The 72,089-nt window shown below is 33.7% G+C and overlaps 3 protein-coding genes across 3 annotated transcripts in view; 2 read left to right on the top strand and 1 right to left on the bottom strand.

Moving 5' to 3' along the window:
* The window catches only part of LOC134267455 (dipeptidyl peptidase 9-like), a 12,000-nt gene extending 8,075 nt beyond the window's left edge, over positions 1 to 3,925 (bottom strand). Inside the window, exons 1-6 of the mRNA XM_062749662.1 lie at positions 3,862 to 3,925; positions 2,970 to 3,573; positions 1,902 to 2,073; positions 1,250 to 1,504; positions 609 to 670; positions 253 to 353 (exon numbers count right to left, since the gene is read on the bottom strand). Coding sequence (XP_062605646.1) covers positions 253 to 353; positions 609 to 670; positions 1,250 to 1,504; positions 1,902 to 2,073; positions 2,970 to 3,461 — 1,082 coding nt within the window. The 5' untranslated portion in view covers positions 3,462 to 3,573; positions 3,862 to 3,925. The remainder of the gene's footprint in view (positions 1 to 252; positions 354 to 608; positions 671 to 1,249; positions 1,505 to 1,901; positions 2,074 to 2,969; positions 3,574 to 3,861) is intronic.
* Positions 3,926 to 33,930: 30,005 nt separating this feature from the next.
* On the top strand, positions 33,931 to 35,274 carry LOC134267454 (uncharacterized). The gene is made up of 2 exons (XM_062749661.1): positions 33,931 to 33,934; positions 34,565 to 35,274. The coding sequence occupies exons 1-2, from the start codon at positions 33,931 to 33,933 to the stop codon at positions 35,272 to 35,274; spliced, it is 714 nt and encodes a 237-aa protein (XP_062605645.1).
* A 13,884-nt stretch (positions 35,275 to 49,158) lies between these two features.
* On the top strand, positions 49,159 to 71,685 carry LOC134267452 (multidrug resistance-associated protein 1-like; the record flags this gene model as incomplete). Its single annotated transcript, XM_062749660.1, has 20 exons — positions 49,159 to 49,291; positions 49,924 to 50,100; positions 50,894 to 51,028; positions 51,141 to 51,269; positions 51,976 to 52,092; positions 54,906 to 54,970; positions 55,224 to 55,358; positions 56,475 to 56,708; positions 56,945 to 57,134; positions 57,314 to 57,634; positions 60,972 to 61,109; positions 61,572 to 61,715; positions 63,162 to 63,246; positions 63,477 to 63,546; positions 64,801 to 64,927; positions 65,525 to 65,701; positions 66,077 to 66,244; positions 67,606 to 67,786; positions 70,016 to 70,115; positions 71,379 to 71,685. Coding segments are annotated over exons 1-20 (3,057 nt in total), but the record flags the coding sequence as incomplete, so codon positions are not given.
* Positions 71,686 to 72,089: the final 404 nt, after the last annotated feature.

The raw sequence follows: 72,089 nt of genomic DNA, 5'->3' as shown, positions 1-72,089 counted from the left end.
CAATAAAGGAGGTTTTTATATATTTTTATAAATATCGTGAAATACCGGTATCTGATTTTCATATCGCGATATATTATCGTGGTGGATAATACCGCAATATACCGATATACCGGTAATATTGCACACCCCTATCATAAAACACTACAACCTATAAATTATGTAAACTTCAACCTAAGGGAGGTAATCTTGACTTACTGTTTAGCATGATCAGTGTATGTGAACTCCAATCAAAGGGAGAAAATCCTGACTTACTGTTTAGCATCAGGGGTCCAGCCTGCTCTAACCATGTATTCCATCCAGGGAAAAAAAGTCAGCAGTGGTTCATATAGGTGATAATGCTGGACCTGACCAAACTGTAAAGAGAGGTCATAAGGTGTTGTCAATAGTTTTAATATTAATGAAATTACAATATACAATAATGTAGCTTTAAATGTATGCATCCTATAGCTGCTATTCAATTAATTCTTTCTTAATATTCAATTTACACATTTGTTTTTGGTTTAACCTTTAATTCGCTTTTGTATAATTTTTTTTATTCATGGCCAAAAAGTGCATCCATTATCTTTGTGGTTATAAGAATAAATATGAAATCTTGACATTATTCTGACCTTGCCTGAAGAACCCAGAGAAAACTTGACTAGCTTCAGAACACTTTTAGCATTGGGAGTTCCTGAAATGCAGATTGGAAACATTTAAGAATTATCAGCATAATTTTAAATTATGATAAATTATCTTTGATATCACCTACATGTCACCTTATAGAATTCCTCTACAGTCTCACCATGAGATTCTCTAATCAATACTGTAGATCACTAAATTTTAGTATTAACTTATTTCGTGAGATAGTCATTGACTCTAAACAAGCAAGACAAAATGTTCACAAATTACATGTATGGTTATGGTTCTATATGATCATAAAGAATTGTATTATACAAGAGAACTAAATTTTGGCGAGCACACTGTCTCACGTAATTGCTTAAAAATAAAGTTCTCGCGAATAAAAACTTATTTACAATACCTTGAAATACATATATATAGTAATTTTGGTGGAGGTTTTATTTTTGTTAACATTGTAGTACAAAAAGATCCCACCATGTTAATTTTTTTTAAGTAGTATAAAGACCATTATTCACTCATTATGCTCATAGAGACAATTCCACTCAAGCCAATATTAACTCAAACGATGAAAATTTGACACCATGAAACTAAGTGAATTTAAATTTAAAATTCCTTCTGCATCTACCCTCACCTGCCCTTGGGTAGCGGTACTGATCCACATTTCTCCCTTCCACTGACGGAGAAAAAATATTCAGAATTTCCACATCTCCTTCATCCACCTCCTCATACAGTAAACAATAGGAGGAATCTGATTGGTCATTATCAGGGTCGTGACCCTGTAAGGGGGCGGGGCTCCACCAGTAACTGGTGTATCTGTCAAATTCCTCCTGCACAACAAATGAAGGCACGCCCGCGGACAGCGGTTCATCCTCCAAGTTACCAAGTCCTACACAGAAATAAGATTTTATTAAACATTTAATAACTCATTTTTTAATTTCAATATAAGGAAAATTACAAAGGACCCATTTTTTGGTATATAACATTGATTACTGTGTACATGGTGTATATCATGAACTTAAGGTCTACAAAGAAGCAAGTTCACCTTTCCTGGGAACTTGATTATAACTTATGTGTTTTATTGTACACAGATATACACTCATTCATGCTTAGAAAATTTTTCTTGAAAGAATCTCTTTTTACATCAAAACAAATTTTTCACCTCTGATAAAAATACCTATTTAGTGAATGTGAATCTACACTCCTATCTCTTAAAAATTTAATGCTGGTAAATAATTTTCCAAATCTAATTTTACAAACAAATAACTCTCCTAAGATAAAAATACCTTTCTTGGTGAATGTGAGACGACACTCCTCTCCGTTATCTAGATTGGTGACCCAGACGTCGTTCTGGTTGATGAAGGCCAGGATCTGGGTGTTGGTCGGGCAGATCTTCGGGTCCAGTCTGGCTCCCTCCACCTGGGTCCCTATGTTGACAGGGTAAACCGGCTCTGTGGTCTGAATTACACAAAATAAAGTTTCTTAACAGACCGAGCTTTCATCAAGTTCATTAAAAACAGCAAAGCATTTTTTAAGAAAATTTCTATCCTGTACATCAACATCTACTGCTTCATTTTTTTTTTTTTTTTTAAAGAATAATACTGTAAACATATTCTTTTTAGTACTTTAGGCAGAGAGAAGCTTCTGTTATTTAATTCAAGTACAAAGCTAAATGCTTTCCTTATATATACATTTAAGAAAATAAAGAAACGCACTAAATCAAATCTACACTAACTTGTTCAAAACTCACTTTCCCTTAAATATCATACACACTTTAAAGAATACATTTACAATAATCGTTTTTGTTCTCCTGGAGCTGATACATAGATTTTCAAGCACTTGTCCATAGGCACCAAGCATTTCCTCTATCAAATTTCATTTGCCCTAGTATCTCGATTTAAACCTGTTCCACAAAATGCATAAAGTTGGGATAAAGTACAGACAATATTTATGACAAAACAATAGTTTAGATTCTATAAAATCATAAGTTATTACTTATTTTAAATACTGATTAAATTTTTGAGTCAGTTGCCCAATGGACTAGTGCCTATTAAAAATTCAATTGACCTCCCCTAGATTTCACTAGCCTAGCATGGACATCATGCAATGGCAATGGGATTTGCCAGCCCGATTACTGCATGCAAACCAACTTTTATTCGTGTGTCGTGACCTAATTTACGTCACAAATATTAATCGCCTCAAACCATTTATTTTGCTTTGTTTTTGCAGAATGGCTTCCTTATTCGTGAAAATTAATGGTCACGGATTGATTTCAAACTGACAAATTGCAAATAATAGATGATGCAAATAACACGTGTAAAAGTACATGGGGTAAATAAATTTTTAAAAATCACCGTGATGTCTGTATCCACACAGGTGTACAGGGAGTTGGAGGCTGGGAACACAAACTTGCCCTGCCGCTCTATCAGTTCATACGACGTGATTCCGTACGTCCCCATCCGCTTCCTCTCCCTCATCAGCTGTTCCTCCCGCGACAGCTGCGACGTGGGAAGGCTGGCGGAGAACGATTCCAACAGTGACCACTGTGGTAGGACGCTGGGCGCATCGGGAATGGCGGAGGGAAGGTCCACATAGAGTAAGGTATTCTCACGTCCCTTGGTGGTCATGCCTAAAAAGTACAGTCTCGTCTTGGTGCCATTGGGCGTAGTTTGTGTGCGGAAATGAAACGAGCCAGGAACTCGACTCGCAAGCATGGTGATGAGTTTACGACGCTCGATCACATTTTGGTGCAGAGATCGCCATGACTGTGGACAGAAGCTGGAAATTTGACCTATTCTCCCAGAAGTCACCACCTCTGAGAGGTCAGGGGGTATCTCAGTTGCCATGGCCACAAAAGGTCATTTATCTTCTAAAGGTCAGTGACTTGGGCTCATGTTTCTGCTCTTCTTAGATGGACTTTTTACCAACATTCAATCTGACTGGGTATTTCTCCTTAATCTACAAAATGTAAACAACATTTTAGTGTCAAAAAAATAATTTGATTTTCACCCTCATTTTTTTTTTTTTTGCAATCCCAAAAACATCCTGAACATATGCAGAATGGCCTGGATAAATTGATTTTTAGTTGGCGAGAAGTAAAAATTCATAAACATGACACGAGATATCAACGGCTTTTCCCAAGATAATTCGGATTGGAAATCCAAATTACTTTAAATATTCAGTTCAGATCTATTTCTACACATTCACTGCCATAAATAAAAATAAATCATCAAAATAAAAGATTACATATTCATCTCCTGTCAAAATTCTGACAAACTTCTTTCTTTCTGACTTTAACCGACAATTTGCAAAACTAAATAAAAGCTAAAACCGCGTTTTGTTTTTCCGGATTTTAAAACAACGGGTCTCGAGGGCATGGGAATGGGTCGGGAAAAGAGAGAGGATTAGACTTTTCCATATTATAATTTACCTCACATTATGAATATATAATTTTATGCTTTGAAAGGTTTTATGGAGGGGTTGGTAAAATAGTTTTTCTGAGCGTGCAAATTGAAGAGAAGGGAAGGGGGGGGGGTTAGACACAAAAAATTCGTTTAAACAGTGTAATGTATTTGTCTCTGTACTGGTTTAATTAGAAAATTGATAAAATTCAATGAATTGAAAATTTTTATGCAGTTTTTTCATAAGAAATAACACATAACCTGGGAATAGAGACATTTAAATGAAGATGAATTTCATTTTTCTATTCAGCTGCCAAAAAACAGCATTCTTTTGTAAAGGAACTTTCTAGAGAAAATATAAAATATGTCATACAGTAAAAAAGTTTAGCTTTGCTACAATATCCATTGTCCAAAAATACAGAAAATAGCTTACTCATTTATCAAAAAAAATGTCATATACTTGTTTCTAGAGAAATAATTTTTTATCATAAAATTAAATGTATATAATTGTAATTTTTTTTTTATTGTTTATGATATACTGTGGTTCCATTCCCTGTAAAAACCTCTCACATTATGTTTTTTAAATAGATAAATATACTCTTCACGAGAAAAGGTAAACCAGACCTGTATAATGCTTGCAGTTTCATCTGAGATCTCAAATTTAGTAGAATTGCCTCCCTTTAACCGATATAGATATATACTGAAAGGATATAAAGAAAGGCATAATAAACTGTTGAATTACTATTACATGTATTTCGAATATACATGTATTTTCCAGTATTGTTATCAAACATTTTAATGTATTTTTAATCAACAAGTTATCAAAACCTTGTCTGACTTTGACTGATAATTCATCAGTTATTGAAATTGATATGTCGATACCCCCCCCCCCCAATTAAAATTAAAAAAAATTCTTATAATCTCCATTGTACATCAGTAACAACCTTGATCTTCCTGTGCATTGAGTTCACCGGAGTATTTATCTTTCTCATAGGATTATTTTTCAACCCGGCCTTCCGACGGTATATGCATGGTTGAGAGTAGCTGTAACATTTCAAAGCCAACAAATTCCCCGGGGCCCCGGCCCAATGAATCCCACGATTTTTTGATTTAGGGTAGATTTTACAGAATCCAGCTGGTTTGCTGGTTTGGTACCGTGAATGTTTATAAAAAAGTCTTAATAAACACCAGCTACATTTTCCCAGTGTGAACATGCTAAAAACATTACGCATATGACGCGCACCTGCGCGTGTGAGATTAAAATCAATGCCAAGCTCGCGGACCAAGTTACAGCAGAGAACTTCTGTCAATTTTAATGTAAAAAATATGAGTATGATTGTCTGTTGTATAAATATCGGATTCAGTGATAATGCCTTGGCGATAACCGAGGTGGCATGATGAAAATGTGACGTTGTTACGCGCACCGTCATGGTTGATTGAAACCTTTTAAATAACTCTCTGACAACCTAACAATTGTTTTTTTTTTTTGGTTGAAAAGTTAAAAACAAACTGCACAACATCTTCTTGTTGAGAGAGAGGTCAGAGGTCACCGAGTCGGCAAGAGCTGTTTAATTTTTGGCTCCGGTGAAAAATGGGATAAACACTATTGTAAGGAGGATTGTATCATGTTGTAAATTTTGAATTTACTAGGGGGAGGTAAATGCAAAATTTACAACATGATCATGTTGTAAATTTTGAATTTACTAGGGGGAGGTAAATGCAAAATTTACAACATGATAATTGATTGTGTATATTATGTTTAAAGTAGTTTTGTGGTGGTTTATAAAGTGATATTATTTGACTAACTTTGTCAATGATTTGGCAGTACTTTTGCAATATTAGAAACTTCCATTGTTTGAATATGTACGTGCCCGGATCACCCGTGAACTCAGCCCACCTTCGAGTGTACATACAGTACAGTGTAAATAATAAGTGGCCAGAATTTCGATACTTTCTGGATCTTTTCCTTTACAAACTGAGTATGTCTGAAACTGCAGCTGACACTACAAAGACTTTAGCGGAAAGTCACTCCGTTATAGGGATGTGCGATTTTTATCGGTATACCGGTATATTACGATTTTTTAATGCGTGATACAGAGACCTAAATACCGGTATTTAGGTACATATTATGAAGTCCAGGAATTATTTATTTATTTGTTCAATCTTTCAAATTACATCTACAAAAAGTCTAAAAAATATTTTAAAAAGTGAAAAGAATGTCATCTTACCATCCAAACATGAGTAATTTTATGTACATAAAAATTTCAAAAAAAGTGAAATTCTGTTTTTCTAGCATATTTTTACAAAAAATAATGACTATTCATTTAGAATAATTGTAAAAATTGCTTGTAAAAATATCATGATATTATCGTGATATTTTGGGAAGAAATCGTGATTATGACGATACGAAATTTCTGGCTATACCCATCCCTACTCCGTTATGTATGGTAATGAAACAATTTGTGAAAATAAGGACAGTGAAGTAAACTTGACATCAATACACTCTCTTTTAACTGAAATGAGCATGAAACTTACCAACATTGAACTGAAAAATGAAAAACTTGTAACTAGGTTGACGGCAATTGAGGCGGAAATTGCGTCTTTGAGAGAAATTCAAGGGTCCCTGGACGCGGTGAAGTCGCCTGTAGGCATGCAGGCTAGCTGAGAATGTTAAAGTGGTGAAAAATGAATATCAAAATCTAGAATCCAATGTGAGCGGGCTTGGTAAGGTGTTTGATGCGGTAAAAGAGACAGCGGAGGCGAATAGAACAGTAATCAACAACAACAGGAAGTGCCTAGACCAGTGCATACAGATGCAGATAGTTGCAGATAATAAAGTGAAAGATGAATTGGAATCGGTCAAAGAAGTCAACGAGAAACTGCAAAATTCGGTGATTGATCTCCAGGCAAGATCCATGAGAGATAACCTCGTGTTCTCCGGTATCCCAGAGCGTGCCTGGGAAGATACAGAGAGGGTGTGGCAGGATCTCATTCAGAGGAAATTCAGAACGGATTATGTGATACCGTTTGAAAGAGTGCACAGGGTTAATTCAATGAGTACCCGAGGAATACTGTGGCTAAGTTCAGCTTTTTCAAAGACCGAGAATATATCCGCACAAATGCCGCAAGGAGACTCAGCGAAACCAATATCTGGGTAAATGAACAATTCCCTCAAGAAATTGAAGAGAGAAGGAAGAAGCTTTACCCAGTGATGCGTCAAGCAAGGAAAGACAAAAAGAAGAGAATACATCTTGTCCGTGATGTACTTTATATCGACGAAGAAAGATACATTCCACCCGTTGGATCCGCTCCCGAGACAATTACAGCCCAGCAAAACCCAGCGAACCGAGAAACTTCACGGGGAACGGCCACGTCAAGGGTCAACACCCGATCGTCCCAGGTAGGATCGCGCAGGAGAACAGCTAACTGAAAATAACAGTACTGTAAATACGAACAATGTTAATAAGTTGAAAATACTTTCCTTAAGTGTTTGTGGTGTTAAAAACAGGCTACCTTTTAACGAATTTACAGAGTTCATAGAAAAATATGATGTAACTGGACTAACAGAAACAAACATATTCGGGATTCCATGAAGGAGCACCCATCTTTATATCACAGCACGTTTTAGTTTATATTTTTCACCTTTTAGCTAGATTTAAGGCACTATATCACTATTTTTAGTTTAATTATCGTTCAAGTAGACTGTGTACATATATTTTACGCGTAGTTTAAAATTTTTACAAGGTTTAACAGGTAAAAATCAGTTTGTCAAAGTTGGCGGCCATTTTGGCCATTGTGAAATTTTGCCGCCAAATTATGGCGTCCCATGCCACTTAAAAATACTATCAATTTGATAAAAATTTAAAAGTATTATAAGAACCCCTCCCACAAAACGCCCCTAGGATTGTTGGAAAGTTGGAAAGGGATTGTCCTGGCCACTTGCCTCTCTCCTACCCCTCTCTGTAGTACATTTTAATCAATTATTAGTTATATTCCCTCTCCTACCCCCCTCCCCCGCACAAAATTCTTGCGGTTCAGGTTCTCCCCTATGTCAGAGAATAAACTCGAGAAATTTCTGGCAAAGCCAAGCGAAACACCAAAGGGTGAAAGAACAGGTTTACTGGTCCTATTGTCAACTAGCCAAGGTTTCTGTCTCAAAAGAGAGTTGTGTGAACCTTACTCGGACATAAAATTCTGGTGCGAAGCAGGTACTACCATAAAAAACGAGACACATTGGCTTCACAGAAACTTATCAAGAAAATTAAAACAGCCAGAGTTTTCAGATTGTCAGAATATATATATATACATCTGGCTGGGATTTGTGATATATGGTGGCTATATAAACTATATAAAATATATAGAGAGCTATATAAAAAGGCATATATATATATATATATAATATTATATAACAAATATACACCCAAATCCACACGAATTCGAAGACCAAGACAAAACCGTCTTCTCTCAAATAAACCTTATAAACGAGGGCATTGTGGACATAAACACTGAACTTGGTGTCCCTCTACGCCATATTCCGAAACTTAACGTGGACCTTCAGAAAAGGAGAAAGGACGCAGGGAGTGACCATAGAAAATACTATAACTACAACTTACTTAAAGACGGCCTACATCCAAGCACACTGCTAGCCAAAGTTTGGCTCAAGAAGCTACAAAGTAAAGCCAGCATTCTATGCCACCAAGCTCCAGACAGCTCGGAAACAGAATAAGACAGAATAGTACCGAAAATCCAGGCAGCTGATAGGAGCTAGGGTATTGTTGGAAAGGGATTGTCCTGGCCACTCTACCCTGGTTCTGCACTCGTACAATGGACATCTATCCAGGGACCGCCATGCGCACCCCCAGGCCAAGGCGCAACAGACAGCCCCCAGTACTTTATACCCCAAGTGGTGGAACGGGTAGGACAGCAAACAGATTGACTAAAGAATATGAACTGAATATAGATAAGAACAGAGAAAAGAAAAGGAAGGCTCAAACTAGAGAAGCAGTAGAACTAGACAAAAAAGGCAATATAATTATTATGTACAGCTCTCTTACATACAAAGCGTACTTGGAGGCAATGCTCAACCTTATCACAGAATACCTCGAAAAGACCCCAAAAGAGCTTGATATTAAGAAAAGAGAAGTGACCGATGTAAAGGGAGTAGAGACGGAGCTCATCATACGGGTCCAAAAAGTTGGATCTCCTCAAACCTGCACCATCAACTGTTATCATACACAATCTAAACTAATGATGAATGGGAAAAGCAGAGAGCTCTTTTATAACAATTTTCATGTCAAACTCTCAAACATACTCCATTCTCAACCATCTATTCCCACAAGCTCCCTGCATTTTCTGGATGAAATATCCGGCAGTATTCTAAATCAAATCCAAAGTAAGGAAAAAACAAAACAAAACATAGCTGTGAAAACTCAAGTCAGATCCACATTGCAGGTAGATGATCCCCAGCCATCCTGCCTCTCTAATCCTCAGAGCCACCAAACTAGAAATACAGATATGGAAAGTGACTACAGTTTATCAGATGAAACAATACTTAAAACTGTAGAAGGAACTACTCATCTAACACCCAGGAACGACTATAGCCTATCAGATGAAACAACCCTAAAGACTGTAGAAGGTACTATCCAGCAAAAATCTATGACCAACTGAACTGAAATGTTACTCAAGGAACAAATAGACAATTCCAGGATCTCACATAGTCAGGCTAGCGAAACATGCCAAAAGCAACTATTTACGCAGTCAATTACGGGAAGAGGAGATAGCATGTACGTCAAAACCCCACATAGATCCTTAAACCCACCATACTACTGTGAGTCCATGAGTCCTACAAATGAAATTATTGAGATATCCAACTCCACATGCAGCTCATGGACAGTGAGCTGTCCACTCTGTGATGGGCCTGCAACAGAGGATAGCATCGAATGCACCAAATGTGAATCGTGGATACACACCTACTGTGAAAATATGACAGATGAAGAGTGTCGATTATATAACCAATTCGAAGCTGAAGTATACATGTGCTCCACATGTTTTATCCTAACATTATCAGAGGCTGACATAGCTCCCACTCAAACAGAAGCTAGCAGACTTATTAATGACCAGAAAAAAAAGGACAAAAAGAACAAGAAAAAGCAACAAGCAGACAAGCTAACAGATAGAGAGAAGACAGAATTTGAAAAGAAGTTTATTGAAATGAGATCAGAAATAATCAGGCTGGAAAATAAGATCACTGAACAAAATGTCATAATAAGGAACTTGAGAATTAAAGCTGCAGGCCAAATATCAATAGATGGTAATACCGATTACATCGAGAATGTCACTGCTAGGCTCCAGGCGCTGGAGAATGAAAACATTAAAAGAAGAATGGATATCTTGGAAATGCAAATGAGAAATCTGCAAGCCAAAGACAGTAACCCATCATGCTACTTAAATACAACTGCAGAAAATAAAGAAGGTCATTTTTTGTGCCCCGGCCGAGCCTCAACCAAGACGTCAATATGCAATTCCCAGAACCAGGAAACAAGTGTGGCAAACACGGAAAAGTCGGAACCAACTTATATGGGAATCTCTCAAGAAACAATGCACCCAGTGAAGTCATTCTCAAAGAAAGAACAGACAACAGCATTACCTACAACACGGTCTCAGAATGCAGAACAGAGAAAGAGTCCAGGGATAGTCCAGGCACCACCCATTGTACCAGGGGAACACATATCAGAAACCCATGGAAACCAAGCAACACGAACTCTGAATCAAGATATTCAAATACCTCATCAAGTCAGACAAGGCGCCCCAATAAATGGCATGCTCCAGCAGCAGGAAGTCCAGCACGTAAGATATCCACCTACTCTCCCCCTAAACAGGCAGCCAATATCAATATCCACGGGGACAATGGGACAGCCACCACAGAAACAAGTACTGCAAACAATACCACCACAGAGGGAAAACCAGACTCTCCCAACTCCAAATCTGTATACCAACCATATAGTGCCAATGCACTCAGCACCTTACCGTCAAATACCTTTGGGGACACCACATCGGACCCCATACAAGTTCTTAGACCAACACCTATCAACATACAAAATGGTCCACCCACATCTGACCCCACTACAGATGACAAATTACACCCTTCCAGGACAGCAACTCAAGGTGAAAACCTATTACCCAACAAACACCGTGGCACAACAAGCGGTCCATCCAATAAACAAAGGGCTTATCAGAAAGACACCCCACCTGACCACCGGGACTTGGTAATAGGAACCTTGAACGTCCAAAATGTAAAGACTAATACAGAATACTTGTGTGAGGAGCTAAAAAAGTGTGATATATTATGTGTGCAGGAACATTGGTTATATACTTTTGAAGAATCTTGGTTTAACACAGTTACAGAGGAGCATTTCTATACTAGCAAATCTGTGGACATGAATGACCCCTTACCACCAACTGAAAGAAAGAGAGGATATGGTGGAGTGGCTATATTCTGGAAGAAAAAGCTGGATAGACTTATACGAGTACTGCCAGACGGAGGAAAGCGAACGGTAGCATTAACAATAGAAGATACTCCTAAACCAATCGCCTTAATCAATGTATACATGCCATCAAGGAACAGTAAAAGTGACGACGACTATGAGGAAGTATTGGCAGAATTGGCTGAGATCATCTATAAATTCGATCAAACGCATGATATCATACTTGTAGGGGATATGAATGCCTCACTACACAGGACTGATCCAAACAAACAAGATAAGCAATTTAGGCAATTTTGTGATACACACAGCATTCAGTTGAGAAATGATTACCCAAACCAAGCGACATTTTACCATCACAATGGAAAAGACTTCGCAACGCTAGACTACATACTTGCAGTGGATAACCAAAACAGGATAAACGAAATCAAAATACGAAGTGACGATCATGCAAATTTATCAGATCACAAACTGGTCTTTGCCAAACTTCCCATCGCCACCAACATACGTGGAGATACAATAGACTGCCAAAAGATCAACAACAGAAAACCAAAAAGAAACTGGGAAAAATGTGATATAGAAGCTTACAAATCGGAATTATCAAGGAGACTCCCACATAACAACAACAAATTAGAATCATACTTTGATATTACAGAAGCTATAAATACACTGACTAGTAACATCATACAGGCAGAGAAGAAGGCTTTTAAAACATCTAAAAAGAAAAAATGCTACAAAACAAAAGTCAGATGGTCCGTGAATGTTGCTATGGCAAGTAAGGAATCAAAGATTGCCCACAAGCGGTGGAAAGATGCAGGAAGACCGCAAGACCATAATCATCCCCTCAATTTACTAAGGAAAAATGCTAAACGGACCTTCCGTAAAATTCAGAGGCAAGAATCGGCCCTTGAAAGGGTTAAACTATACAGCAAGATAACAGAAGCAAACATCAATAAAGACCAAAAGTTATTTTTTAAACTAGTCAATAAGCAGAGAAACAAACCAACAGATAAAACTGATCATATCATTGTGGAGGGAGAAGCGTACCATGAATATGACAACATAATTACAGGATGGCAGCTCCATTTTGAAGATTTAGCAAGACCAAAGGAAAAGGAATCCTTCGATGAGGACTATAAACAGACAATAGGCCATAATCTACTTATTATTGAAAATATATGTAAAGCCAATAAATCTCCAACCGAAAAGATATCTGAGGAAAAAATTAGAGATATTATTAAGAACCTTAAAAACAACAAAGCGCCCGATGCAACAGGCCTTACAGCAGAACACCTTAAGATGGGCATTGACCAGATATCCCCAATGCTTACTGACATTATTAATGCCATACTGCATACAGCTGAGGTACCGACAGGACTAAAAACGGGCATTCTGACACCAATTCTTAAAAAGGGAAAAGATAAGACAAAGCCGGGAAACTACAGAGGAGTAACAGTGACACCTCTGATTGGGAAGGTCCTAGAAACATGCTTGAGAGACCAACTGGAACCTATTTTAGATCCATCACAAAATGCCCTTCAAAGAGGGTTCACATCCGGAACCTCCCCACTGATGGCCGGACTAATAATCTCTGAAGCCTTCTGCGATGCAAAGGACAATAAAGAACAATTAATCCTGCAGACTTTCGATGCAGAAAAGGCATTTGATGTAGTGTGGCACGAAAATTTACTATGTAAACTATATAAAGATGGCATTGAAGGCGACCTTTGGAACTTGGTGAAATCTCTACACACAGATGCACATACAATAGTGAAATGGAATGAAAATCTATCACAGGAAATAAAACTAGAACAAGGTATAAGGCAAGGAGCTAAATTATCTACCTTAATGTATAAAAGATTCAACAATGACCTCCTAAATGCACTACAGACTGTACCTGAGGGAGTAAAGATTGGAACTCTTGACATCACCGCGCCAACATGCGCGGATGACATTGCCCTATTAACAAAAAACCAAAGAGACGCGCAGATTTTGACAAATTTAGTGAATACTGCTTCAAATAAAGATAGATTTACTATAAATTCAGCAAAATGTGAAATCCTAATGTTTAATACTCATCAGAAAAAATATCAGCAAGAAATTGAAGTGAAGTTGGGGAATGAAACTATCAATCATGTATCTTCCCTAAAACACCTAGGCATTGAAAGAAATTCAACAAATACTCCTGATGTCAGTCAGCGAATAGAAACTGCCCGACGAACATTGTACGCTCTACTTGGAAGTGGAATGCATGGAAAAAATGGTCTATCTCCTGTTATAACTCTAAATATGTGGACTACATTCGTTATACCTAGATTATTACATGGAATTGAGCTCTTAAACATAAGGAAAATTGACTTAGAGAAACTTGAAAAATATCAAAGAAAGGTACTGAAACAACTTCAAAGTCTCCCTGACAGGACTGCATCAACTGCAACTCTATCCCTTATTGGAGCCAAAACGATAGAAGCCCACATTGATGCTAGAATTATCACAACATTTTTGAATATTGCTAAAGATCCTGCAACAATAGAGCACCAAATGGCAGTACGACAGTTATTGACAAAATCTGATAACAGTGCCAGTTGGTTTATTAGAGCAAAAAGTACCCTGGAAAAATACGATCTTCCGGACCCTTTATACCTGTGAAGAAATATAAAAAGTAATGAAGAGGCAAAACACTGGAAACAGAAAGTAAAGAAGGAAATACCTGATTACTGGCAAATCAAAAATGAAATTGAAATCTCAGAAAAAGTTTCCCTACAACATCTGAAATTACAGACCAACTCATGCAGACGACCTCATCCATTATGGCAGTCAAGTACGTTTTCACCGAAGGCATCAAATAAGGCCATTGTCAAAGCTCAACTCGTAACAAATACCTACCGCTTACAGGACAATATTAATAAATTTAACCAACACAAAGTGAAAAACGACTGCTTGTTATGTAGAGAGACCACAGAGGACAGATTACATTTTTTACTAAAATGTCCCACCTTAGATTCTATTAGACAGCCATATCTGATGAAAATATGTCATTACCTGCAAGAAAAAATTGGCACACAGGAATCAAATTCATACTTATTGGAGGACACTAGATTGCTACAGATTATTATCGACCCCTCCTACTTCACATTTTCAGAGATTCCATCCAGAAACAACAAAATTCAGATATTTATTGAGAACCTGAGCCGCAACATGATATTTGCTCTACATTCCCATAGAGCTCAAATTATTAAAAAAAATAGTACACAGTCTACAACCAACAGACCTTAATATTTTTCCTTTGTTTTTTTTTTTTTTTTTGTAAAGTGGAATATAAAATTATTTGTAGAGTTTAGAAAAAAAAAAAAAAAAAAAAAAAAAAAATTTTTTTTAATTAGAAATAGTCATGGAAACGGTGTAAGGTTGTTTTTAATTGTGGCTTTTTTTTTTTTTTTTTTTTTTTTTTTTTTTTTTTTTTTAAAGAACTTTTAGGGCCGAAACAATTTTACTTTAGGAGTTAAGCTACTGTATAGTATGTAAATTCTTGTTTTATTTTTAGTTGGTCTTTCACCTCTAACTTTATTTTATAGCACTACATAGAATAGATTTTACTAACTGTCTTTTCCTCACTTTATCTCTTTTATTTTTTTAATTTTTATGTCTTTTATGAAACAACCTTCTCGGGTGCTCCTTATACATAGGAGGGAAATCCACAACTGAACTGAACTGAACTGAACTGACGATTCCGATAAAATACATGTATACCTGGCTAGGTAACTTTCATGAAAAACAGACAGAAACTAACGAATGTTCGATCTGGGGGTATTATTTTGGCAGTTAGGGATAATATTGTTAAATATGTCAAAGTCATTAATACTGATTGTAAATATGTTTTATGGTTTAAAGTAGAGAAAGTGTTACTTAATTGGTACCAATGAAGATGTATTGTGTGGCATTATATATATACCACCTGAAGGTTGTAAATACTCATCTCCTGATAGTTTTTTGGATGTCGAACAAGAATTGATCAATTTAGTTAATGATAATAACTATGTATCATGTTTAATGGGCGATTTTAATGCAAGAACCGGTCATTTATCTGATTATTTTACTCCAGATAATTTTTTGACAAATATAAATGTATGATTGTGATGATTTTTTCCACAGTGAATCTGAAAGCACGATCTATCATTTTTAAAACACTTTCCATACCCCAACAGAGAATATTCAAAACACTACGGTTAATAATTGTGGTTATAAATTAGTAGACTTTTGTAAGAACAACGATATTTTTATAATTAATAGCCGTTTAGGAAATGACAAAAACATTGGTGCAGTTACATGTAGAAATAGTAGCACAGTTGATTATGTCTTGGCCAGTTTAAATATTATAGAAACTATGTATACAAGATTTTGATATACACGATTTTTGTACTCTTTTATCGGATGTTCATTATTAAAGCCCGTATCTTTTACAATTTCTAGCCTCAAGAATCAATCAGAAAATACTGGCGCAAGTGTAAACCAATTGAGTGTGAAGTTCTGGTGCCCAGACAAAGCCGATCAATATTGTAGTAATAGTGCCCTGTCAAGCGTAAAAGCTATTAACTCTTTGAACGAATTATCCCTCCACATTGACACAATCAACGAATCTGACATTTCTAAAATTGCCAAAGATATAAGTAATGTTTTACCGATGCAGCAAAAGAAACACTTGGAATGCATAAAAATAAAACATCAGACAATGCTGAGCGTAATAAGCCTTGGTTTAACAAAGACTGCAGAACGGCTAGGAAAAAATTTTATTTAGCAAAAAGAATGCATAACAGATATAATTCAGCAGAGAATAAGACCAACCTTGTCTCAATGAGTAAAGAATATAAAAAAAAAAAAACAATGGACAAATGCATACAGAAATATAGAAGCGATTTATCCCAAAAACTTAAAAATTTACGTTCATCAAATTCGAAAGACTACTGGAAAATTTTAAATGCCTCTGTTAAAGATAAAAAAATGTTCTTTTGATATTAATGACATGTACGACTACTTGAAAATTATCAACGAAAGCGATAATGAAGAAAATTATTCCTATGTAATGATACACCACCCGTCCCAAATGAGATCTTTGCTATATCCGACGAGACATTAAATACTATAATTCGTGAAGATTAAATACTAGAAGCTGTGACAAAAATTAAAAACTGTAAATTCCCTGGAGTTGACAACATCCTGAATGAACATACAATGTATTTCCTCAACATTAACTACACTTATGCCTGTCTACTTGAAATTTTTTAACATCATATACGAAAATGGATTCGTTCCTGGAGAACGGTTGATTGGTTTAATTAAACCCACATATAAAAACAAAGGAGACCCCACAAAACCTGAAAATTACCGCCCCATTACATTGCTTAGTTGCTTAGGAAAGTTTTTACATGTATTTTAAATAATAGATTGGAAGCGTACGCAAATGAAATTAATCTACTTAAAGAAAATCAAGCGGGTTTTAGGAAAGGTTATTCTACACTTGATCATATCCTTACCTTACAAATGTTATCAAACATATTAATGCAAATAAAAAAAACTTTTTTGCGCATTCGTTCACTTTAAACAGGTATTTGATACAGTATGGCGAAATGGGCTTTGGACCAAGTTACATATTAGTGGAATAAACGGCAAGTGTTTTAAATATATCCAAAACATGTACAAAGGTGTTAAATCTATGGTAAAAATTAATGGTATGTCCACAGAATTTTTTAGCTGTAATGTAGGAGTGAGGCAGGGAGAAAATCTTTCACCATTCCTATTTTCAATGTATATTAATGACCTTGAAGATTTTTTACTGAACGAGAATATTACAGGCTTGCAAAGTATTTCAAGATCTATTGAGAATGAATTACTGATGTATTTTAAATTGTTGGGTTTTTTTTATGCGGATGATACTGTTATTATGGCTGAATCAGCCGGCGAATTACAACATGCAATTAACGTATTTATTCCACACATATTGTTTACAATGGAAGTTAAAAGTGAATGCCGAAAAGACGAAGATTCTTGTATTTTCAAAGGGTCCTATGTTAAAAAGAAAATTGCATTACGATAACTTAGTTATTGAAAATGTTAGAGAATTTAAATATTTAGGCGTTGTTTTTTCACGCTCAGGTTCCTTCTGTAAAACAAAAAAAAAACCACTTATATAATCAAGCACAAAAAGCTATGTATGGCATTATAAGAAAAAGTACACAATTTAGATTAACAGTTGACTGTCAATTTGATCTTTTTGATAGAGTTGTAGTACCGATCTTACTATATGGCTCTGAAATATGGGGCTATGAAAATCTTGATATTATTGAACGTTTGCATTTGAAGTTTTTAAAGTATGTATTTATTTTGAAGAGTTCCACGCCATCGTACATGGTTTATGGTGAAACAGGTCGCTTTCCTTTGTATATCTCTGTGTATTGTAGAATGATTTCTTATTGGGCAAAACTTTTTTCCGGCCCGCCAAATAAAATTGTAAATGTTTTATACCTGCATATGTTTAAACGGTATTGTATTGGAAACTTAACAAACCCATGGTTAGATTGTATACAGAAAATATGTAATACGTGTGTTTTATCAAATGTATGGTACGAAAAGGCTGTCAATATGAATTGTAAATGGATACATGCCACTGTTAACAAATATTACAAGATTAATTTATTCAAAAGTGGTCTAGTGACCTAAATAACTCTTCAAAAGGACAGATCTACAAAATCTTTAAACAAAACTTTGGATTAGAACATTATATTGATAAGTTATCTCCTAAATTTAGAAAAAATATTTATTAAATTTCGTACTACAAATCATCATTTACCAGTAGAGACTGGAAGATGACATGTGTAATAGAATATGTAAACTTTGTAACAGTACTCAAACTGCTGATTAATTTCATTATTTATTAGAATGTAAAACCTTAGCTGATATTAGAAAAAAATACCTGGATTATTATTACTCACACAGACCAAATGTTATCAAATTTATGGAACTAATTCAACTAAAAGCGAGAAAATGTTGAAAGTTATGCATGTTTATTTTAAAAATTTACGATGCTGTCCCTCCCCATTGATATATTTTCACTTTCATTTTTTCGAACTCTTTTCTATTTTATTCATATGCCATCCTTTTGTCATATAGAAATTATGTACCTCTGACCAGTTTGTATATATATATATATTGTATATATGTTATTTGAACCCCATGTACCAATCTTGGTTTGGTTGAATAAAATGAACTTGAACTTTTTATTCACTTATGCAATTCAATTACTAGATCCAACATAACTTCCGTCAGCCATACCATAATTGCAAGAATTTTTTAATTGGTATTATTATATACTGTATATACTGTAATCCTCTTGGTTATTTATTCATGCGTACAGTCTGTAAAGCACAGCAGTTTTCCAGACCATTCACGTTTTTATACCAAACTTCGGATGTTAGATGACTGATTACGACAACTTGTGTCTTGGAAAAAATACACATGGTACCTAACAATCAAATAACCCCCAAACACGGGCATGATTTTGTCATTTCTCATAATATTGAGTATTTAAAAAATTAAATTCATAAATATCACCACCTTAGTTCCAACAATCTATCACACAATATGTATATTATTATTATTATTATTATTTTATTAATCTATAAAGCGCAAAATCACATATAGTTTCTATGCGCTGTACAATGGTTTTGCAAACTTTTAATAACAATATATCAATAAAACCTATAAATCACTTATGGAAAGTAAATAATCGATAAAACAAAAAGGACCTTAAATAAAACATGGTAGTAAGATGAAATTGGTTAACGTAGACAAGGCAAAATAAAATGAAAATAAAAACTGTTATGTACACAGGAAAGTACTTCTGAAGTTGAGTTTACGAGAGGTGACACATGGAGTCCTAGATGTTATGCTGGAATTTTACTTTCATAGATTATATTCACGCTTGAACAAGAGTGTTTTTAGGTTCTTGCGGAATGCTCCATGTGCTTCAAGCTCTCGTAGTTCTAAAGGCAGGTTGTTCCACAGCTGTGCGCCTAATGTGCTTATGGTTCTTGCACCATATTTGTTCGATGATTTCTTTACTATTACTTTCCATTTGTCAAAAAATATGATCTTAAAGTCCTTTGTGGCTGATAAGTAGGGCATAACTCTCTCATATATGGTGATGCTGAGGAGGAGTGTAGAGATTTGTGCATGGTAGTCAGCACTTTAAACACAACACGTTGTTTTACAGGCAGCCAGTGTAGTTGTTGAAGTACTGGCGTGATATGTTGTCTGTAGCATGTTTTTGTGAGACAACGCGCAGCATTGTTCTGAGCCACTTGTAATCGGTGCATGGTTCGATCGGTTATGCCAAGCAGAAGGGCATTGTGATAGTCGAGATGGGATACGACTGTTGTATTGATGACCTTTGCACACGCGTCCTGGGTGAGATGTTGTTTCACCTTGGAGATTCTCCTAATGTTGAAATATATCTTTTTTACCATGGACTTGACTTGTGTTTCCATTGATAAGGTGGCATCCAGGGTAGCACCGAGGTTTTTAACAGTAGATTGAGATGTCACTATTGCGTCACCAATCTTCAGCTGAATGTTCTTAACACAGTTCTGGTTATGAGCGCTGGCAATCACCATTATCTCGGTTTTTGCATCATTCAGTTTGAGTTTGTTTACTGTCATCCAGGTTCGGACACTCGCTATGCACTCTTCCATTACCTTGACTTGTTCCGTACGCCTGACATTGTTTTTTACACTCAGACGGTTGTACAATTGAGTGTCGTCTGCAATTCCATGACGGCTAATGTCATACTGATTGATGACTCTCCTGAGTGGTAGAAGGTACACCAGGAAGAGGAGGGGACCGAGAACAGACCCTTGTGGCACTCCAGTGGACAGTGGCACATCTGAGGACACACTGTTGTTGATCTTTACTGCTTGAGTGCGGCTACTCAGGTAAGACTGTACCCAACTTCCGTCAGTCCAACTTCCACATGTAGTCTCTCCAGTAAGAGGGTGTGATCAATGGTGTCGAATGCAGCACTCAGGTCGAGAAGGACCAGGAGCATGGCATCACTTTCATCCAGTACTGCTTCTACGTCTGCTTTTATTCGTAGGATGGCTGTTTCAGTGCTGGTACCGGTCTTGTAAGCTGACTGCAGGTCATCATGAAGACCGTTTCTGGTGAGATGACCATTAAGCTGTTGTGCAACAACACGTATATACATTAAAAAAAATGAAATGTTTACAAATTTATTGATGGCAAATTTGATTTCTTTATGCGTACATGTACTGTCCTTCCTTCACCGTTCTTCAGTTTCTTAATAAAAATACATTTTACACAGTTTCTTAATAAAAATACATTTTACACAGTTTCTTAATAAGAATACATTTTACACAGTTTCTTAATGAGAACACATTTTACACAGTTTCTTCATGATAAAACATTTTACACAGTTTCTTCATGATAACACAGTTTACACAGTTTCTTCATGATAACACATTTTACACAGTTTCTTAATGAGAACTTGTACTGTCCTTCCTGGACGTCCTTTTCCCTTCTTCATTCGTCATCTGAAAGAAGGATATGGAGATAAGGAACAGTATTCAATCTCAAAGTCCATAAAACAATACAAAATAGGAGCAGAGCAAACACGGATCTCCGAAACATCAGAGGTTGGATCAGGTGCCATGGAGGAGTGAGCATCCCCTGCTGACCGGTCACCCCCGCCGTGTGCTCCTTGTCATGATCAGGAAATAACGGAAAATTCCGTCGTCAATTCAGTGTATAAATGATGGACTAACAATTAGTATGAAAAACGTCAGTCAGCATTTGACTCAATGATAAATTGTATTTGCTGACAAGGTCATTGTATCGACCATAGAACTAACGAAATGATGACTTTAAACGAGACTGCTGATATTCTTTTTTCATCAACTTGCTTGTCAATAATTTGCATCGTTTTAGAAATTGTTCATACGTAGAGCAAGCTCTTGTGTATCGAATCAACTGAGATATGTATACTCCGTATGCAGGTGATGAAGGAATATTGCTGCAAAAGTAATGGAAGTTAAAGTCAAAGTATTTAAATATGTTTTCGTAATTACTTTGTTTTAAAATTAGATTAGATAGTAACTTTTTATAAATGTAATTTAAGGTACATGTATTCAATCCCTAATAGCAACAGATTTAATGAAATTGAATTTAAAACAGATGTGTAGAATCGGACAAAAATTATTTTGAAATGTCATTCTAATTATAATGTTTCAATGCATCTTTCCACCGCAGTATTTTGTGATATTCTGATTATTTGAATTTTTATTTTTAAAAAATACTTTTCCCCATAGCCTACAATGCAATCTTTGTTAATTAATTAATGCTAATAGTTAGTGACATTTTTAAAACTGTCTCGCAAGCAATCCTTTTCTTCTATAAAATGCTTTAATTTAATATCAGAGTATTATATACTTAAGGAATCACTGTCTAGTTAGGAGAGTATGCCAGGGCATCAACAATAGTGGGAAACATGGGATAAAATTACTCCTAACTAGACAGTGATTCCTTATATTTCCATTTCATTGTGAAATAAAATTGTAGATTTAGACTTTAAAAATGTAGATTAATAGATTAAAATAACAAGAGGACTTTCATGCCAATTTCAATAGTCCTCGCCCACTGACGTCAAACACAAAGGTACCCGCACGAGATTTACATGCATATTTGGCCTCCTTAGCGTCAGACTCAGAGACAGATACGCACGAGATTTGCATGCATATTAGGCCTCCTTAACCCCTGACCTATTGACCTGCCTAATTTACATTTCGACATAATTATCATGAAATAAACTCCCCCTAACTTTCAAAGAGTTATCACAGAGAACAAAATTAGAAATGGAAATATTTGATGGACATTTAAGGGTACATCAGGGATGGAAATCCTTCAGGAGGAACAGGACCTTGAGCTGAAAAAAAAATCTAGTCAATGATTATTTTTCATACTTTGTGTACATATTTTTTTTTTATATTAAGTAAGTCTTAAACATTTCAAAGCAATTCTTTCATCAGATTTCTGGATTATTTAAGAGATATCAATTCAATTTTTTTCACTCAAAACCAGAACACTGGTCATACAAATATTGCTCTGCACAGTATCTGTATATGATTAAATTCTTCGTGTTTACAGGTCCATTACTGAGTCTAAAATGGACATTTTAAGCACAAACTATAAATATTTATAAGGAAATGTATCTTTCAAATATTTAAAATATAAATGGAATTTAAAATTCTTAAAACATTTTTATCCTTTCTCAGAATATGTATGGATTGAATACATTACGCACTATAGCTCAATATGCCAAATATAAAAAAAATCTAACCCCTCTATATAGATACATAATAAAAATGTACACCATGCATGTATTTACAAATAGAGGGGGTAGAATTTTTCCATGTTTGGCATATCGAGCGACTGATTGATAAGATTCAGGCCCGGGGATCATGAAACATCTTAAGCTTAAGTCAAAATCTTCATGCTGTACTTAAATTTTATAGAAGGCAAACAGATCAAAATTGAAATGTGTTTCAATTTTGATTCATAAACAAGTTGTTAATTGCAAATTTTAAGATAAATTCGATAATCAATAATCATTTGAAAGGCATCTGAAAAATTGACTTAAGTCTTATTTTGTTTCATGATCCTGGGGTCAGGTGCCTTAGGAAACACTTAAAGGATTTTCCTCACGAGTAGTTTCTGGGGAGGTCTTTCAGTGGGAGGTGTACTAGTCGATTGTGGGAAAAAAAATAATCCATGGATTGAACACCCACTTAATTAAAGAAACACATGATCACTCATTTTTTTTAATCCCATACACATTCCAAATGGAACATTTAAGTATCCATGGAAAGTGATACATTCCATACCTTACAGCCACGCTGCGTTCTCCTTAAATAAGCTTTCAAATTAACCGAACTCATCGGATAATGCTCACAGCTATGAATTAATGCCGTCTCAAACTGCACTGATGAATTCAATTATTTATTTAATTATTTACATTTCACACCTTACTGCCACGCTGCGTTCTCCTTAAATAAGCTTTAAAATTAACCCAACCAATCGGATGATGCTCAGAGCTATGAATTAATGCTGTCTCTGATCTAGACCTTGCTCTATTTTCCCCACGGTTGAAAATAAAAATTAAAGGTGGAATTTGGAACATTGACCGAATGATGACCGCTTATTTCATAATGAACTGTAGCATATTCTACGTTATATGGAAATTATTTATCAGGGTACAAAGAATTTCAAAAATCTGTCATACATTACCACAATCTTTTACTTTAATTTCTGAAGTTTGAATTTTTTGGGAGTGAGAGTACTGCAAGCATAACCTGAAATCCTGATGACGTCACAATGCTACTGAAGGCATAATGACATCATCAGTCAATAGATTTATCGCTGGAAATCTAAATTAGCGGCAAAAATTGCATGAAAATTTTCCGAGTGTGGATAGTATACACTTATCCACTGGATGTGAGTGGGATAGCTCTTTTATCAAACCCGCGACAGAGAACTATTCCCCGAGGGCTTGCCCGAGGGGAATAGTTTCTGTCCAGGGTTTGAAAAAAGAGCTATCCCACTCACACCCAGTGGATAAGTGCTTTATTATACTGATGTATAATATAATTTCTGAGGTTTGAATTTTTTAGAAGTATGATAATGCTGCAAGAATAATCTGAAAACCTGATGACGTCACAATGCTACTGAAGTCATTATGACATCATCAGTTGATAGATTTATTGCTTGAAATCAAATTTGGAGGCAAAAATTGCATGAAAATTTTCCGAGGGTGGATAGCGAAAACTATACCCCGGGGTATAGCTTTGCTATGCGTGAACTGTAAAAGATAGCTATTTTACCTTCTGAACTTTATGTAGGAAACATTTTAACAGAAGTATAATAACAAAAACTATACCACGGGGTATAGCTTTGCTATACGTGAACTATAAAAGATAGCTATTTTACCTTCTGAACTTTATATAGGAAAGATTTTAACAGAAGTATAATAAATCTTTTTATTATATACCTAACTTGTATCACTCAATTTTACTGTTGATTTTACGCAATCACTTGACGTCGTGATCCGACGTTCCGGATCATCACACTGTGGTTTTCTGAATCCATATAACCACTCTGATGACGTAGTACGCAGAAATATGTTATTTTTCTTGCGCGTTAAAAAGTCCTTTGTTTTGATTGTTTGTTTTTTCGTTGGATAAATATTTTACCATTAATCTCTAAAGGATTATTTAAATATATTTAGCCAGTTATAAGGGGGTATATAATAAATTTATCATAACAGTACTTTGATCCGAAGAGCCGTATCACGTCTCGTCGACAGGCGCGGATCATCAGATCAAACTCGACGCTTCGCGACTCGTTAGATCTGATGATTCATGTCTCGTTAGATCTGATGATCCGCGCCTGTCAACTCGACGTGATACGACCCTTCGGATCAAGTTACTGTTATAATAATATATATTTATGTATCTACTGATGAATGCAGTATGTATCTTAGTATATATGTTTTTATCACATACATACCCTCACTCACCCTCACACACTCTCATACAAATATATTATTAAGTTATGATTAAACTATACATAGATAGTGATAAAAATTTACCCTTACAGCAATAAGATAAAGAATAAAGTTATAATCTGAATTATTTTCTGTTTTCAGACAGGATGAAGGAAAAAAAGAACAATTTGTAAATCAAAGATTTACAATATTAAACAGAAAACAAATTCATTTTTTTGGTGTGATGTGTTTTGATTTCATAGAAAAAGGTTAAGGTAAAGTATGCCGATGATTGAACGTTATTTGATTGTTAGAAATCGCGTGTACTTTTTTAAATACACAAGCTGTCGTAATCAGTCATTCTAATGCAATTGGTTTGAAAAAAACGTTTTGATTGGCTGATGTGCTAGTAAAACTCAGTTTGCAACCGTTAAATCAGCATTAACGGTTGCAAATACCAAATTAGAAGATAGTTATTCCTTAATTTAACATCCGATCTTCCGTATGCCCTTCTTTGGAAGATCACTGCTTTTCTACAAGGTTATGACTACATGTAAACATAACATTACCTTTGTGTAAACATGACCTCAACACCTTGCTCTCTCTGATACTGTTAAAAGTACTAAGTTAGGTTCAGATACACCCTGTGAGGATTGATAGATCATACCCATGATTGGGGGTTTTTTGGTTGTTAGAAACCATGTGTATTTTTATTTTGTAATCGGCTATTAAATATCCAATCTTTGATATGCTTTACAGTGTATCATTAAATCCACGTCATAATCACTCATCGTATGAAAATACAGGTGATACTCTGTGCAATGATTATGGTCTTCTCATGAATGGCATTATAAGAAAAATTAGATAATTTAAAATGCCAGTTAATTGTCAATTTGATCTTTTTGATAGAGTTGAAGTACCGGTATTACTATATGGCCTTGAAATATGGTGCAATCACAATCTTGATAGTATTAAAAACGTTTGCATTTGAAGTTTTTAAAGTATATGTATATGACTTTGTATTTAATTTGAAAAGTTCTACACCATCATACAATTAGTCTATGGTGAAACAGGTCGCTAATTTCCTTTCTATATCTCGGTATATTGTAGAATGATTTTAATACTGCAAAACATCATTTACCAATAGAGATTGGAAGGTGGCATGTTATACTGCTGTGTGATAGAATCTGAAAAATTTGTAACAATACTCAAACTGCATTGATAAATTCAATTATTTATGAGAATGTGAAACGTAAGCTAATACAAAGAAAAAGCCCTTGGTAATTATTATTTCTACAGACCAAAAAGAAATGTTATCAAATCATGGAACTAATGTCAGCTAAAAGCGAAAAAAATGTTGAAAGTATGCATGTTAATTTAAATAATTTGCGATGCTGTCTCTCCTACTTGATATTCCCTTCTATTGTTTACCCAATTAGTTCCTATTTTATTTTTTATTATAGAACATCTTTTTGTTAAGGTTTACCACCCCCCGTTTAACAAGCACGTTGCAGTTGGTAAAAAGGGCAAGTGGAAGTGTTGTTGTTTTTTTTTCTTTTTAAATTCTTTTTTTAAAAGATCGGTACTGAAAGACGTTCGAACCTAGCCCCCCTTCCCCCACCCCCACCACGGAATATTTTTTTTTTTTTTGTGTTTGGCCAATGGATACATTTTCCCTTCTTTTGCTTGTTAAGGTTTTTGATAGGTTTGAAATTTTTATCTCTTCCACTTAGCCCCTTTTTCAATTTGCTTCCGACGCCAATGTATTCATATGTCATCTTTTTGTTATACATAGAATATGTACCTCTAACCAATTTGTATATATTAATGTATTTATGTTATTTTAACCCTAAGTACCAATTTTGCTTTGGGTGAACAAAATGAACTTGAACTTGTCAACAAATAAGAATTATCCCTCTTTTGTTGTGACGGTACGATGATTTTATCTCCGGGTCTCCTAAACCTACGTGATCTCTTCAGGTCACTGTTCTATGGTTGTCAGTGCACGGTGATTGAGATCACCAATAGGTCATCCATGACCTTGCATAATTGTTCTCCCCCCTCGAGAGTGGGATTACCTGTGTGACAGACAACACAAAAGGATGAGTGCAATTAAGCTATGGGAGTTGGATCAGGGTGTTTTGCGCAATATAAAACTCTAAAATTCATTATTTTTTTTTATAGGTATTAAACAATGTCTTAAGGGCAGGTTTTAGTATATTAGTAGTATATTGCATGAAAGTATTAAATAATGCCGAGTGACACTTAAGCATTGAATTATCATTTTTCGAAAGATGCAGTCTCATAACTGCAATGGTGTGTGCAAACAAATTCAATGACGCGCGTTATGAAAATTTGCTTGCACACACCATTGCAGTTATGAGACTGCATCTTTCAAACATGTATTTTCCGCAATTTTGATTTTTCATTCAAAATTCCTACCTTATCCTTCATGTAAGTTGCAATTAGTAGAACAGCCTTTGGAACAGCTTAATCCGGAAACGAAAATAGTGCACAATGATAACAGATAATTATAAGTTTTATTTATTTATTAATTTAAAATGATAAACTATATTTTTGCAACAAAAAAATACAAACGAATCGTATTACAGACATAAATTTTTGGTTCTGTTTAAACAGTAACGGCGTAGAAATGTATTCCCTGTATTCATTCGCCCGACAGACTTTAGTGATTAGGTCTTGTGCGTATTTATCACTTGTAAATTTATAATGCTTTTTATTAGGGTCAATTAAATTAAATGTAAATATTGTATTTTGAGACGAGGGTATAACAGTTCTGTCACATTTCTATTGTAATTCATAATATGCATACCAGTTTTAAACGACATTGTTTACATCGAGCCGCAACTTGTCCGTTAGTCTCATTTGCATAGAATGCGTATTTTAAATTAAACTTAAACATCTCCAAAGGACAATGTTGGACAAATTGCGGCTAATATCTAATAGTTTGTAAAAGTATCCAAATCATTGTCAAGTTAACTACTAAATCAACAGGTCTCCGATTGTCAACGATTGCTATGATAATTAATTTACTCACATGACATTCCACGGTATAATACCCTAACGCTTTCATTGAACATTTCAATTTGTTTGTCATTGGAAGTTTCTATTGTGAAAGTGTAAATTGTACTTACAACTTCAAACTATAGAAGATTTTTGCGAAAATTTGAATATGGTTTTGAAGATTATATATCTCTTATTTTACTTTGTATTTTTCGTTAGGGGTGTTTTGAAAAACAATCTTGTATTGCCAGTGTGATTTGTAAGTATACGTACATGTTGCCTCGAGTATTAGGGTCTGCGGGGCGAGACATCTACCCAATCCCTAAACACTAGAATCATTTACATGCATTATTTGTGCACTATGAAACTACACCATCTCTCTCTTCTTTATTTAAATTCATTCGTAGAATCTGATTGCTAAACAATCATATGTGCTGATGTTTACATTCCATATCAATGTAATTTAAATTTTTCCGCCTATTTTGGGATAACTTAACTTCGAAACTCATTCCGGAATTTAAGGCGTATACATGATTTTTTCAATAACATTGTCAGTAATTATAGAAATATGTATGACAAAAAATTCAAGGCATAAATATCAAATAAAAGCAGATGCTTGCATAATAACCATAGTTTAATATAGCGATGTACTGTAATGTAAAGCTTAAAATGGATAGCCGAAAAGGTTCCAAATGACGTTCTACAGTGTATTCAAACGAAATTCTTTACAACATTTGATAACTTGAATTTAACGGGCGGCAATGATTCAAAATTTACTGCATGACTGCCCATGAACATATACTTTTCTGGTAAATTATGCTACATTTGTCAAGTTTTTTGAACGTGTATATTAAGTATTCAATCAAAAAAACTTTAAACAGTATGAAATCAAGTATGTTTCAAAAAAAGATATTTTCGATCGTATCCAACTTAACCCTTTTGTAACGATTTTGCATTCTCAATGAAAAGCAATATACTGTGAGTTTTAATAAACTTTACAAACAATTGCTCTACACACAGACTTTATGAATGACAATTTTTTACATTAATTGAAACAAATACTTTGTTATTTATACATACATCATGTTATTAATTTTGTATATGTAAATGTACATGTATACATAATCTAATTCAGAGTATTCAAAATTTAGAACATGGCAATCAAGGAAGGAAGCTTATATCAACTTATGTTATACGATTACCATACCCTGGGGCAGTTTATGCTTTATAAGCCGCGAAGCGGATTATAAAAAAACGTAATATGTCTCAAGTTATGTTAAGGGGTGTTAAGAAAGTTCGTTTCCGGGATGAAATATTTTCAAAAATTTCAAAATAGTGCGTAATTAAAAAGGTAAATTTTTAAGTCTGACAAAATCACAAGAGTGTGCTTTAGATTTATAGCAAATCTTTTCTAGCAGGAAATTATAAGATTTTTCTTCCATATGAAAATATGTATAACATCTTTAAAGCACCCGAATGATAGAAATGCTGGTCATTTTGAATGAAAATTGAGGATGATATACTTTTGTTTCTTAATAGCTTATTTTGCATCAGACAAGCTGATTGGCGTAGGTATAAGAATGATATATTACTTTTTCAAAAGAATAGGTTTGACATTTTGAAATATTTTACAGATTTGATAATTTTTGCATAGTATTTGAAAGGATGTTTTGACCTGCGTGTTGAATATATGTAAAAAATATGCATCATCCATAATTTTTCTGAACAGACATCATCTGTTTTAATACCTACCCTCCCCTTATTGATTCAACGAAAGACAGTTAAAACCTTATCAGTATCAAGAACACACTCTGTAAACATGAAATATCCCAAATTGTAAATATCTTCCCGTCGTATTTCTTTTTGAAAATAAAAGAAAAATGTGGAACGAACTTTCTTAACACCCTTTATATCTTATAACATAGGTTGAAATAAGTTTCATTTCTCATAATGTAATTTCAGTGTACATGATAAGACAATTTTTCCTCCAGAAAAAGGCTTCAAATTAAGCATATTTTAAAAGTAGCGGCAATCGGACTAATACGTATTTGACGTTACTCAATTCATGTTATACGAAATGGATTAATAAATCTTTCACCCAATCAAATTACGTGTTACATCTAAAATTAAATAATTTGTAGTTATGGTTTAATTTATTCATATTATTGGACTAGTATGATGGCAAATATCTGCCCCCTACATGCAAGATAAATTATGTTAACATGCAACATAATCATGTAGACATGCAACAGATTTATGCCAACATGCAAGTTAATTATGTTGACACACAAGTTAGCAATCTTTTAAGATAATATAATTTAAATATGAGTAAATATACTTACTAACGCCGCTATCTGACATTGTAGATGCAAAATGCAATCTTATGATGTAGACATACAACTTATTCATGTCAGTCTTGGATGATTTAATCACTTTTGAACTATATGCATTAAGTGTAGTATAAAATAAATAAGTCAATTTTTCAATTTTCAGAATGTTTAGCTAGATAAAATTATAAATGAATTGTACATTATCATTAAATCCTAACTTAAAAATTAGCATGGTTTTTAACAAGTAAATCTTTAAAGATATATATGCCGTATTAGTGTTTTATTTTAAAAGAGATAAATATATGTGGTATCTAACCAAGTTATATAAGTTATATACTCTCTGCAAATAAGACAGTTGCACTCCATCACTTTTAAAAGTTATGAAATGTTATTTGGTAAAAATTATTTTCTCTCCGAGTCGGATAATGAACCGCCTCTTATTGAAATATTCATGATCACGTAGTTTTGCATAGCAAACAATGGTAAACTAGTGAATGAACCGAAAAGCATGATGGTCTACTACGTTTTTACTACAAACACGTGAGTTAGGGATTCTCAATACGTGAGCTCACCTCAGAGTTGGTTGCGTTTTGTACACAGGAATAATCACGTGCAATTGTCTTTTCACTAGCAGTACAGCACGGTGAAACTCTAAACAAAAGGACCTGTACAATGGAGTGGGGAAAACTTTAATTTTTATCATTGTTAATCATTTGTATGCAAATTGAGCAATTAGTAGATAATAGCATTAAGCGTGTAAATGCTTTCCATCATAAAAAACTAGCCTTTTCGAAAAACACATGTGGTATTTTATGTAGTAATCCATAAATGCATTAAATGCAACTCATTGAGCTGATTTGTCGATTTGTCAGTCATATTGGTTTCTCAATGAACAGACGTCACAAAAAATATTTTCCTCGACCTGATGATTCTCGCGATGCTTTTCCCGCGCACATGCGCAGATCCAGGATAAACGTCAGTCCTTTATAAATATGCATGTTTACTTTGTTAATACCGAATAATATTTCGTCGAATTTGCAAGAATGCTTCATTTTTGATAGCATATCATACTTCAGAAATTTTTGTTCGGTTTCAGCTGTGCAAACATTTTGTTTAACACGGCATACATATCTTTAACAGAAAGTAAGTAAAAAGACACCTTCAAATAAGATTTTTGACATAAATGTGAAACATTGTGAAGTTAGTTTAGTTTCAGTCTTCTTTTTGGCATCCACAGTTACATCAGGAGATTATCTATAAAGGTCCTGACCTAGATCTAGACAAATGCACAGATCCCGTGACTCCATATATGGTATACGGCACGGCTTTTTTCACACGGGTTTCCAAAATTCCGTTTCTCCATCTATGGAAAAGGACATGGGTTTCTGACACAGGTTTTAAGAATTCGTGAGTTCATATATGGAAACTAGGCTTTCTGACACGAATTTTCTTACAAATTGAGAAATATTTTAATTAATTCGGACAATATCCCGTGCAGTGTCCGTGCCGCGACATATTTTAGGCCCGGCTTCCCATATGTATATTTTACATAGAAGCAGGAATGCTATAATCACGGGTTTCTGGGAACGGAATCCGTGCCCGAGCCGTGTCTGAGCCACCCGGATGTTTCGTGCAGATATTTCCTAAACATGTAAATTTCTAAACATGTATGAGAAAGTGTTTAGAATCTAGATACTTGTGAGCTAAAAAATCAAACATGTTTTAACACATTAAAACAGATTTTTATGTTCTTATTATATAAAAACATAACAATTTAATATGAAAGTTAAATAACTAGACACACTGTAACTGTAATTTGTGCCTTCAGAAAAAAAAAACAACTGTAAAGACTTCTTTTTTAAAAAGAAAAAAAAAGCTGCCAAAACTTCACAGAATATTTTTTCAAAAAACTTTATTATAGAATAAATTAAAATACAAAACAATTGATAATATATATAATAATGATTAGTTATAATTTCAATTGACTGCATAGTTTTCCTCATGTCAGTCACAAAAAATATTAAATTGTATGAAGTTTCAGAATTCCTCAATTCAAACACCACATATATCATGACGTGATTTAATATCCAATTAATAACTACCGAAAAGCTATCCATTTCAAAAAGATAATTTTTCGGTACATGTATTCAAAACTGTTGAACATTAGCGAATTAACTCAGTAGTATTCAATAGAATAAGTATCTTAGTGTTTATCACAGAACAACGATTAGCACCCGAAGATGACACCAGGCACTCTGTAATATATATTTTAAAAAGGCCCAAGCCCAAATTTTATTTGAATCGCATTAAGAAGAAGGGAAAAAGATTCGGGAAAGGGGAGGGGGAGTTTGCAAACCTCTTGATGGGATCAGTAGGAGAAAGAGGTATTTTTTATTTTCATTTTTTGTTAGATTTTGCCACCTTTTTGAAGTCTTTTTCAACCATGCATTATGTATATGATGAACAATACTTTAAATAGATGAATTATTTCGATGAAGTTATTTTGTTTCAAAACTGATATTTTCAATTACAGAGGTAGATTGAGATCGCAAGCAACTCAGTCCTATTTAAAGTATTTTGCTTGTTATTGTTCAAGGAATACTTCCATTTCTATTTGTTTTGTCTGTTATAAAGCTTCGGTGATAACTCTTTAGTGGAGTATATTTCTTGATCATTATACCGGAATGTTAATTTCGCCAAGCGATAGATCCGGAGCTAAGGTTGCCTAATATGCATGTAAATCTTGTGCGGCTGTCTTTATATTGGACGTCAGTGGTCGGAGACTAATGAAATTGACAATGGAGGCTTACATATAAACCTATTTGAAAAGATTCTTAAAATATGAATTTACAAATATATTTCGCATAGAAATAGAAATATGTAAGACACTGTTTTCACTCCTTATGCAAATTACTGTAAACCAACTTTTATTCGCGACGACTTTATTTCACGATTTACCGGGAGTAAACTTGTTCGCGACGATTAATTTTCGCGATAAAGCCTTTTTTGAATCTGTTGTTAATACAAAAGAAACTTTCAGGACCAGTTCACTAGAGAAATATTCGCAATGACGATGCCCTTGCGAACCTCACGAAACTTTCTCACACGCGAATAAAAGTCGGTTTACAGTATCCCACGTATCCAACTATCGTTGATGACTTGGCATACTCTACTAGCTAGACATCGATTTCTTAAAAAAATATTTACTGCGAACTGTATATTAAATTGATGAATTGTGTGTACATTTGTGTTAATCGAAAAAAATACAATAACTGTTATGAATAAATACGTCATGATCTAAAGTTTGTAGATGTGCATGTATATGTATAAATAATCCAATCCAAAATGCATGTTTATATATTTCAATCCAAAATACAGGTACGTAAACATTTATGATCCAATTTCAAAATGAAGAACATAGCAGTTATAGTTCATAATATAGTGTATCATCTGGACGTAGGTAACAGTTTGACATGGGTATTGATGTACTCTGGACACACATATCCCTCCCGCTCCCTAAAAACTTGGCATCTGCCTGTAATCTTCTTTGAGGGAGGAATTAATTGCCATTTACTCTTACTCCCTATAAGTATATATCTAGGTAGAGTCTATAACATAACCAAGTCACGGTTTCCAGGAATATTATCTTCCGTATGATTTTTTGTAATGGAACACATATGCAATCCTGATGCAATTATACTTCTGTGAACATATTCCAGTCACAGTTGAACATAACCCAGTCACAGTTGAACATATACCAGTCACTGAACAACATAACAAAGTCTATTAAGAACATAACCCACTCACGGTTCAACATAACCAAGTCTCTAAAGCAACCCAGTAGCGGTTGAACATAATCCCAGTCACTGAACAACATATCCTAATTACTGAACATAACCCAGTCTCTAAACAACATAACCCAATCACGGTTCAACATATCCCAGTCTCTAAACAACATAACCCAGTCTCTAAGCAACATAACCCAATCACGATTCAACATAGCCAGGTTTCTAAACAACATAAGCCAGTCACGACTCAATATAAACCAGTCACTGAACAATGTAATCAAGATACTAAACAACATGTCCAAGTGACTGAGAAACATAGCCCAGTCACGTTTGAACATACAAAAGTCACGGTTACCAAGCCCAGAACAATATAACCTAGTCACAGAACAACATATCCCAAGCACTGAACAACACATCCCAGTCACTGAACAATATAACCTAGTCACTGAACAGCATATCCCAGTCACTGAACAATATAACCTAGTCACTGAACAACATATCCCAGTCACTGAACAATATAACCTAGTCACTGAACAACATATCCCAAGCACTGAACAACATATCCCAGTCACTGAACAATATAACCTAGTCACTGAACAACATATCCCAAGCACTGAACAACACATCCCAGTCACTGAACAATATAACCTAGTCACTGAACAACATATCCCAGTCACTGAACAATATAACCTAGTCACTGAACAACATATCCCAGTCACTGAACAATATAACCTAGTCACTGAACAACATATCCCAAGCACTGAAAAACATATCCCAGTCACTGAACAATATAACCTAGTCACAGAACAACATATCCCAGTCACTGAACAATATAACCTAGTCACTGAACATCATATACCAGTCACTGAACAATATAACCTAGTCACTGAACAACATATACCAGTCACTGAACAACATATCCCAGTCACTGAACAACATATCCCAGTCACTGACCAACACAACCCAGACACGGTTGAAGTTAAATCAGTCAATCACCAACATAACCAAATCTCTGATCAACAAAACTAAATCCCTGATCAACACAACCAAATCCCTGATCAGCACAACCAAATCCCTGATCAACACAACCAAATCCTTGATCAACACAAATAAATCCATGAAAAGCATAACTTGGTCAATAAGAAACCATAAATTGAGAACAAACTTCATAAGTCAAAATTTCAAATCTAATTAACTTTTAAAATATCTTTTATAATGAGACAAAATTTTCGGCATATTATTCAATACATAATCCTTTTTTTTAAACGTATATTTGTTAAATCAAACTCAAGATATTGAAAATATCATTTTGTTCTCAGTCTATTATTTAGAGTCCTGATCACTGACTTAATCTTAAAAATCTGATCTCTAGATATAAGGTGGATTTAAAAATATCGTAAGAAAAAAAAAATTGTTAGACATACTGTAACATGCATTTCACAGATAACTAAAAAGCTTAATTTGAGATATTTGCTCATAAACCTATCCAAAATTTTCAATCTATTGATACCGCTTTATCATTTAGGATATACCGGTACATAGAGATAAATAAAATATGTTCATAGGACATGAATGCTCCGCTGAGGGTATACTAGTTTTGCAACATGAACATTTATATTAGTGTATGAAATTTGATGAGAATAATATTGAACACCTGCTTTAAAATTGAAATCTAAAAAGTTGACTGTAGATCATTAATTCTCACCAAATTATGTTCCAGTGCATAAGCTTACACGGAAATGCTTTTTTAAAACTAAGTAAAATGCAAATCAAAGAAAAGTGAGGTCATAGTAATAAGAAACTTTTTGATGCAGTTGAATAGCCATCGCTGATATGTATTAGCATATCAAATTCAAAAAAAAAATATTGAAAGGTTTATCTAAAACTGAGCTTAGCCCTAATTCAAGAAAATGAGATCAAGGTCAAAGGAAAGGTTAAGGTGAATACATGTCAATGCAATTGAATAGCTCTCATCAATATTGTGTCAATTTATGAATATTCTGGAGAGGGACGTTAAACAGTATACAATCAATCAATCAATCAATTTATGAAATTTGAGAAAAAAAATTATCTTGAATGTTTTTTTTAAACTGAGGTAAACACTAATTTAAGAAAAATGTAGTCAAGGTCAATGTAAAATGTTGATGTAGTCGAATAACATACTTCAGTATGTATCGGTATATAAAGTTTGATTACCCTATCTTCAGTGGTTTCTTTAAAACGAAGCTAAATACTATAATATAAAAAGTGAGGGCAAGGTCAAAGGAAAGATCAAAATAAAAAAAATGAGGTAAATAATATTTACACTAAACATTCAACAAGAGACCCATGGGTCACATACGTCACATGTGGCGAAGAAAAATCAGAAATCAGTTTATTACGAAAAAGTTTAAACCCAAAAGTGGTCCCAAACAATCTGTATAGGGAAGAGGGTATGATTTGAACAAACTTGAATCTACACTAAGGATGCTTGCATATTTCTTTGGCTACCTGTGGTTTTATTGCCGTTTACATTTGAACTCACATTGTGACCCCCTCACCCCCCCCCCTCCCCCCGGCCCACCTAAATGTGACCAATTATGGCTTTGATGTCCTTGAAATATTTTCCCTATATATTCCTAAGTAAAACTTTGATCGGTCATTGTGGCCCGACCTATCCCCAGAGCTCATGATTTTGACAAACTTGAATCTATAAAGCTACACTACCTGAGAAGCTTTCCGTATAAATATGACCCATCAAGGCTTTGCATTTTTGAGAGGAACAGTTTTTCCATATATTTTTATGTCAAACTTTGATCGGCCGTTATTGGTTATGCTATATAATCTACCATATATCTAATGTGACAGTCATTCTTTTTTATGTTATGTACATGACTTGTTTATATTCTTAATAATTTTCAACCAAGAACGGTGTTAGGGAAACATTCAACATAAATAAAATGAAATACAACAATTGATTTAATTGTTTACATATTTAAAACTGTAGATGTTTTTATTCACTTTGTAAAACTTCTTTTTATAACTTTATTCGGGACATTGTTGAGAACTCTGAAATGAAAGTGAATCAAAAAGTTTCATTTTACTTCTATGCTTGGTAAACGTTATTAATATACCCATGTGCCCCTCATCTCAGGCACTTGTCTCGGAAATAAACTTTTAACCCATAGTATATAATAATAACAACATATAATTATACCTAAGGTTAAAACATTATCACCAAACAAATGCCCAGTGACCCTACTTCAGGACCCATTGTACTGTGAGAATGATCCCTAGCCAAATAGACATGTTTTGAGATAAAAACTTTCAGTTTCCATTTCCAATTAAAATTTTATCAAAATTATTGGTAACTGTTTCTGTTTCATGAGCAACGGTTTCGCCAACAATTAATCATCCCTTTTTTTAAATTTAGATATTTTCAAAACTCGAACTAATACTTATTTTTGAAAAAAAAAACTTGAGAGTATGCGACAGCACGAAGATCTTTACTTTGACAAGCGAGCAGGTCAACATCTTTAGAACAGGGGCTTAATTTGTCTCCCCTGTTGAGCTGCTGATATTCTTTATCGCTGTCAAATGTAGCATAGTACAGGGGGGTCGATTTGACCTCTAAGGAGACCTGGCTCCAGACTGGACGAGATCTACATCAATCCCTTTAAGATTTAGACAGGAACTAGATGTTTGTTTTTGGACTTAAGCATTTAATGTAAGAACAGCTCATTTTATTTGCCTTTATTCACTTTAACATTCTTTTCCACATAAAATGTAATCCAATTTGTCTTTATTTTTCAAATTCTATCACCTTAAACACTTGAATCGAGAAACGTTTTAAATCATATTCATTTAGTTATCGCCCTTTATTTACATGCCTACACGTGGTTGGTAAAAATAAATACCTTGTGGTGCTATGAAAATAAATGGGGTTTGTTCATGTTTTTAAAACATTGTACTAAATTATTTTTGTTGTTCTTGGTGTTGTGAAATAGTTTACCCCAGTATTAAAAATTTAAAAGAGGTGTGAAAATTTTTTAATGTGCAGAAAATGATAGAGCATGTTTCATTTTTCACAACAGCAGATACACACAGTCATACTTAGTCTATCAATTTCTCACACGTAAATTTAATAACGATGTGAAGAAGTGCTTAAATGAATATGAAATTATTGTGACATTCAAAATATTACAATTGTTAATGTAATCTACCTTCAAGTGATCATCTGGTGATTTTTTTATTATTAACAGGTCAAATCCATTAATATTATTTCTTCCTACGTATCTATTGATAGATATTTAAGCTTACCCAAAGTACCTATTTTTACCTAATTGTTGCTTTACTTACATTATGTGACCAAACGCAGGAACCAGGCGCGGATCCAGGAACTTTTTCCAGGGAGGGGTCCACCCTAGTCCAAAAAAAAATCCAAGAAATTTCTTGACAAGCAAAAAAAAAAAAAAAATCTCAACTCGCCCAAACGTTAAAAACCTATTTCGGGGGGGGGGGGGGGGGGGGGGGGGTTATACCATTACTTCTAATGCTTCACACAATTGACTTTTCATACCAACATACCAATTTTACACATTTACCAGGGGGGTCTGCGTTTTCCAGGGGGGGGGGTCCAAGGTCTCTATTTTTCTTGCTTTAGTATATAAATTTATTAACCTTGCAAATTCCAGGGGGGTGGTCCTGACCCCCCCGACCCCCCCCCCTCTAGATCCGCGCATGGGAACTGTACAGTATTGTGAGCAACAAACTTGATAAATCAGTCATACTGTTGATGAATACGACAACATTTTTGGCTAAAACATTATCACTTCGTAGATTAACAATTTTGCATAGTACGTTATGCAAATTGATAATTCTTTACAACTTACTGATGCACCATACACTTAATGTTAACGTCATAGAAGTGTGACGTTATCTTTTCCCAATAAGCACTCTATAGCGCAGTACAAGTTTCTCTCAAATTTAGCTTAAATAATTAAGACGTAATATTTCAAAAAAGTTTATAACTTTTCTTATCTTATGAGATTCTAGCAAGTATGAAATAGAAGGGAACTGGCATTAAATTTAAGATTAAATACACTTTTGAAAGTTCGTGAAAAATGCTTAATTGCGGAGAAAGGGTATATGGGTAATTTTGCCTTAAAAATAAAGTTATAGACGCGTTAAAATGCGTGATTCCCGGGAAGGGGGTTAATCAGTTCTGCAGCTGAGTCGCCTGGTGTATGGAAAAGGGGAAGGGGTTAGAGGGACAGTGTATATCTCCCTTGAACTACACTTTTATGGAAAAATGTAACAAATTCTACCAAAGTACTACATCTGCTGTCATGGTGTAAATTTTGAATTACTACCACCCGGTAAATTCAAGTTGTCATATGTTGTACATTATGAATTTACCGGGTGGCAGTAAATATAAAATTTACAATATATGACAGTACGTGTACTATTTTGGTAGATTTTGCTACATTCTTCAGGTTTTTTTTAAACATGCACATTATTACGTATTCAATCAGCAAGACTTTAAAAAGATGAATGATATCAATAAACTTATTTTGTTTCAAAAAAGATATTTTCGATCGCAATCAACTCAGTCCTGTTTGAACAATTTTGCATTCTCAATAAAAAGCAATATACAAAAAAACTGAGAGTTTTGATAAACTTTACAAACAATTACTCGACACACAGACTTGATGAATGACAAATGTTGTCATTAATCGAAACAAATACTTTGATTATTCTAAATTTTGTATATGTAAATGTACATGAATATAATCTTATGCTGAGTATTTAAAATTTACAACATGACAGTTATAGTTTAATCAATTAATCTTATTGGATATTGGTAATTTTTAGTTCACATTAATGTTCTCCGGACACACACATCCGCTCCCCAAAAAACCTGAAATCTGGATCCGCCTCCATCTTATGATCCACGATCGAGAGGAATGAAGATTATAAAGTTTCATGTAAATCTGTTTCACAGTTTGAGCGAAAAAAAAATTGATAAATTCACAACATGTATTTATAAAATGCGAAGAAAGTCATGAGGTACAAATGCAATACAACTACAATTTATCATTTAAATATGCCAGACTGCTGAATGAGTGTACAATCTTTATGGATAAAAGATACACATTTTCCATAACACTTAGTGAAGTATCGCCCTACAATAAAGTATGGGTGTCAACGATGTGAGCTCTATGAAATCTAAAAAAAAACTAAATAAGACAAATAATGGTGAATGTCTTATATTTTTTCAGAAGAACATAATGGACTTCATGTATCATTATATCTCATTTTCATTATCCTACACAATGGAAGACACCTGACGTTACTTATTTTTTTTTAATAAAAAAAAATATATATACACATACCTAATAATAAACAAGGTCCCCATCGGCGCCATCTTGAATTTTTCTAGGCCTGTCACATCCACTTGTATTTTCGTCTGAAACTCCGTCAAATAAATTCTCTGCAACCATTTTCTTTCTGTGGCCAATCTTTCGAGGTCTAAACTTATGGATACTGCAGCCAGAAGGGTGCATCACACTTGTAAATATTAAAAATCCCTCGTCAAACTCGATCTACTAAATACAAAATATTTATATAATTTTTACAGGAAATTCATACAAATTTCGAATAAAAAGATAATCATATTAATATCATATCTCCTTGAATATTCCATTAGAACTTCGAACAAGGGAACGGATCTATTAATACAAACTGTAAAAATATTACATGTGTACCAATGATTCTAATATATACAGTATTTATTTTTGGATATCACAAAGAGTTTTAACCCCACTAACGGTTATATCTTTAATTCGATTTGTAAAGGCAGTGTATAGGTAAAGTGTGTATGTGTACATGCAAATATTAAGTAGAGTAGATATATCCCAGAGAGCATCCTAACATTCCGCGAACGTAGGGCCAATGTCATCGGTACCTTTGGTCCAATGTTGGCAAATGACATTGGCCCAATAAAAAATTGCTCATCTGCCCAATATTTCTACAAATATTGACCCAAGATTGCGCCAACATTGGCCCAATAAATTCGACTTTGGTCAAATGTTGGCTCAACGTCATGTAAGTTTTGTAAAATTATAAACATGCACATGTCTATCAACCAGGAGCAACATAGCTGTTGTTACGTATTTTAAAAAATCTGACTTCGTGACTGCGCCCGGAACCCCTACCATTGACACATTTATGGACCATTGAAAGTAAGTAATTTAATATTTGTAAAATATTTTTTTGCTTTTACAAATTCTTCGTATTTGTTAAACGAATGAAGCGGATTTTCATCGAAAGACGTTCATTAGAAAGAAAAATATACACAATTTCTCAATAATTTCTGAACATCCCTCAAATAGTTACATATTTAAGGGAGCCGACTGGGGTTTTATTGTGTGAAAACAACAATAGCGAAACTCGTCATTTTTATACCACATATAACTTGCATTAACTTCAGTCTTCATGCCAAGTTTGCAGAAAATCTACCGTCAAGGTATTTTCAATGGACCGTCTCAAAATACGGGTACATTTACTATAGGATTATGTAGGGAAAATGTCGATTTTTAGCACTTTAAAGCAAATCATACAAATACTACTATAATTTTTTTGTTCAAACTATAATATTCGATGAGTAACACTTTATTGAACATTATATGTAAGAGACACAAAATTCTACCGTCTTGTTAACAAAGGGGGCATCTCAAAATATAAAAAAAAAAATAACGAATTTTCCTGTGTGTTTTTTTTTTAGAGTATCAGAAAGTATGACAGGCACAAAGGATTTGTATAAAAACATAATGAAAATAATGGAGATATTCTTAAAATTTTATGCTTTAAATTTCAATAGCGTATGTTTATTACTGTTTCTTTAATAACATTTTTATTACCCCTTTCTTGAAGAGCTTCAGTTTATAATAACGTCAAAACACACTGTAATGATGTCAGTCTACCTATTGCAAAATCTGTTTAAAAACCAGTCATATAAAATTGTAATTACATTTTAAAACCTCTAATTTCCTACTTTTGTTTAATTTCATTAATTTAGCGAAAAAGGCTGCTTTAAAACAGTACATACGCTTCATTTTACCATGATGCGCGAAATATTGCGCAATGAAAACCACAGTCGGTCCCTTTAAACGATGGGCAAGCTCATAAAAAAAGATAAAGATTGCATTTTGTGTCTAAAAATCTGAAATAATTTGAGATAAATATACGCTTCCGTATACTAGTACATGTACATACAGTTCTAATTAAAAATCCACATTAAAGAACACACATATCAAAGTTTCCTTTTTAACATATAATCTGCAACATTCTGCTGAAGAATACTATAAATCTGAGATTAAAATGTTGGGAGTGCTAAAAGGGTACAGATTTGACCCTTGCTCTGCTCCTACTTTGTAGTGTTTTATGTACTTTGATATTGAATACTGTGCGTTATCGTTATTACCGCTAATTAAATACAATGAGAATTTTAATGTATGAAGAAGATATTTGATTTTGATTTTCCTGAAACACTAAGTAATTATTCTTTGTAATTAATTCCTTTTCTTAACATTTAATAGAAAATATAACAGAAATTAATGAAAGGAAACTGACCCAGCCAAACTGTCAAAGATATTAAAAAAATGGACAATATGAAATGAAGTTGGAACCTGGTCATTATATACTGTCCTTTGTTTCAGTCACGGCACGTTGATGCAAAAAATTAATTCACCAATTTCCGAAAATTAAGCTCATGAGCTGTTAACTGTGTACGGATAATATTTTAAGTAATGTAATAACAATGAACAAATGATTCTTTTTTATTTCATGAGTTTTGTTTTATACATCATACAAAAAGGTCACAGTGATTAGCGACTGATCTATGATTACATATTTAAACGATGGGCAATCTTAAAAAAGATAAAAATTGCATATAACACACTTTACATTTTATGTGTCTAAAATCGTAAATAATTTCATATATAAATATAACACTTCCATTTCCGTATAAAAAAAATGTACAAGTATGCAAACAGTCTGGATACAACTCTAAAAATCCATATTTCAATGTTTTCTTTTTAACATAAAATCTTCAAAGTACTGCTGTAGGATACTATAAATCCGAGATTAAAATATAAGGCGTGATAAAAGGGATGCAGATCTGACCACCCGGCCCTATCAGATGTCACAACTGCCACAGAAACTGGCCAGTCTCACGCCGTGTAAACCTCTGTCCTGTAAGTGCTTGGTCAGAAAATGTTCTCTTAACTTAGAAGGGAAGGTAAAGAAGTTCATTCCTTTGAATTACTTTGACTTTGAGGGGCTACGGATGTTGAAATAACATGTTACTGAATGCTAATGTAATTGTATTGTGTTGAATTATTAAACCCTGGTTATATACGAATCTTAAAACAAGGTAAGAGAAATTTGTGTATTACGGGGTATATAAAATAATAATTCAGTTATCAAAAATTACATCTGTGGATGCAAGTATCATGACAAAAATTGCATAAAATAAGATTGTAATATATTTCTGTGAATTTGCATTACTCGGCTAAGAGGGATAAGAGATGTGAGCTCTGAAGATAAAATTTAACATAAATGCAGGCCACTAGGGTAGCCTTTTAACCCGAACGATTATTATTATTTATTAGAATGCGGTTGTTTACTTGTTTGTCGGAAGATGTATATTTGGCTATACGAAGAAGCAACGATTAGGATTATAGTGACAAGAGTTCAGGTGTTTGTATAAATTATTTTCAGCAAATACTAGTACATATGTGTAATATAAAAAGATTAAGCAAAAAGATTGACGATGATTTTGAAAGTGCAATTAAAAATTTAGGAAGGGGTGAACACAGAAAATGTTTTCTTAAATTCAGAACAAAATCAAAAGTCATTATTACATAATTTGAAGAAATACTCAAAATATACAGGGCATATATGAGGGTATAGATTTGGTTTAGACATTGCGCGCGATGTTCGTGGCATTTGACGTTACGCTTTCATAGCGCTGCGGAAAGCCTCTACAAAGTCATAGTGTTACTGGCTAGATTGGAACTCAATCGTTATGTCAAAAGAAAAAATTATATATAGACTTTACCTGTAAATAAATGAATCAACAAAAGGGCTAATTTCGTTTTGTATCTTTATCATTGATTTAATAAATCAATAAAAACAATTTAACACATTTTCGATGAAAAACAAAAGAATTTAACTCCACGAAATATGTTCATGTGCGTAATTTTAGACTCTGGAATTCCTGTGAAACTTGTAATCCATCAATTAATTACAAAGCATGCAGTTTGCTATGAAAACTGATGAAATATTTCAAATATATAAGAAAAACACATTTCTTCAAAACAATTTATTTTTATTTAATCTTTCCTGTAAAAGAGTAAGTTTCATGTTAATATACATATGAACGTTTTAATTAATAGCGTTACGGATTGATTTTTTCAGTAAAAACAATTGCTCTCGTTTTCTTGCACCTATTTAATGCAAAATCGCTAATGAAGTCACATGGATTGTTATTGTTCTGTGAGGAAAATGAAAACTCTAGACTCATTTTTAAACACTCTACACAATAAAAATGCGCAATCCCTGCTTAAAAGAGTAGGGCTTTAAAATACCTTTGATATGCACTGTAAAACTTTCCCCCCATAAAAACTAGTTATTTTCTTATCGGGACTTTCTATTCATAACCTATCCATTCATACCAAATCACCCATATTGCAATTTTTCTAACCGCCGATGGGTTAAATAGGACAGTTATTAAAATTCTAAAATGACACCAACATTACGAGTAAAATCTCAGTGAGGCACATCGGGCAGTGGTAAGTTGGATTATGTCTCTTTCTGGTTGCATTTATACAGGTGAGATTATTTCATAGACTTGCGCGCGTTTTTGTCAAACTATTGACGAGGCCGAGTTTAGGCGTTGTAGCCCTGTTCCCCAAGAGTGTCATTTTAGCTAGTTAGGAAGAAAGAGAGTGAAAAATCATGGGTTTATAATTTAAAATCTGTTTATTTGTCATTTTTGCTGTCGTTTGTTTATTGTGATTGATAGAGTTCTAAGTGATGAAAGTGAGCATTAGGTTGATTTATGTGAGAAACAGGGTAATAAGAGTTTGGTATGGCCATGCCCTGAGAATACGTGAGAGAAGAGAGGAGAAGAAGTTTGGAAGTCAATGAGAGTGAAAGTGTCTTTTGATTTTGAAATCTAGGTATTATCATAAATCTATTGCGTGTGTTACAAATATGTAAATAAACTATGTAAATGAAAACTATTTATTAACAAGTGCCAGTGACAGGGAGGACACCCGTCATATATTATTGTGGCATCACGTGGGATCATAAATATAATGAAATATATTAACTTTATTGTCTAATCTCATGAAGATGATTTCCGATCATGACAAGGAGCACACGGCGGGTGTGACCGGTCAGCGGGGGATGCTCACTCGTCCATGGCACCTGATCCCATCTATGATGTTTCGTAGGTCCGTGTTTGTTAGGCTCCTATTTTGTATTGTTCAATGGACTTTGATATTGAATGCTGTTCGTTATCTTCATATCCTTCTTCTGCACTGTTTGTGAAACCCTTCTGAAATTTTTATTCCTGTAGAGCCATTGTATGATTCTAACTTATTTGGATATATTCATATAAACAAATAGAGACGCAAGCTCTATAGGATCATGCCACAAACGAAACAAAGTTTGCTACATGTTTGTACATGGACATGGCTGGACGCCAAAAAGAAACCCTCACTAAGGAACATTTTATTCAAGGGTTAAAGTCTGAAATCAAGAGGTGTGTTATACTTGTCAATTATAAAACATTGGAGGAAGCTATCAGACACGCAGAGAGAGAGAGAGAGAGAGAGAGAGAGAGAGAGAGAGAGAGAGAGAGAGAGAGAGAGAGAGAGAGAGAGAGAGAGAGAGAGAGAGAGAAAAGCGTAATAATTTCCTTCTGAATACCATGATGGCCAGGACAAAGTTGGAAGCTACATGTACGTCGTGCAGCTCTACGAGAAAAGAGGAGCTGGGAACTCACAGCTAAGGTGTTGATGATGGCTGATGGGATAGTACAATTTACCTTGATGCGACAATACGTTCTGCCAACACAGGGACAGAATCGTTGATGAAGAGGCCGTGGATTCCGTCCAAGACCAGAACAGAAACTAAGAACAACATACGGGAGGCTTAATGGTAGCCAAAGTGTAGAACACCTCATGCTCCGGTTCAACGAGGAGAAATTTGCGGATTCCGAAAACTAAAGTCAGCATCCTACTCCTGAGGACAACCAGTGACAGAAGAAGGGCATTGAAGTTTCTTCTGTCTAACGTGTAAAAAGTGAAAAAAAAAATGTGTATGAAAATTTGCACTCAAGTTTTGTTCCGCCAAAATTGGAGGGAGTGATTGTCATTTAAATCCGAAATTTTGTTTGGCAAAATTAGAGGAAATGTAAAGAATCAATTTGGTATTCAAGGTGGTTGATAAAGGATCCAGTGGAACGATTATCAATGAAGAATTCGTGCGTGGAGACGTATTGAAACCGGCTTAGGGAGTGACATTTTTGTCGGTAACGGACGAAATAATTGGAAAATGGGACTTTAGGATAAGAATTAGTGAAAAAACTTATGTTGTGTATAATGCATTTCTTGCTCGGGAATTCTCACATAATTGTTGTTGTTTTTTTTTTTTTTTGTCTTTGATATTTTGAAAGACTGTGTATGCTATATTGATGATGCAAATGAATCTTTGTATATAAATTATGATTGTATTTCATTTAGTCCTGATGCAAGTTCACTTAGTGAGAGTGTGCAAGATGCGTGTGATTTTAAGAACTTGACTTGGGTTGAGGTAAGTGGAGTGCTGAGTCTTATGAGAACGAAATTAATTATTTCTGTGTATCGGGTGATTTAGAAACAGAACACGAGTCTAAATGTATTACCGGTACTAAGGTACTAGAGAAATTTAATAAAGTATCTGCATTCAATAATAATAAATTTGGAAGGAGAGATCGAGTTGAATATTCAGAAGATACAGCAAAGAGTTAACCAGTTAACGTGAAGCTTATAGGACGTAAAATACGAAAATGAAACAGTCGAGAACAACGTTACGATTGCCAAGGTACTGGATATGATGCGATCGAGATTCGAGTTATCAGCCTACTCATTATGTGTCGGGACGGCACACTTAGGAGGAGAGGAAAGTCACAGAGCAATCGCCCAAGTTAATTGATTGTAAATGAGATAGTTAAAAGGTCTCATAAGGTTACAGGTACGCGACACAGGCGGTGTAGCCCTGTTCCACAAAAGTGTCATTTTAGTTAGAGAGAAATTAAGCATGAATTTATAATTTGTTTGTTTGTCATTTCTGATGTCGTTTGTTTATTGTGCTCCGCTTCATAAAGTTCTAAAAGATGAAAGTTAGCACGAGGTTGACTTGTGTGAAAAACTTGGGAATAAGAGATTTGGTATGGACATGCCCTGGTAACCCGTGAGAGAAGAGAGGAGAAAGTTGGAAGTCAATGAGAGTCGAAGTGTCTTTTAATTTTAAACTTTGGATGTTATTATAAACAACGTGTATGAAAATAAATTTTGTAAATGAAAACAATCGTAATTAATAACCAGTGCAAGAGACGGAGAGGACCACCGTCACGAATTTTTTTATTGGACCCCCTGAGAATTTGTTGATAAAATGCCAAACTATCTAATTTTTCCATATCGTTTGTATTTCTGCCCTAGAGATTTCTTCTTCCGTCAAAAAGTTGAAAGTTATTGTAAAAAGTCATCAAATTGTGAAATTTCAAAAAAGTCAACCATCTAGGTTGGTCTCTGTCTTTATTACAAAAACTTATTTTTTCGATGCCCAATGTCTCAAAATTGCCATATTGCTGAATATATATACATTGGTGCAGATGAATTATCGACACAGATATTTTTTGCGGTAAAAAGATAGCAATATTTAGATTTCTAGAATGTTTCAATTGATGTTTTGTCATCAGTTTTAAGTATTATATTTATCTACATCTACAAGCATATAAGCGAATCATGCATGTGTCATTCTTCAGCGTTGTGTATTTGAGGAATGAAGCTTATTTCAACTTATGTTATACGATATAACATAACTTGGGGCAGTTTACGCTTATTTATAAACCGTGAAATAAGCTTCATTCCTTATAATTTAATTTCAATATAGACAATGAGACAATTTTTTCTATTTTTTCCTTCGGAAAAAGGCTTCAAATATCGCATATTTAAAAAGTTAACGTCAAGCGAAGTAATACGTTTTTGACGTAACTCATTGTGACATAGGCAAGTTATATGATACAAAATGGATAAAACCGTTTAACCAATCAAATGACGTGTTACAAATAAAATTAAATCATTCCTTACAAAATCGGAAAACTGTGATGTTTTTAGAGCAATTTCAGCGTTTTTCCTAATTATTGTCGTAAAATCACATTTTTAGATCAGTAGGCGTTAAAGATAATGCTAATTATATATTAAAATCCCAATATTTGGGAAAGGTGAACTATCGCACTTATTATAATCATGACTGCATGAAATTGAAAAGCTGTGCAAAGTCACTCAATTAGAGTCCTAAAATTTCACATGGCTAATTTTATTTACATGTTAAACTTCTTGTATCATAAGTAGTTATATATAAATAAATTATAATGAAGTTTAATATGTTGTGTAAAATTATTTATTGCAATTATAAATATTCGTCAAAGTAATGAGAGTACTGAAAGCCGGACTTTAATGGCTCGACTTCATGCATACTTCAAATTCCATAATATTGAAAATGCTATATTAGTTTTACTGTAAGAGTTAGTTTTCAGCATGCCAATTCGAATTCTTATGTATAGATTTATGATAAGTTTGTTATGATTGTAGAGTTCCAACCTTGCCAATCGTCAGAAGATATGAAATTTGTTTTGTGACAACTTAATACTCTGCTGACCTCTGGCCTTTGATTAATGATGACCGACATGAATACAACAGTGGACTTCTCTTGTCAGAGAACTTCATTATGGGTAAGAAATAATGATAATAAAAGAATAACTTATTAGGTGGATCAAGGGTGATTGATTGATTGTATATTGTTTAACATCCCTCTCGAGAATTTTTCACTCATATGAAGACGTCACCGTATGCCGGTGAAGGGCTTCAAATTTTGACCTTTATTCGGCACTAAGGGCCATTGAGCAATGAGGGATCTTTATCGTGCCAACGCCTACCGCTAACACGGGGCCTCGGTTTTTAAGATCTCATCCGAAGGACCGCAACTTTCACTTCAAAGTGCCGAGCGCATGGCAAAGGAACAGTGGCTACCAATTTTATCGACTAGGTCAGTCGCGGCCGAGGTACGAGCTCACGACCTCCCGATCATGGAGCGAGCGCTCTACCGACTGAGCTACCGTGAACGGTTGGATCAAGGGTGAAAAGTTAACTTAGTCAAATGAGAGAGAGAGAGAGCAACAGATTCACAAGTTGAACAACATTTAGTAGAAATGCACACAATGAACATTTAGCGATGTGATATACTTTTTATACAAAACATTTTCAAACATAAAATATGACTGAATATATATAAAATAATAAAATATAAAAGAATGAATAAAATGGTAAAACGAATACAAAAATTTAATAATATGTTTTTTTGCAGAATGATGATATATTTTCTGGGTCAGCTCCAAGATTTCCGGACTGTTTCCAGAATACTGTTTTGGTCTGGATTCCATGTGGGTTCCTGCTTCTGTGCTCACCATTCCAAATTGCTAGCTTATGTCACAATTATGTGGGTAATTCTCTACCTCTTGGGATCAGAAGTGTTATAAAAAGTGTGAGTAGAAATAAAATAAAATTAATTTATAAAATATGAAAATTTCAACTGAATATGAGAGAAAGAGAGAGAAAAAAATTCTGCATAATACCAAATTATCCCATGTTTCCCATTATCATTGATGCCCTGGCAAAGTCTAAAAAAGGGCTTTAGAAATTTCATACCAACAATTAACCCCAGTCAGTTTATTTTACTAAAGATCCCCTCCCGAAATCTTTAAAGCATCAGATATTAGATGTACTGAGTAATTCTAGCTTAGATATAATTGTATGTTTGCAGCTTTTCTAAGTCATAATTTAAATTAAACCTACGGTATTTAAATATTTTTGTATATGTCCTTCCTCTGTAAACAGGACAATTCTAAATTTTTGGCATTTTGAGATGTCCCCTCTGAAAACGAGACGGTAAAATTTTGTGATACTTACATATAATATGCAATATATTACATGTGTATAACTTTTTATCTATCAATGTTTGAGGAAAAAATTTATTGTAATATTTGAATAATTTGCTTTAAAGTGTGAAAATTCAACACTTTCGTATATAATCCTATAGTAAATATACCTGTATTTTGAGATTGTGCCTCAAAAATACAAGGACGGTTATATATGGTATAAAAAGAACTTAACAAAATAAAAACCGAGTTTTAATATTACACTAAACTTCATGCAATATTTATCAACATCTATTATTCGGGGATTGCTCGATTAAGTGAAAGTCGATATATGCATGTAATAAACCTTCACTTTGATTGGTACATAAAACATTTTATCCTATGAGTATTTTCTTGCAGCTCCTATGTATAGTTTTGGCTACCTTGACATGTGCAAACGTGGTTTTATCTTCAACACGTGGATACCACTGCGATTCTCACGCCTCAGTACCAGAAGAATACTACATAGGCGCCGGTGCTCTAATATTTGTGTTCGTAAGTAAAACATTTGTCTTACTGTAGAGAGATTTTACTAATAGGTGTTTAATATGCATAAAAATCTTAGATGATATATTATTCTCTTAAACTTTGATATCCTTTGTTGTAGATATATTTATCTGTAATCACGCAGGCACTACGTAAAAATCACGTGATCTCTTCCGGGATTTTGATCACGTTCTGGATTCTACTTCTAGGCTGTAGCTCTGTTCCATTGCAGTCAGCAATATCATATACGGTAATGATATAACAGGGCAATATCATACAGAGTAATGTTATGATACGGGGCAAAATCATATAGAATTATGTTATAATATACAAATAATTTCAAATTGCAGGGAAATATTATACATTATCATATTACAAAACGGGTCCATACTTTACAAAGAAACCTTATTACACAGGGCAATATCAAGCAGGGTAGTTTTATGATACAGGGCAATATCAAGCAGGGTAGTTTTATGATACAGGGCAATATCAAGTAGAATGATGTTAATATACAGGACAATATCATACAGAGTTATGATATGAAACAGTCAATATAATACAAAGAAAGCTTATAATACAGGGCAATATTATATAGGATAATGATATGATTTAGTGCATTATTATACAGTGTAATGTTGCAAAACAGGGCAATACCATAATTATTATATTGGATATTATTACAGAGATTGATAGTACGCAAAGCAATACTATTCAGAATTATATAGTCAAACAGCAAATATAGAATAGAATGAATAAAAGGACAATATTATATGAAAAAATAATACAGAGCAATGTACATGTCATACAATAATGTAATCTTAATCCATAGCATCATATGTTATGTAATAAACAGTTGATAATGATCTTTATGAGTATGATACCTATTGAATTACAGGTCAATATCATGTATAGTAAGTTCATGCTTTATGTGTATTAATCCCATTTTTCTATTACAGCCGAGTTGTGTCACCAGTGTTATTTTCTATATCTACTTTACATTCATCTGCATACAACTTGTACTGTATTCATTTGCTGACAAGCCTGATCATCCGAGTGATACATTCCTTGGGCAGGTAAACTCTATAGTTAAAGTCTTTCTTACTCGTACTGATAATAACAATATGTACTCTGACCTGAGATATAAACATTCTAAATTTTGGTTCTCCTGACAAGTAAACATTTAGTATACTATTTAGTCATACCGATAAACATTCTAAATACTTCTTCCCCTGACAGATTAACACACTAATACTCTTTTCCCTGTCAAATTAACACACTTATTACTCTATCTCCTGACAGGTAATTACACTAAAGATTCTTTATCCTGACATATTACAACACTGAATACTCTTTTCCCTGGCAGATTAACACTAAATATTCTTTTCCCTGGCAGATTAACACTAAATACTCTTTTCCCTGACAGATTAACACTAAATACTCTATTCCCTGGCAGATCTAGATTTACACTAAATACTCTTTTCCCTGGCAGATAAACACTAGTAAATATTCTTTCGTTCAACAGGTTAGAACACCATATATTCTTTACCAGAACAGATCAACATACTAAATACACTTTCCTCTGACAGGTTAACACGCTAAATATTTTTTCCCCGACAAGTTAACACACTAAATTATCACTGTAAATAAAACACAATCACTAAACTTAATCTTCGTCAAAACCAAAAAAGAAAATATATCAATAATGTTGTTAATTGCTAAATCTAATGCACTGGTCTGTTCGTAGTTCCTTGCGTTTTCTGAAAATCTTCTGACTTACTGGGTTACGATGAAGTTTACAAAAAATATTTAATCCAATCAACGATAAGCAAGAAATATTTAATCCAATCAACGTTAAGCAAGAAATATTTAATCCAATTGTAGACCATGTCGGTAATACTTGGGTTCATTTATTACATCAAGACACAATCAAGTCAATGGAAGTGTGACCTGTATATTAATTGATGGTAATAATATAAGAAAAAGCTGAAATAAAGTCATTATAATTAATAAACATTTACAAATCCTTACTGACTTTACTTTAATTACAAATATCATAAGAATATAGATAAGTTATAAATATATTTACCAGGCGCACTATATAAATCAGCTACGAATATTAAGGATGACTATTCCCGTCAAGGGTGTAGCGCCGAGTGTGCGTGAATATTGTTAGCCGCGGGAAAGTTAGTAAAAAGTTATTAATAGAAACTGGTCAAACCGGAAATGGTCAAATACGTCACCAAACAAACAAACACTCACACGTGGACATTCACACATGACAACACAAACGTAAACACACAGAATAGAAATAATTAAAACATTGAAACTGAAACATTTAATTACTTACACTGGTTACATATTCCCCCCTTTTATTAAATAGCTCCTGACATTCTCTGGAATTAAATATCAGGCAAATGTTTTAATTCAAAGTGCTAAATCAACTCAATATCTATATACAACAAATTCAATAATCCATCATATAAGCATTAAAATAAAATTAAACAAAATAAAATAATAAAACGCCATCTGAATCCATAAATACATCACCAAAACACAACTCACTGATACTGAACACCAAACCTGCCAAAAACCTTTGACACATAAGACCTCGACATTACTGTCCACGAATCATATCAACTGAACCAACCGATATCAAATGAATATGTTCAATTCAATCTCAGATTAAACATTAAATTTCATCAAGTATCAAATGATGATGGGGGTTCAGTAAGGTTACACTGTATAATTACAGTATCAATTGTTTATCTTTAAATAAACAACATGTATCAGTTAAATTCATTCATAGATTCATTTATTTAGAAAAATATTCACATAAATCATAAAAACAATAATAAAACACTATCTTCACTTAAGGAGTCTTTGAATTTACTGAATTCCTAATCACTTCACTTTCACTTAACTCCGAGTGTCTATATTTTTTTTCTTAACTTGTCCGTTCACCATATCTGTCTGGCTGCTTCTTAATTCTCGTTGACCGTCGTACGGGCAGAGCTCCCTGTGACACATCAGGTACACTCTCGGAAGCTGGACTTGGCTCATTTCCACTATGGCTCGAATCGTGAACCCCTGAGGACTGAAATGATAAAGAATAATTACAATTATTAAAATCATTGTCACTGAGACTAATACATGTACCTTGAAAACTAAAACCATCATCAACTACAGATGAAACATCTTGAATAGATGAGGGCTGTACATGTTTGTCTCCTGTTGATCTTGTCCTCAATACTCTTCTCACTGTCCACTCTTCCGGATCACTTTCGCACTCTGTTTCTGATGAATCAATTGTCGCTGCTGGCACCTGTCTATCTCCACTTTCTTTCTTTGTCTGTTTCTGTCTACTGTTCTGTTGTTTATACTGCCCCCCCCCTCTTGAAATCCAGTATAAGGAAGAGGAATATTCCTACGCAGAGTCCGGGTTCTGCCTAGTATACCCTCTGCTTTCACTCTGAACACAGGAACATCGGGATTTGGCATTTCCTTAACAGTGTATACAGTTTCCTCCCACTTGTCAGCTAACTTGTTCTTACCGTTTAGTCCAACATTCCTTACCAAAACTTTATCTCCAGGCTCTAACGTGGTCTCTCTTACTTTCATATCATACCTCTGTTTGTTCTTTAGACCTGACTTTCTTGCCTCTTCAGATGCTATTGCATAAGCTGCCTTCATCATCTTTTGTACTTTTTCCACATATCCCCTCGGATTAACATTGCCTTCATTTCCTGGATCAAGTCCAAGGAAAGAATCTATAGGCAATCAACGTTAATTTGCGTCCAACCTACAGATTCTAGAAAGAAATTGACAATTTTTAGGCATACGAGTTGTAATGGTATGTTTTAATGACACACTTTTCTTATATTTTCAGAAAGAAAATTCCCCAGAGGAGACAGCATCTGTCCTTAACAGATGGTTTTATTGGTGGTTTAATGGGTATGTTTTCATTGACGTCATAAATTAATTTTGAAGACTTTAGAGCATTATCTACAACTAGAAATGAAGATCAACTAAATATATGTGTTTATGAAAAGTGATGACTTCATTGGAATAATCTTGTGAATCATGTATAAAAAGGATAATTTCTCAAGATGTCTCGTTTTTATTATAAAGAAATGAATTTTTTAATTGGTTTTTAGCTTCTGTTAACCTGTTTTTATATACAAAAAAATTGATTTCATTTGTTTAGACTTGTGATGAAAGCATATAGACAAACTCTGGAAGTTGATGACCTCTGGAACCAGGTTGACTACCTGAGATCAGAGACGTGTGTCCCAGAACTAGAACAAAACTGGAAGGAGGAAGTTCACAAACAGGACACAAGGTTTGTTCCGTGTAGCTGGCACAGCAATAAAAAAATATTGACGTTAAGGGACTCCGACCCTCAGCCAGGAAGGACAACTCTTTAATTTTTAATTTGATTCAAAAAGTCAAAAAGTCAAAAATTTAGCTTGAAAATTAAATATTTTCATGCAACAATTTTCATTATATGCCTCTCAATGTGCTTCAAGGTTCTTTGCAAAGCTCCAGAAATCACTTCTAATTTCATATCATGTTAATAAACATTGATATCTAAAAATGCTTTTTCGGGATAAAAATTTCAATTTTTAATTAGACCTTTTTGAGAAGTTCAAAGAACCTTGAAGCACATTGAGCATATAATGAAAATTGTTGCATGGAAAGATTTAATTTTCAAGCTTCATTTACAGACTTTTTGAATTAAATTATAAATCAAAGAGTTGTCCTTCCTGGCTGAGGGTCGGAGTCCCTTAAGCTTGATTTCGTCATAAACAGAAATTTAAAACATAGAATTAGTTACCTATAGGTAAAAAGCATTATGTATGTGGTGACGAAATTACTATTTAGTTATTTACGTTTGGATTTATGATGCAATTATCCATTTTTTGTGTAAGCATGAGCAAATCATTTGGTCATCATTACGAACAAATGAAAACGGACAATTACTTTTGATCTGATCATCAAGTCATTATATAAAGTTACAAATTAGGATTTTTAAAATAAATAATCAGTTATTTCTTAACCAAACAGAACGAGCAAGCAGTTCTGTTCAATGATGAACATGCTTTATAAAGATATAAATTTTATTTCTTTATTTGTAGTTATGTATGGGACATAGGCTTTCGAAAATGTAAATATATGTAGAAAATCTAGGATACTGTAAAATCACATATTTTCGTGGGGTCAAATTTTCGTGTTTTGAGGAAATTCTCTTGGTTCTTTGGGATTTGATTTCGTGGATCAAGAATAAATGAGTACTGATGTATGTAACAATTTACATTTCGTGGTGGACATGAATTCGTGGGTCTCTTCATACCACGAAAACAACGAAAATTAAACCCCAACGAAAATTTGTGATTTCACAGTATTTAAAAGTATTTAGAGTGTTAATGTATGTTAATCAGTGAACATTCTTTTTCAGAATGCAACAGAAAAGATCATCCCATGATGGTTCTTTCACATATGAGTTAACATCTCTGATATTCAATCAAAAATCAGATATAGATGACGACAAGAAAAGCTCCAAGAATTTCCCCAAATCAAGACCTTCTTTGCTTAAAGTTGTTGTAAAAACCCATTGGAAGCAGTGGCTACTTTCGTCCTTCTATAAGATTTTATGTGACTTCTTGGCCTTGCTTCAACCGTTGATACTTAAGTGAGTGGTTGGCCGTTCAATTATTATCGTTTTATACATCTTAGAGGCGGCTCTACATTCATTGATTTTTGTAATGAATTTTATTTACATTTTTAAAAAATGCACATGATTTCAGTATACCTTTTGGAACAAATTTTCACAGAAATTGCATTTAAGCATAACAATGTTATGAAGAATTATAGTCATTTGTCACAGTGAGAGATTAAAACCTACATTAAACCAGCTTCCTTTTGCAGACTGATGATAGAATTCATTGGGAACAAACACACAAACCAGGCCTGGCCCCTGTGGAATGGCTGGGGACTAGCTATTTTGTTCTTCATCTGTGGGGCATTTGAAGCGTTGTTCTTCAGTCGGGGTGCATTCCATATGATGACCCTAGGGATGAAAGTGAGAGTAGCACTAATAGGAATGATATACCAAAAGGTATATACATATAACAAAATTTAAGAAATATTATTGTTCTTGTAACTAAACTTTTAAAAAGCATGAAAACTTTTTTTTTAAACTGCGATGTTATGCAATATAATTTTTATTGTTTTATTTTTAGATAATTTTTATTTTTTTTTAAGATTTAATATGAAATTTTTTTTCAATATTTCTAGTCATTGACAATGAGTAACGCGGCTAAAAGTCACTACACGATTGGTGACATTGTCAATTTGATGTCAGTGGACTGTCAGCGAATACAAGACGCCTTCATGTTCCAGTACCAGATTCTCTCCTTCTTCTTTATGATGGTACTGGGTTTATACCTTATTTGGAGTCAAATGGGCGTGGCTACTCTGGGAAGCGTTGCAGTGATCATTATCATATCGGCGCTTAATATACTTTTTGGAAAACTTCAACAGAAGTACCAAGGAATCATTCTAGCGCTTAAGTCTAGTCGGATAAAACTACTAAATGAGGTCTTAAGTGGAATAAAGGTAAGTTTCCTTCATTAAGCTTGCTTTCAAAGTTGTAGAATCAATGAACCTAGTAATTTTAAAATTGTCGAACACACGTCATACAATCCGAATGAATTAAAGTAGGATTAATAGACATAATTGTAGGAATAGTCAAAAAGAGAGAAAAAAAAGAGATATTGCCTCTCTGAGTGTAGCTTTTAAAAGTGAGGTACAAAGAATGAATCTTGAAGTTCATAACACTGCTGTTCCGCTCCTTTTTAAATAAGAATGTTACCCTTTTAAATTAGAACATTTTTATATTATATCATCTTCGAGTATAGTCTGTAAAGATACTCTATGAAGAAAGAGACTTCAATATTTGCATGATACTGATTAAATAAAGTAGTATACTTCACTGTAAAATCGCGGCTTTGCCATTACAGTCATGTAGGTCATTGTATTATTTACATTAGAAGGCAGGGTGTATATCAAGTGTGTTTTTAGTATGAATACATTACTGTGTGCTCGATGTGTTTTAAGTTAAATGATTATAGCTGAAACCTAAAAACTCTCTCTTTTTTAGTGCTAGAGACCGACCAAATAGAGGCATACATTTTTCTTTGAGAATCTTAGCTTTGTGTTTTTTTTTACTGCATAACTTACGAGTTGTGTTTGAAATAATTTAATAAAATATTGTCAAAGTATTTATATATCAAATATATATATGGAAATTGTAAACAAAAAGAATAACCAGGTTCCTTTTTTCACAATTTAAAGAAACCTTATTTTAAAGATAAATTATTACATTTATGTAAATAATTAGTATAATTAAAATTTATTTCTTAGAATGTATAATATATTATAATTTTGCACAATTCGAGTGCTACAACAAATACAGTTTAATTATGATATATCAAATTTCACTCCGAGTATAAAAATAAAATCGTAAGAAGATGAAACTCAAAGTTCAACGTAAGTATTATCGCTGCTGGATAAAGAACCATCAGAGTCAGTGTACTTTTAACAGTTCAGAGAGTGTTTAAAAAATCTTGTTGATTCTCGCAAAACAAAGTTTATATGATCCTCCATATTTCATTAATTGTCTAAAGCTACTCGTGTACATGTTGATTTTAACAAACTCTCATGTAAAATAGTAAGATAAAAAATAAATCACTTCAAAATATTTTTGACGCTTTTTTTCAATAGATTGATATTTGTTTCCTAATTTCTTTATCTTTAATCATATATGGATCGGACATATGTCCCCTCTATTCAAATTACAGGTGCATTTTGTGCACATTTAATCTATTCAACCACTGACTTTTCATTCGATAAACACTTTTTTAATGCACCATACTTCAAGTTCAATCCCTAAATAAGGTTTCTGCAATTGGAAGTGTAACGTTTTTTACCATGTACAAATAATTATCTATTGGGGTTCGCTTAGGTTTCCTTCCTAAGAATCACGTTTAGAATATAAAATCAAAACAAACTTTAATAGCAATGACAAACAACTGACTTAAATTCACTATATATATATATTTCCTTGGTTCTACCTGGATGATGATTAGTAAACTAAGTAACAACGAACTATAACGAAGGAATCACTTACAAACCAAATAATCAAATATAAAATTAACCTATCTCTGTAGCTGCAGACTGAGTGGTATAACCAACAATTCTGTTGTTTCCCGACACAGTCTACAACTACCCTAAAAACACACCCTAAAAAAATCACAAAGTCACAGATACATCTAAAGACACACAAACACTAGCTAATGTCACCAAGACACCATAGCTATCAACAGGACACGACTTTTGGTAAGATACAAGCTAAAGTCACCGAGACACCATAGCTAGTCACAAAGACACTATAGGGAACTGGGTCCCTGGGGTGAGTGGTCTAACTAACAATCTGTTGTTTCCCGACACAGCCCAGGTACCCCTTCCCAAGTCACCTAACTCCGACAAAGAGTTACACCAAAAGTAAACGAAACAAGAGTGATCCATGTATTTATACTATTTCTCCTATACCTAATTGCTACTCATTGGTTAATAAATTCTAATGATTTGGTTGGCTAAAATATCAACTCTGATTGGCTACACATAATATGATTTGATTGGGTGATTTAAAAACCTATTTCAATCCACTTAACTAATTCTGATTCATTACAAAAGTATGCATTTCTGCACTTGTAACAAACATTTTCTTCTCTAAAGATATGAAAAAATTGGTATTTTCTTAATAACGATCTATTAAACTTTTATTCTTCCAAGAGTCCATGAACGTTACATTGAAATACTTAGTTTAGATTTTAAAATTTTGTATTGATGAGACACAAACAGTAAATGCAAGCTTTATGCTTTTGATAATAAAAGGTAAATTTAAAATTCTTAATACATCTTGATCAAAAAAAAATTTACAAGAATAAATAGCCAATGGGAAAATAATTTGACCATCAAAAGCTCACAGAGACTAGACACGATATCGTATTCAATGGCATGGGTTGGCTCAAGGCATGATAGTGAATAGATCTGAGTTATGTGTACACATTGCTTTGTTATTTGTGAAGTCAAAGACGGGTTGGAATCTGTATGCAAAAGGTGTCTTTGTTATAGAGACAAGTACTCCTGATTTTGGAAAGTATCAACAAAGCGCATGACTGTTTCAATTTCTTTCATGAATGTAAACGACTAGTAAAGCTCTGTACATTAATCGTATATACTTAAACTTTAAAAATCCATCCACTCAAATAAAAAAAATGGTCTTGCAAAATGGAGGTGCCGAAAGTCGATGAAAAATCGATGTAAACAAAGTACCCTGCTATATTAAACAAATTTAGCGATTTGGCCTTGAGAATGGGTATTTTTATTTTAGCGTGAAGTAATTTTAGAGATATTCAAAAGCTCACTAGAGAAGCCATTACAAATACAATACAATTAATTTCTAGCAATATTCAATTTTAGCGATCGCGACACGCTCGCTAATAATGCCAAAATTAAATCCTGCTTATGCGGTACCTAATGACAGGTCATGGTAGTAAAAAATAAAAAAAAAATAAACTACAGTGTTTGATGGAAAGATTGAGGCAAAAATATGTGGAAAATCTTTACTCGTATTATTTGTAAATTTTCGATGGGCAAAATTTGGACATCTGAACGATTTATTCTTATTATCTATCATTATGTTGAAGTTAAGATGAAAATACTTTTGCTGTATTTCTAATTGCATATTATAGTCCTCTTAGTAAAAGAAAAATATTAACTTACCCGATATTTTTTTTGTGTCCTGATCACGGCACGAATTCTTCTTTAACTAAATATTTACATGTATGACTGGATCTTGCTTAAATAATAAAGTGAAATCTCTATGTAGGTTTTGAAGATGTACACGTGGGAGCCATCTTTTACAAAGAAACTATTGGATATACGTTTGCGTGAGATGGTTTTCTTTAAAAAGGTCTGTGTAGTCACAGCTTTCTCAACGCTTTTCTCTGTGCATAGTCCATTTATGGTAAGTTAACATAAATGGTATTTATTTTGTGTCTATATTTTGAATACTTTTATATCAAAATATGGAAAATAATACAAATTAAAGTGAAACGTAGACATATTAGAAGGACATATTCCAAAGATCTCTTCTCATTACTTTACTTGGCAAATCAAGAAACACAATTTCATAAATTAAACTTGTAAAAAGCTCTCTTATATTAAATTTGGAATGAAGTGAAATTACTGAATTGGAGTTTATCCTTCCATGATATTGAAAGTAAATTATATATCAGTTGTTAAAATATCATTCATTTAAAAAAAAAATCATCTAATTTTTATAAAAATTGTAAGAAATACGTCAAGCAGTCAATATTTTTCAGAGGATTAGCAATTATATTTCTTGATTACTTAGTTGAAAATTTTTGTTTATATAAATGTTGTTTTCTTTAATAAGCATGGGTATTCATTATGCATACATTTTCAGATGAGCTATCTTGTATTACTGATTTTTACCTCGATGTCAGGAAATTACTTGGATGCCAGTAAAGTGTTTGTTACGCTCGCCATCATCAACCCTATGCGCTTCATCATAACAATTGTTCCATTCGTCATCACTGGCGTCATACAGGTACAGTGTTCCCAGTATGATTGATTGTTGAACTTATAGTTAACACTTGTGGAATTTTAATTTGTTTCAATATTTGATTAAAATTGACTAAACAATTTTTATCATTCGCAGAGCTGTATGATTTAATGGAAATAAGTATTTATCCCAGCTTTTCATTTTTGTAACGTAGAGCAGAGCTCGGTGGTAATCTGGCTGATATCCAATCTAAGAATTTTATGCGACCGAATCTGTCAGTAGATGCATCCGCAAAAGTAAACAGAAAGAGCAATATTGCAGAAAATGTAATCAATGAATAATAATTTGATAATTAAATTGCATCAATTATATCTACCGTAAATTCTAGCACAAACTTCAAATCCCTTTTTTTGGCACACGAGAAAAACGTGATAGTGTTGCAGATGAATTAAAATAAAAATGCGACAGGAATTACAGTTCGGAAGTATAACTTGTGAAAGCAAAAACCTATTAGGTCGTAAGATAATCACATAATTACATTAATATGAAAACCAGAAGACAAAAAGAGATAAATTTCACCCTTCGATTTCAGGATTTCAAATTTATTACCAATTTAATAATAAAAGTCGATGTTAATGACCCTTTTTTTAGTGTAATTTTCCCTTACCCATTTCGTAGTATACTGTATACCACGCCCGATCGTAACTCGTAGACGTAATAAAGACATGGTTGTAGCTAGGTGCAATCATAAAAGCAAATCAAGTATATTCAGTTAGGATAATATTTTTTATATTTTTTAAATCCTTCGTTGTTTTCAAATGATTGAAAAAGATATGTTAAATTCTAAGGATATGATGAACATGTTTACTTTCAACGGTGTCTTATTAATCCGAACCCCATTCTATTCGGATCATGGCAAAAGGACTCAAAACCTGTAATTGTGACATTTTGTTAAAAATAACAACAAATTATATCAAATCGGAAAAAAATCTTTCCGGAATTGCTTTTTATGGACTTTTGAATACTGTTAGTTATCACCATGTCTATGGTGAACAGTATTTGAACGAAAAGAGATTACGAGTGAAAACCTCAAATGACAGAGAGAAATCATTTGAATTATGCTAAAAACTGCATAATATGGTAAATAGACCAACAAATGATTAAGGCTATGAAGCATTGGCTCTGTTTTTACAACAACAAAAAAATCCATTCATGATTTTTTTTCTTCCATTTAACAAAATTCATTTAGTAATTAACTGAAACACATAATCTATATAACTCTACTCTAGCCAGATGATGAAATAAACAAAAAACTTTAATTGTATAAAGCTTTCTGCAAAGCCAATAGTTATGAAGTTCTTACGCGTTTTTACCACCAGGAAGTTCTTGTATTAATACAGTCATAAACCATTATAATAATTATAATACCCAACGCCAATATCATATTCCTAGGGCCATGTCATTTTTTTAAATGTCACATATACTGTGCAGATGCTGGTGTCTTTGAAAAGAATAGAAGAATTCCTCTGCAAGGAGGACCTCAACCCAAACAACGTGTCCACCTCCTTAAACACAGGTATTATTAAACAATCGTGGCAAGGATACATTTTCTAAAAAAAAAAAAAGAGAGAATGGTGTTGTAACTTCGAAATATAAAGATTTAAAACATTGCTTTATAATTCTCTTGCATTTTCCTATTTGTTGATGACATTTTATGAAAGAAGGAATGACATTCTAGGCTTTTTAATACTGATTTTGAATAGAAATTGGATGGTATACAAATTATAATACGATTATCTTTTGCAGGATATGCTATTACTATAGAAAAAGGATATTTTACATGGGACAGAAGAAATCCAAGAACTACCTTACAGAGGTAAGATGCAGGATAAGCTATTTCTATAGATAACGTATATTTTAATTGGGACAGAGGACTATCTTAAACAGTGGTATGTATCCGTTCATGTTATCGACGTACATGTATAATGCTCCGAAGAATGAAAATGATTTTCAAAACAAGGAGTTGTTGGTGTATTACTTGTACGAAATAACCAACTTAAAAACTTGACTTTTCAACTTTATTAAACACAACCATTTCCCACGATAAATTAAAATCCAGGGTTTTTTTTATATCATTGACAGCTGCTTTTTCAATAAAAATGGAACTCGTAAATTTACGTTCCTGGTCATTAGTCATTTGCAAAATTATTTTCTTAAAGCATATTCTGACTACACACACAAGTACTCTCACGTTGACATCAAAAAATGCTTGGGTTTCTGATTGACAACATCTATGTGGTTTTTAGAGACCAGGTCTTCCAACAATCTATATAGATCCCCATGGGTACTAATTGCTCTCCGTTATAAGCAGACCTATTTTTGTAGTCATACGAAGTATAATTTGTGCAATGCCTAATACGTGAAAAGAAGAAAACAATTGCTGTGGTCGTCAACTCGACATTTAGATATCGATGAGGTACTGTCAATTAATAACGGTAATTTTCATTCCTACGTCGATACGATATATCCTGGTGAGCTTGAGCTAAAAGATGTTTCATACTTGGATATTGTCCTTGAAAGAGATTAATGGTAATCTAAAAACCAAGTTCTATGATAAACGTGATGACTTTCACTTTTTTAACGTCAACTTCCGCTACTTATGCAGCAATATATCTTCATCACCTGCATACGGAATTGATATATCTTATTTGATTCGATACGCAATGCTCTGAGTACAAACAAATTCTAAAACGGTTAAATTATTGACAAACAAGTTGATGAAACAAGAATATCAGCAGTTTCGATTGAAGTCATTAATTTGTAAGTTCTATGGTCGATACACTAACCTTGTCAGCAAAAACAATTTATGCTGACTAACGATTTTATAGTAATTGTTAGTCCATTATTTATACACTGAATTGACGACGGATTCTTCCGTTATTTCCCGACCATAACACGGAGCACACACGGCAGGTGTGACAGGTCGGCAAGTGTTGCTCACTCCTCCATGGCACCTGTTCCCACCTCTGATGTTTTGGAGGTCCGTGTTTGCTCTGCGTCTTTTATCTTGAATACTGTTCCTTATTTTCATATGTTTCATTGTACATAATGGTGTTTTATGTTCAAACAGAATTAACCTTGAGGTAGGAGAGGGCAAACTTGTTGCCGTGGTAGGGCAGGTTGGGGCAGGGAAATCGTCACTTATAGCCGCCATGTTGGGAGAGATGGAGAAGGTTAACGGTCACGTAAATGTACAGGTTTGTCTTAATTTGATAATTTGTTATGATAAAAAAAATCTTCGAATAATATCTAAAAACTGAAAACATATATATTGCAAGTTATGTATGCCACAATGTGTGTTTTTTTATTTTCAAAAAAAAAAATAAATGGTCAATTAAACCATAGACCTTTATGCAATAATATATAGGTTCCTTCATATACTACATCCGTTTTCTTTTTGTAAAAAATCAAATTGAAGTGAAGGCCAAAAATATTTAATTAAGGTCAGAAGACACGTTCCTCAAAAATATATAATTTTCCCCAAGAATTTGTTATTGAGGTCTAGGCGCTTAAACAAGTTTCCTCACAAAATATTAGGATACCTTACCGGGCATTTGGACAAGATACCACATGGTGATATTTCTTATATATCCCGTATGGGTAATCATCTGAATTACCAATATTTCAATTTTTGATATATTTTATTGAAAATCATGTTGAATGCAATGTAAAAATCACAAGAGAACTACAATATCCATATTTTTATTTAATACCAAGAGATACAAAATATATATTTGAGGAACCTGTCGTCTGACCTTAAGTTTAATAACATAAACTTTCACTTACTTTTAAAGGGGTCGGTCGCCTACGTACCACAACAAGCATGGATCCAAAACCGAACTGTGAAAGAAAACATTTTGTTTGGAAGTAAATTTTCAGAGAAGAAATACAAACGTATCATTCAAGCATGCGCACTGTTACCGGATCTGGCTATTCTCAATGCTGGCGATAACACTGAGATCGGAGAAAGGGTAAAACTAGAGCAAATATTATTATAACATGTATTTTCCAACTTGGAATATTACATTACTAAAAGATAAATTTTATCAAGTTTTTTCCTGAACATACATAATATTTCTCTATCTTCATCTACTATTGATACACTTAAGTAAAAAAAAGTTATATGTTTGAAATTGCTCCGCCCGGACATACCATTGCTTACAATAACATTACTAATTCATTTTAAAAAACTCATGATCTGCGGTGTATTCTACAGATAGAAAAGATGATGGTATCTGAATACTTTAAAATTCATTGATGTACTTAACCCGTTAATTTTATTGCATCAGTCCACGAACTTTTTATAACCCCTCATATATTTGTCTTTCCTTGTCTACTAATTTAAGGGTATCAACGTCAGTGGCGGCCAAAAGCAAAGAATAAGTTTAGCTCGAGCAGTCTACAGTAACTCTGATGTGTATCTTTTGGACGACCCTTTATCTGCTGTGGACAGCCATGTTGGAAAATCTCTTTTCAATGAGGTCATTGGTCCAGAGGGATTGTTACGTAATAAGGTGTCTTATTAGATATTTTGATTTATGTTATTGGATTCTCTGTTACATTATCATATCAGGGGTAAGTCTATTTGCCGAAAAGAGGAATGGAACCGCTTTGTCACCACATGAGACATTGTATGCTTTTGTTACAAATATTCTTGATATAAATAATTTGAGATGCCAATTAGTACACAACAGTTCTTTTAGTATTTCTTTCATCAGGTCAGGATAGCAGATTCAATATGACATTTTTTACCATATATGGAAATCGCAATGCAATGTCGATTTATTTTGTTTCACAAATATTCTTGATATAAAAGGTGCAAGCACCAGAGTTTAAATAAAAGATCAGACATTAAAGTATCAATTGTATGTGGCGATTTGAGATTCTACAATACGCTTTCAAAGTTGGCAATTCTTGCGCTTCATTTCTACTTAATATTTCTTGTTATTTTGTTTAATTTTTATGTTTTTTCCCTATCAGGACAAATAAAAAGCTCAAACAATACATAAATAAAATTACTTTCATATTTCTTTTAATTAAAGATTAGAGGAAAAGGAAACACAAAAGAAAACGTACTGTAAAGACAAAATACACTCTGCCTAATAATTTAAGCAAAGATAAAATAAATATTATTTAGAGAAAATAAGAAAAAAAAAATCCCACTTTTTAGCTGTGCAGCATCTAAACTTCCGCTAGATTAAACTACAGTATATATATTTCCACGGACAACGTAAAGCATTACACGGATAGACGCAATTGAATTTAAGTAAAAATTGCTGTAGATGGAGATTGATCCTAATTTATTTCAGGGAATATTTCAGTTTTATTAGATGTATACACACACAACAGGAAGACTAAACAACAAACCAAAGAAAAATTCATAATAATGAAACTGAATTTTCAAAAATATGTTTTTTAAAACTTTTATGCTGTTAACACATAATTATGGTAAAAATGAGGATTTTCTAAGATCTTTAACAAAGCTTTCAAATGAATAATTTATTGTTACCAAAATTTGTTAAAATGATTTAAATACATATTTAACCATCATCGTATGAAATTTAACCTTTTATTTGTTTTGGTTGAAAAATCAAAGTACGGTACATAAACTGGGACTTGAGATGCAAGAGTTGCTGTTATTTGTTTGGTTTATTGTTTTGTGTATTCAATTTCTTTGTAAAAATTCAAAATGTGAATGAAGAAAGTTAGTGAACATATCGGGATAGGAAAACCCCAGGATTTTCTAAGATATTGTTGTTTTAGCAATCTGTTCTCTGTCTTTCCTTGATTTTTTTGTGTACTCAATTTCTTTGTATTCAAAATGTGCAAAAAAAATCAAATTATATAATTATTTTTTCATATCTTTGTATAACAGACTCGTATTTTGGTCACACACGGGGTACACTGGCTACCGAAGGTAGACCTAATTGTAGTGATGGATGAAGGGACCATCTCAGAAGTAGGAACGTATGAAGAGTTGCTGCAGAAGAGAGGGGCTTTCTCAGAGTTTCTTGAAACTTACCTTCTCCATGGGGAAGAAGATACAGACTCAGATAGTAAGGGAATTCTGAATAAAAAAAGCATTGTCTTTCTAAGAGATTTATTGTTCGAAGTGTTCGTGGGTCACAGAAAAGGTCTTCGGCTGTTGGAGATTAGATGTCGAGTACATTAATTGATATAATATAAAAGGAATGATTCACATGCCACAATTTGAGATTTTAAAGCAAACGTTATGCTATTTTTTCCCAATAGTAGAACTCCAAATCTATTATTTTCCGCTATACCAGTACAAAACAAGTATTAAATCAAAGAACTATGCCCACAGTTATGATAAGCAAGAATATCTCTTCCAAAATCTTGAATTTCATGGCCCCAGGGTAAGGGGTTCTGGTGTTAAGGTGGGGCTCTATTGATTAAAAAAAATAATTTTTTATGTACTTTCAACTGGTAGAAGGAAACACCGATATGAAAAAGTGATAAGATTTAAATTTTTAATCATTAGGATTAAAAACCGGATTAATTAGGATTAATTCCTCTATGATACTATTTTTTAAAAATTAATTTGATGATAGTTTAAAAATATTTTTTAGTTGCTATTTAATTTTGTGGATACTTTTGCTCTTAAATTTACATGCTTTAGAAATAAAACATAGTTGCAAATTTCATCCTTGAAGAAATTTGGAAAGAAAATTTGTTCAATAATCTACAAAAAGAATTCCATACAAAATAAAAACTTAACAGTTTCTTATACACGCAAAACTAAATTTAACATTATTACTACACTGGTCTGTCTTTTTCAGGTGAAGATGAAATAGGTATTGCTGATAGACCATGTCTATATTATTGGTCTGTCTATATTATAGGCCTAATTCCATTGGTCTGTCTATATTATAGGCCTAATTCCACTGAAGATGAGATAGGTATTGCTGAAATCTGAAACATGTGTTTGTCTCTGTATTGCATATTACGAAAACCTATGCATTTTTTTTTTTTTTGGTTGACATTATGTTATTTTATTCTTACAATCTACATGTAAGTTACTATTATCTGATGTGACAAATATTCAATTTCTTCCTTCATTTTTTCAATGAATAAAGGCATATCTATATGAATTGCTCTGAACTTTAATTTTCAACTACCTTTTAATGAATACATAATATGTAAAAATCATTAATCTTTCCATCTATATTTTGAACTTTGTGAATATGTTTACGATGGCACGAAAAGTTTCCATTTTACCGTGGCTCTTTGAACTGCCTTTTATTCTGTTTTTCTCATTTTAAATCTTCCTGGTTTTTTTTCATTATTCTTTTATAAATAACTTATAATGAAAAAAGTGTTTCAATTGATATTGAGTAGTTATATGTCATAATCTTTCTATTTATTTCACTACACTTTCATTTTTAGCTCATCTGAGCTGAAGGCTCAATCGAGCTTTTCTGACAAAACTTTGTTCGTTGTCTGTCGTCGTTGTCGTAAACTTTTCACATTTTCATCTCAAGAACCACGGGGCCAATTTCAACCAAACTTGCTACAAAGTATTCTTTGGAGAAGGGGACTCTAGTTTGATCAAATGAAGAGTTAATCCCTTTTTTCAAGGGGAGATAATTTTGATTTAATAAAAAATTTATGGCATCTTTTAAAAATCTTCTCAAGAATCATAAGGCCAGTAAAAATGAAACTCATGTGGAAGGTAGTGTAGATTCAAGTTTGTTCAAATCATGACCCCGGGTAGCGGGACCACAAAGGCTTATCAAAGTTTAACATAGGAAAATCTTTTAAAAATCTTCTCCAGAACCCTTTGGCCAGGAAAATGAAACTCATGTGGAAGCATCCTCAAGGGGGGGGGGGGGGTTAGTGAGGGGTTACATTGGCAGATCAAGTTATATGTTGAAAAAATTCTTTGGCAAAGTTATACATGCATGCTTTATTGATAAAGTGACATTTTCAAGTAATATCAAATTCAAATCCCCCCTCCAGCAACAAGTGAACTTTTTAATACTGAGCTGATTTTTGTTTTTAACTAGCCCATATGCTCATGTGAGCATTGTGGCGCGTGGGCCTCTTGTTAATGTTTCTAAAATATCTTATTTTTATACTTTTAGTTATAGTCATCATGTGGTTTTCCTGTTTATATTTTACATGTATTACATTTTATCAGATTTCTCTTTTAGTTACAAATATAAGAGGTCAATTTTTTTACAAGTATTTTAATTCAATTTTCTCTATTCGTTTGTAGCATTAGTTGGCCACTTTTTATCGAACCTTTTTTTTTTATTTTTTAGTTGCTAAGATTAAGGATGAGATGCGGGGACAGCTGGAGTGTGTGTCCGACTTTGGTTTGTCCGAGGACGATTCTGACCGCTCTAGACGTCCAAGTACTAGGTATTATGCATTGAGTTCAGTGTATTCGTTTATGTTTCTTCCTTTACTTTTTTTTTTATTAAAACAAATGTTTTTCTTTTGATAGATGCTTTTTTGTTTAAAATATTTGAATTTAAATTAAGAAAGGCCTAAAACATTTAAGATCTATATCCGAATGAAACATATAGAGATAACACACAGAATTCAAGATCAAAAATCCCTAAAATAATTTAAAACAGGAGCAGAGCAAACACGGACCTCCAAAACACTAGAGGTGAGATCAGATTCCATGGAGAAGTAAACATCCCCTGCCGACCGGTCACTCCCGCCGTGTGTTCCTTGACATGATCGGGAAATAACTAAAATATCCATCGTCAATTCAGTGTAAAAATAATAGACTATCAATTAGTATGATAAACGTCAGTCAGCATTTGAATTGTTTTTGCTGATAAGGTCGTTGTTTCGACCATAGAACTTACAAAGTGATGACTTTAAACGAAACTGCTTCATCAACTTGTTTGGCAATAATTTGCCTCGTTTTAGAAATTGTTCATACGTAGAGCTTGCTCTAGCGTATCGAATCAACTCAGATACATAAACTCCATATGCAGGTTACTAGTGTATTATCAAATATTGTTGCATTGATAAACTTCTGTTGGCTGAGAAGACATCCATACATAGAAACATACGTTTTGGATTTTTCATATGGATGAAAAGTGGATAAATTAATATAAATTAGACTTTTCTTGTTTGGTGGACATATATCTTAGGTTTTCTTTTTCCTCAAGAACAATAAATCTTAACTTCCAAGGAAAATAGAAAAGGAAAATTAAATTTGACGTAAATAGTCTTAATTTGCAACTTGGCAATCAGCGAATAAATCTGGGTTTACTTCATAAAACATATTGATTTAATTTACTAATTTTCATATCATTTTAATATTTAATAATTTCCTGTTGGTGAATTTCAAGTACAAGTTGGGGGTGGGGGTGGGGTGGGGGACCGCTATGTATTTTTAGTGGAGGGCACTATCAACTACGTAAAATTACTGGACAACCAGAAGAAAGATCATTAGCCCTTTTTTAATTGGCTCAAGCAAATGGAAGTTATGTTCTTATCATATACTATTGATCGGCAAAATTATTGGGTGGGCACTATACCACCCGTCCCCCGTTCCTATGGCCACGCAGGTTTAAATCCGAAGTGCTTGGTTAGCAATTACAAGAAAAGACTATATCTAGATATGAAGAAAATTTGTTAATGTCATTGGTATTTTTTTTTCAGGAAAGCATCTCTGCAAAGAAATTCTCGATTTTCAATTCCGACAGAAATCAAACGTGGACTCTCACAATTAAATGCCATAGTAGAAAAAAGTCTTAATTTAATGACGTCAGTGAACAATGCCGAGTCACAGCGACGCTTTTCGAGTTGGAACTCGAAGAGGCGCTTTTCCAGAGAGGACGAAATGAACCCGCTTGAAATACTCCAGAGGTCGTTATCACAGGGGCGGATCCTACCATACGATAGTGGCGGAGAGTCCGAACCAGAAGATGGAAAACTGATCCAAGACGAAAAATCGGCGGAGGGGACGGTATGGACTCAAATGATAAATAGACTTGCTAAATTCTTATATTGCTAAGATATTTTTTCAAACAAGAGGCCCATGGGCCACATCGCTCACTTGAGCACTGTAGCTTGAAAAAAAAGCAGAAATCAGTTTGTTATTGAAAAGTTTAAAACCAAAAGTGGTCCCAACCAATCCTTTAAGGGGAGAGGGTATGATTTGAACAAACTTAAACCTACACTAACTAAGGATGCTTACATATTTCCTTGACTACCTTTGTTTTTATAGCCCTTTACATTTGAACTTAGTTTGTGGCCCCGCCCTACCCCCAGGGGTCATGACTTGAACAAGCTTGAATCTACACTACATGAGAATGCTTCCATATGAATATGACTATGAATATGAATTTGAAAAGAAGAATTTTAAAGACT

Source organism: Saccostrea cucullata, unplaced genomic scaffold (genome assembly GCF_032062105.1).
Source record: "Saccostrea cucullata isolate Sc308-1 unplaced genomic scaffold, CSIRO_AGI_Scuc_v1 ctg597, whole genome shotgun sequence".
Classification (NCBI taxonomy): Eukaryota; Metazoa; Mollusca; class Bivalvia; order Ostreida; family Ostreidae; genus Saccostrea; species Saccostrea cuccullata.
Note: the sequence above shows the minus strand (reverse complement) of the source record. Positions and strands in the feature narration are given on the sequence as shown.